Raw genomic sequence first — 72,089 nt, 5'->3', positions numbered from 1 at the left:
ACCTAAGTTCACAAAGCAAATTAATTGATATAGATATATTATATATGTAATATTCCTTTTTATGGGCAAACTATATTATATATAATATGCTTTTATTTTCCAGGCTAATCCAAATACTTGATTTGTAATTATTGTAGATGTCCTTGGTTAACCAACATTTTCATTAAAAAAAATCCCAAGATTTCAAAATATCCATAAATTCTAGTACTATACCTTTACTTTCCCCATATTGTTTCAGTTTCAAACATTCTACAGTCCTCCTGATGACAAACCACGGCAGAGGAGAAGCCTGCCCACTCAGCACACTCAGGTTGTAAGATGTTGATGGCAATTTGCAGAGAGTGATACTAGACAAATACATTCAGTCCCTTCTGCCCTCTCTCTTTCTCTTTTAAATATAGTAGTACACATGTAACTTTTTAATAGAGACGATTTAGAGAATTAAGGAATTAGTTAATTTTGGTAAGTTTCCTCAAAATTTCTGTGAGAGGGAAAAGACTGTCACTTGGGAATTTCTGGAAGTTTCCTCAGGGATCCCTAACATACTAAGTTCTGTTTTGCCACCCAAGGACCACTGCCCCCCCACCAACTGTCTTGTGTTCCTCTTTTTCTACTCTCCCCAACACATGTTAACTCCTTGCTTATCAAATATTTTCTACTTTTTATTAAGAAAAGGTTTTAATTTTATTACATTAGAATGCACTTCTCCTTTGTTCTTTTTCCCAAAACGAAAGTCAAACAAAAGTCCCCAAACAAAAGTATAAGGTAATCTACTTTATAGTCACCTTTGCTGGAACCCATCTATTGTCTACTTGATATTGGAAGAAATCTGAATTTTAGCAAAAGCATAGCTTAAAATATATACAATCAATACATAGTAAATGTAGCCCCCAGAGATTTTGAGAACAAAAAAATTTCCTACATTATGCCTGCTAAAAGAAAAAAAAAAAAGATTCCTTTGAATACCCAGAGAAAGGGATTAATGAGGTAAATTAGATTCAGAAGTTCTCTATTGGGCCTTTGCCAAAAGAGGGTCACCCATATAAATGTGTCTTTATTTTCCAATCATAAATGGGATTTTCATATTTATGTTAACAAAGGTCACAGCATTGTGTAAAAGGTAAAGACGCCATAAGGTAAATTATAGGACACATTTTAAGAAATACTAAATGATTGGTAAACACAGATTTTTTCCTTTGCTCTGTGTTTTTCATAGTTTTTACATAATTTATTCATTCATCCATCCTTCCATTCATCTGTCCATCTGTCCGGCTGGCCATTCATCCATTCATTTGCCTAATATATAATAAATCTGAGGCAGATGCCAATATTATAAAGAGGAATGAGACATCCCCTGCCCTGATTCCATAGTGTAATAAAATTCCCTATCTCTCAACTTAGAGTTCATTCACAGGGCTCGTATAGGGAGGTCCCCAAAGCCAGAGGAAAACATGGCTCTTCTTTCTGGGGCTTCAATCTCTCTCTAAGGCTAAGCTTATCGGGAAAATTAATTTATAGGTCATTTAAATATTTTATATATAAAACAAATATAGATATTTTTATGAAATGGAGACAAATTTTGTGTAGATTTAAAAACGTTTGTATCAAGAAAGAACCTGACATGTTATGATTCTGGAGAAGGAATGGCAGTTCGGGTCAAACTCCCAGAAGGAAACGGAAGGTACAGGTGCAGTGGAGAAGGCTGTGGGGAAAGATGCTCCCTGGGCAGGTAAAGGCAGCCTGGGAAGGGCCACAAATGCTATGCTGATGAATTTTAACTTTATCCCCAAGGCTCCAGGAAGTCACTACTACTACGTAGTGAAACTCCTAGAAGAGTTTCGCTCTTCTGGTAAGCTGATATCAGGCATTGTCTGAAGCTTGCTAAGGCAGCAGAATAAACTAAATATTGTGCTATAGTCTGTGAGTCAGAAAACCTCCCTTCTGTTTCCACTAACCACTAACCATGTGAGTGCACTTGTGCAAACACCTTGGCCTGCCTGAGACTCAGTCCTCTATCTACCACAGTGGGAGAAACCACTTGCCCTTCTGTCCCCACAGAGTCATTTTGTGTCCCAGGGGGAATGTGCCCATGAAAACCCTGGGTAAATAGTGATGCACTGAACAATACATGGAATGCTTATTAAAATGAGTCACCTCAACTGTGGAGTAAAATCATTCAATAAATATTTTCGTTAACTTTTTATAAGTGACTTTGCAAATTCTGCTTTTTTGTTAAACTCACATAGCAGCCCTTAGTCAGAGGATTAAGGGTTCATGTCCCTTCAAGGTTGTTATTTTTCTCTGCTTTTACAGCATCTAAGCACAGTCTCCGGTGCAATAATTCAGTTGGAGCTCAATGAACTTCTCTTGCATTACTCTGTTCCTATGGCTAGGTGCTCCACATCTAGCCCTGTTCATTTCCTACCCAAACAAGTACAACCACCTTCTCTCCCTTTTTCTTGTTTCTCCATGTCCAAAATGATACTTTGATCCTTAGCCCACTCTTTGGACTTGAGACTATTTAGATGTCTAGATTTTTCTACAAAGCCATTTTTTTGGGGGGGTTCCTGGCCACTGTTCTCTTAGTATCGTTTCACCCCATCCCCTGATCTCATAGCAGGTAAATTCAACCCAAGTTTCTTCCTTTTTATCATTATTTGTTCATTCATTTATTCAGACACCAAGCATTAAACGTGTTCTTACATTGTAGAGCACTAGACTCTGGGAAAATAATGGGAAATTAAAACTTTTTGTCCCTGACTTGAAGGAGCTCCTGAAGGGGTGGAATAAACAAACCTGTAGGATATTATGTGTAAAATGATGCAGGAGGACTGGAATAAAGATATGAACAAAGAGTTTTAGAAATTCCAAGCAGGCACTGAGTGACTCTGCCTGGAAGTATCTGGCCTGGCTTCACAACAAAGGAGGCATTAAAGAATCTTAAAGAATAAAACTCGTTTGTTTATTTATTCATCTAGTTATTTGTACTCCATTCCCAAAACGATTTCAGATGGGTCTCAAAATTACAGGCGATCCTTAAAACAGTTAATGAGGAAATCAGGATATTGAAAAAAATAGAAGAAGAGAAAATAAAATGAAAGCATGTGAGATTAGTCCACAGAAAGAGTAAAGTCCTTGCACTTAGGGTCATAGATTTGGCTCTGAGATAAGTCAGAGAAGAGACATCTTGTGAAATGAATCAGAGTGTGATTAAGACAAACACAAACCAGCTCTCGGGAGACCTCATCAACCGCTGGTACTGGGAGACATTCCCTTGGTGCCCACATGAAGGGAATCCTCGTGAAACATGACAAAGAAGACTTTTGAACAACATTGCTACAGTCAACAGAATAGCAAAGCTTCATGGGTTTGATCTCACAACATTTCTTAATGGGGGCCTATGGTGTAATATCCATGCCAAGTTCAGTAAAAGCAATTCCATGTGGTCAAGTATACCACTGAGAACAATAACTGCAATTTTGCCAGGTGGGGTTGGCATGTGGAGCTGAAGAAACAAGATGAACAATAGCAGAAAATTGTGAAAGTGCCTGGAGTGGCCGTGGAACTATGCAGAGATTGGCATGGCCGTAGCACAGGGTGTGTCTGGGAGCTTCACTTTCCATTAGGATGAAATCCAAACTCCTTAGCATGGCAGACAAGGACCTTGATGAGCTGGTTGCCCTGCATTTCCGGACAAGAATTGCCATGCCTCATCTCCACCCTTGAACCATAAGAGTCAATCGTTCTGAGCTTTTGTTATTTTCCGTTTACTAGATATCCCAATGCTCTTTCCTGTCTGCATACCTTTGTTCAGGTGATTCTCTCAGCCTGGAAGGCTATAACCCACCACACACCAATCTCTATCTACAAGTCTCTTTCTCTTCCTTTTTCAAAGCTCAGCATCTCCCATCAGCTCTGCAAAAAACCACCCAGGCTGAGCCCATCACTCCTCTTCTGGACTCCATGAGGCCTTTTGTCTCCCTCCTTCATGCCCCTCATTAGCTTTGTAATTCTATTGGATATCTTTGCTGGTCAGCAATAAAATGACAAAATTCTCTCTTGTTCATTTTTATTTCTCCACCACCTGGCAGAGTGCCCTACCTAAACAGGTATTCAATAAATATTTATTGAAGGAAAGAAGGAAGGTGACTGGGGTGATAGGCAGGAGATGATACTGGAGTAATTGGCTGGGAAAAGTTTCAAAAGACCTCACATCCATGCTAAGGATTGTGGACTTTATAAGAACTGGAGAACCGTTGAAGGTATTCACATGAAGGTGTTAATGCGGCAAGTCCTTCATGTATGCGGCAACATTTAGGAAGGATTACCAGCAGTATTGTGTGGGTAGATCTGCGGGGACAGCCAGACCAGTTGATGCTTATTGCACTTGTCCTGGAAGTGAATTAATATAACTCAGAGCTGAGACAGGGCAATGAGTATGAGGAAACAATGGGGGTTAAATCGTCAAGACTGTGGCCAGTTTTTTTTTTCTGAAATTGCTTTAAAGACACTGCTTGACATATACTTCATCAGTTCACCAAGTTCTTTCCTGGCCATTGGTTATTATTTTTAAATTGGGATATAATATACATAAACAGCATCAATATTAAATACACAATTCCAGAAATTTTATATATTTTATATATTTTATAATTTTATATATTTATGTAACTATCACTCTGATCCAGAAATGGCACATTTCTAACATATCAGAGGGCTGTTCATGTCCTCTCATATCACTCCCCAAAGGTAGCTGCTATTTTGATTTTTATCACCACTGATTAATTTTGTCTGTTAGTTAACTTTATTTAAATGGAATTTACAGTGTTTACTGCTTTGTGTCTACCCTCTATATTGCTACATGTGATTATAGACCATTCTTTTTCACTGATGCTTAGTATTCCATTTTATGAATACATCAAAATTTTTAATCCAACCTGTTGATGGATATTTGGGCTATTTCCAGTTTGGGGCTGTTATGAATGAAGTTTCATCATTTTGATACCTTAAATTGTTCCATGAGACCTACTTTGACTCTAAAACGCAGTTATATTGCAAGAAGTCTGGGACTTGGAGTCCAGCCCTGTCTATGACGGTAATTAAGCTTTATAATGTTGGCAATTTATTTCACAACTCTGTCTCAGTTTTATTTTCTGTAGTCTTGGGGTAACTCTCTGAACTCAGTCAATCTTGAAGACCAAGTTGGGCCAGACCTCCTAGTAAGTGGAATGGATATCTGCACAGATATCAGGAGGTGAATCTGATTCACTCACTGCTGTGGCTGTAGAGACTGGTAGGCATTAAAAGCCCCCAATTGTTGAATAAGCAAATGTAAGTGAATAATAGTTGGCAATTTCACCCTTAATCTTCCCTGTCTAAACAATAAGCCTTTCTAGAAGACTTTTTAGTCAGATACCAAGCTATTATGGGACTCATGGGTAAGTAATTAAAATAATCATAGTATACCATCCTGTTTCAGAGGCTCCTACATTTCTTTTAGTTGAAATACGCATTGTGGATATTGCCCAGTTTTTACTGTTTTCTTGGTCATTATTTCCTTAACGTGACATCCTGCAAATGGAAGAACTGTTGTTTGACCAGGTTTTGTGTCCTTTGAAGGACAACTCATGACTGACTCATGATTGAGAGCAGATGTCACTTCTCCTTGCCTTTGCCCTTAAGGATCACTTTAATCTCCATTCTACCAAATGCATTTAGCTCTTCTTATTCCCTGTAAATGCTAGTAATATTTACCTAATATGTAGATTGGTTTGATATTAGTCAATTTGTCACCATATCCTCTAGAAGTATACTGTTACTGTTTTCTTTGCTTAGAAGGTTCTGGGTAGGGACCCTATTATTTGTCATCTACTCAATGCCAAAACAACTATTGTCTGAGGGAAAAATGAAATCAGCCAGTTGACTATCTGATACCAAAACAACTGGTTTGACTCCTGTAAAAATATTGACAGTTTCTGTTTTGTTTGTTTGTTTTAGAGGGAAGCTCACTATGAAGACAACTAATTTTTCCACATTATGTTAGATAAAGGGGGAATATGATGATGAACCGTGAAAATTTGTTAAATTGGTTAAATCTGGATACCTTTTCCTATATCCCTTAATTTGGGGCTCTAATCTGACTTCTAAGAAATAAAATCGAATGAATTGTGAGGCTAAGGAAGTCGCTCAGCTCTCTCCACTGATCAACAGACTCTTCTCTCCAAATGCCAACTGGGCATCTACACTTGGATATACTGTAGGACATAAAAATTCAACTGCTCAAAAACAAGTTCTTCTTTTTATTCTAAACTCATCCTATCTCTGTTAACCCCTTCTTGGTGACTAACAGTAGTCAGTCGTATAAACTAAAGAGTCCTCTCTGCTACACCCTCCCCAGCCGTGTCACCATTTTGAATCCATCACTCAGTTCCATGGTCCTGACTCTCTTTTCTGCTCTCTTGTCTCTACTTCCTCTTCTACTGTCATAACTCAGGCCCTTAGTATTATTCTCCTGGATTATCTCCTTTTGCTTCCTTTATCTAGTATATCTATATCTATATCTATATATCTATATCTATGTCTATATCTATATCATCTATATCTATATCTTCCTATATCTAGTATAATCCTCCTAGGATTATCTCCTTTTGCTTCCTTTATTTCCAACATCCATCCTGTCCTACTCTATCCACCCTTTATCTCAAAGTAATTTTTAAAATATTCACATTAAACAATGGCACTTCCCCTTTAAAATTGTTCACTGTCTTCCTGAAGCTTTCAGGGAGCATGTAATTCTCCTTTGTTTGCATGTAAGACCTCATTGCATGAGGTAGCCCTAGCTTGGGGTTCCAGGTTCAGCCTCACATCTTCCTGACAGGTGTTTGTCACTTCAGTAATAACGAACTTCCTCAAAGGCATCATGCAGTTGCTCTTTGTATGATTGTGTTTTATTTTCCCTTTTAATACTTATACAACTTATATATGAATGCATTCCATTATGCAAGATCTGAGCATATACTAAACTAAGGCAAAGCATAATACGTAAAGTCCTACTGCTTTCCACTCCTTCTCGCCAATGCCATGTGGTTTGAAATCTCTGCCTTTACACCTACTCTCCTCTTTCTCAACGAGACCATGCTTCCATATTTTCTAGAAAATTCCATCTCATTCTTCAATTCTCAGATAGAACATTGGCTGCTCTGAGAAGCCTCCTCTGATCATTTTCTCTAAAATAGAAACACCTCTTTGGGCTTGCGTTTTAACCTGTGTAATCCTGACTAGTTGCATTTGCACTTATCCTGTAATTATTGATCTCCTTGCCCTTCTCCCCAGCTAGAGGGTAGAGGCTCCTCAAAAAGGGGAAAGTTGTCTTACTTGACTTTGTGCCATCAAATAATGCTCAGTAAATATTTGTTGAAAGAATGAATGAGAAAACTTTTTAACTTGTCATAGGGTCCGTTTGAAGTATGAGGCAGGAAGTAGCCACAGAGGAAAGGACTTCTGAGTAATGGAAGACAATCTTTTCTGCACTGGTAAGCTCAGAACATTCTCCTTCTAACCCAAAGTCATAATGGTATAAAAACCTCTCCCACTGCAGAACAGAAGGCGTTCACAGGGATTTAAAGAATGCCAGGCAACTGTGGCTCTTCTGTGTGGATTAATGAACTAACAATTTTTAAAAGAATTAGGAAAAATAGATTCTTTCATTATAGGTGTGATGACTTCTATGTAGCTCATATATCAAGGTTTAAACTCCAAGGCTTACATATGAAGAGTCTGAGGTATCTATACAATGAATCACATTAAATACCAGATGCTATCAGTCTGGCTTGGACTGTCCTGGGACACTGAGGATCAGAGTCATCAGGAGATGAAAAGGAAAGAACATCTAGGGGCAGGTTGAAATGACATCCTGAGAACTGTCTATGGGTTTTAGCAACACCCTTAAATCACCATGGAAACAGTGCAATCGGGACATGATCACTTCTGAATAGTCTTTGTAAACTGCTCTACTTATTTATGTTTAAGTTGACTTAGTTATATGTGTAGAATTTATTCCAGAGTGTGAAGTTATTCTTTTCAAATAATACTTTGGTTGTTCTCTTAAGGTCTTAAGTTAATGAAATCCTATGGTATTATTGGAGTGGTACCTGAAGGAAATATGTGCGAATCATATTGTCTTGCGTTACTGGTAACCTGATCAGGTAAGAGCAACCAAGTGGTCCCAGTATAGACCTGTTCCATGCCTACACAGTATATGGTTAAAATTTTTAAATTATGTTAATAAAATGCTCTCTATGTTACTAAATGACAACAATAAATGGTCTTTTATTTTCAAGATGTATTATTTTCCTAACTGAACTAGATAAGCTAATTGTATATAATATATTAATATATTATAATGGCATTGAAAAGAAAAAGAAAACAGAGTGCAGAAACAAAAAGTTCTGGGAAGAAGTGATGACAATTGTATGGATTGTATTAAAACCGGGGCCAGGACTGGAGAAGCACCAAGCAAGATAGGAGCACGGCGACAATGATATTTTGTGAACAAGTCAGAACCATAAAAGTTTCCATAGAGTCCTAAATATAGAATAATGACTATTAAGGAAAGATAAATATCAAGAGATCAATGAAAATGAGAGAATTTAAAGAGGGAATTTGGGTCTTGCACCCATACAGTTGGTTTCTCTGAGGCTGCTAATAAAAAAAAAAACAACAAGCTAATGCACTGAAAAGTAAATAAAAGTTAATTAATTGCAATACAAATATATTAAAAAGATGAAATTATTGACATGAAATACAGATAATGTAGTTGATTAACCTATATTAATGCAAAACCTTGTGAAAATGGAGGTCTTTAAACCTGCCTTGGGTTTTCTGAGTGAAAGAAGTCTCTGTTTACCTTCTCTATTTCCTTCCCTTTTAGGCTGAGCTTAAATTGCCACCATATTCCTTTGATTTCAGTAGGCCCAGGGAAACGATTTTGCTCAGATTCATCACGGACTCCCTCTCCTTACCACTTGGCCTCTCTGGGGTTTTGGACACAGCTGACCATTTTCAACTTGAAAATTTCTCTTCACTTGACTTATCTGAGGTCATTCCTTGGTGGTTTTCTTCATAGCTCTCAAACAACATATTTCCAGGCTCTCTTAACCAACTTCTTTGCCTCAGAGTAGCCCTTTTACATTTTTTATGTCTCCTATGGTCCTTTTCAGCTCTCTTCCACTGCCTCCTGCAAGGTGTCTGAGACTTAGCCACTTCCAAGAGTAACTATCGATTTTCCTGTTTTCTATTCTAGCATATGCTCTTCTGCCTACATATCAGATTCTCTACATTGCCTTCTTGAAATGAAAGCATTTTCTCCAGCCCCAATCCTTCTCTTTCTCATTTATTTCCTATCAGAAATAGCTCCACGGTCCACACAGTTGATCAAGGAAGCCAACTCGTGGTCATCTTTGCCTCTTCCTTTTCTTTCACCAGCCAAACCAAAACAATCACCTAGTTCTGTCAGCACCACATTCTAAGGTTTTGTTTTAAGATAGGTCTCCTCCCCTTTATCTCCCTTGCTAATGTTTTAGCTCAGACTTGCAGTCTCTCTCACCTGCACTAGTTTCTGCAGGTCAGTCAGAATCACCACCTCCTTTGCGATTTTCTTGTCTTCTGTTCCTCCTCTATCCATTCATCCTCCATGTTTTGCCCAGAGTAATTTTGCAGAAATGCAACTCGATCACGTCGCTCCCCAGATTTAAAAACTTAAATGGTTCCCAGTCACTCTGGGTGTTAAAATCCTAATCATTCAGCTGAGCAAAAACGAAAGCAAAGAACAACAACCACCATTCACCTTTAATTTTCCCCATGCCCACCTTACTGCACAGGTGACTCCTTCCTCTTCCACCCCCACTGCCTCAGCATATTCTTTGTCTTGTATTTCCCTCTCTGTCTTCTTGCTTTTCCACCCATTCTGTGGCTGGTGAGGTCTTCCTCTTCCTCTAAGATACAATTCAAGTGTTTTCCCCTTTAAGAAAACTTTCCTGTGGGTTACTCTTATCTTGGCTGTCTCATGATCTTGTGCACATGCTCCTACCATCACAGCACTTACAAGACAGATGGTATTGTGACCATCTGTTTATCCACCCATTTTTCCCATTAGGCAGAGATCTTAACTTTTTTTTCAGATGTGACACATTTCACAGATGACATTCAATAGTGCAACACATTTCCACTGGTATTCCCGATGAGGTGGCTATAACTCCACCATTTTTTTTTCTCCTAGTCAAGAAAGAATATTATAATAAGAGTGAAAGTGGCAGATGATACTGACCTTGGGTCTGTGTGTACACACATATATATGAATTTATTTATATTTCAAAAGACATTTAGAACTCTCATACTCGAGTTAGACTGTCCAGGTTTGAATCCTGTTTGTTTCACTTACTGCCCAAAGCCCCAAATGAATTATTTAACCCTTATAAGGCCCAGTTTCTTTCTCTGTAAAACAAGAATTATAATAGTAAAAAGGACTTTGGGATAGATTTTAAAAAGCCCTAAATAACCTAATTCATGTAACTCGCTTAGTATGGTAGTGGATACCTAAAGTGTTCCTAGTAAATCTTAGATATTTTTATTATTATTGTTACTACCATTTGATATGAATTGATTGATTTCTCCTCCAGTGGAACATAGTAACTCACTCTTATTTTCTTGCTACAGAATCTGACTTCACATGAGTACTTTTGTGAAGAGACAGAAATAGTTATCCTGAGACTTCTGTGAACTTCAGTTACCCATGAAATTGGAAAAATAATGCCCATAGCATTGGGCAAAATAGAAAAAATAACATCAAATACATATTGTTTGTATAGTAGGCACTCAAGTGTTCCTTCCTTTCCTCTAGCCAAACCTGCCATTCAGGTGTAAAGGAGAGGGCAGAACTCTAAAATTTTCTGAGGCAGAACTGTGTATGGAGAATAATGATATCAGCCTTGTTCAGTTAAATAAAGAGAAAACCACTTCACCAGGAGAGGGTCCATCAGCTTGAACATTGAAGAGAAAGAAACAGGCCTGATGATTGGAAAGGAAATTCTTTAAGTGTGAATTGCTTCGAGTACAATATAAACCTTGTCAGTTATGGGATTCCAGCTGTTGTTTTATTGCCTTTAATTTCTCATTAGTGGTTCAATGTCTGGAAAAGGTATCCGGCCTCCGGGAGGGGAAGTTAAGGTCAGAACTGTTGTTCCTGTCTCTGCCAACGTTTTGAATAGTGTTTAAATGAAGCCATTCAAAAGATCCTCTTATACCTAATTCTTATAAGGAGTGTTTGTGACTAAAATAAGCTCTTTTGAAGCTCTCTTGCCCTCTCCTATCTCTCTTCCTCTACTCCCCTCCTACCACCACCAGGAAAAGAGATGCTGGTATAATACAAAAGAGTCCTTACAATGTAGTACATTGAATGTAGCTGTTCCTTACCTGAGTGGGGAATGGCATGGAGTGTGTTGGCAGTGGAGGGTGGGCTTGATCATCTGATCTTACCTCTTCTGCTCCATGAATTAGATGCCTATGAGTGTGCTTTGCCAAATAGGAGAATGTTCCACTTGGGTGCACCCTAGTTCTACCACTTACCCAGCAGATTACTGTGTATCTTGCTGGTGGAATTCAGTTATGGATACTGTAACAGCAGAGTAAGATATTCCTTGATTGATCATTAGGAAGACTACCGGGGTCTAGACTCATCCTAGCTGTAGTCAGGAGGATACTGAAAACTAGCATCTAAGCTAAGCTAGATATTTTTGGACTCATAGTTAAATACCCTTAATTTATATCATCACACTAATTCTCAGAGTACCATCTGCGATCAGGATTCAAAGATTCTGAGAAGTGGAGAGCATATAAACTTCAAGTGGAAGAGATAGAACTCGAAGCCACATTTAATTAAATTTTTAAAATTCTGTGCTTTTGTCTTCATCTAACTTTTCCAAAAAGAGGAAGGTAGAATTTCTTATTTTTTTGAACCTAAGAATTTGCACTGCTGAGAAACTTGAGGCAGTAAGAGAAAAAGTTATGCCCTGTCACTTCTTACGGGGCTAGGTCTTCAAATCTGAATTTACCACTACTTAGTGTGTGTGTCCAGAGGCAGTCATCCCTGGAGCCTTGTAGAACTGAGCAAGGATTCCTTATTATTTGTACCTTCTAACAAAGACAGTGAGATTTCTATAGAAAAGACCAAGAAGACACTCTCTTCCTCATGCGCCTGATTTTCAAATCTTCCTGTGGGGTTTCTGGGGTCAGGTAATGAAATACAGGTACATTCATTCCTCTGACCACCAGATTGTGAAGGTTACAAACATTTGGTTAGAATATTCAGCACTTATAAATGCTAACCTTGTAATAGCAGCATTCTTATTATTCCAAACGCTGGAGTCAGGATTTCCTGGTCCTGAGTACTAATACAAGCCATATTTTTTCTGTTTAACCACAGACACAATGATCACCTTAAAAGCCCCAAGGGTTAAATCAATTGCAGTAGAATGATAGAATGTATACATGAAAACACACAATAGCACTTAATACCTGAAAGGCCAACTGAACTCCATGAAAAATTTGTTTGAAGCTGTGGTTACAGAACAGTCATTTATCAGCTTCTGCTCATGGCCTATATTTAGGAGAAGCAATCAACAACTGTTAGTTGGGGGATATTGTTTTCTTTTAAGCAATATACAAATATTGTTGATTCTGTATATACTGCTCACCCTAACTTCGCGCTACACGTTTCAACTATTTCCAGTTAATGGATTGATTATTATGGCGTTTTGTTTTTAATCTTGCAATTTATACTAATAACATTCTCATTATAAACTCATTCCCCAGCTGGGCTTTTTAAAAAAATAATATGCAAACAGTTACATTTTTGGCAATATTTTCTCCATACCATTACATAGCAGATATTAAAAGTCAAAATACTGCAGTTCTTCAGAGATTACTGTCACGTATGGCGCCCATAGCAGGGTCGAGGCAGATGGTGGTACAGAAGGGGTGGGAGAACTCGCTTCCCATGTTCTCAAAAAATAGAGCAAAGCAGGCATTACTCTGCCAAAGCCTTGTAATATTTGGCCCCAAATAAAGTTGGACCTTGTCCTTCTGTTTCTCCATCTTTTCCCCACCTTCTGTGTGGAGACCATGTCTGTCTCAGTCACAATGCTGTTCTACAAACTCTGCCAACCCAGGCATGTGGGCACGGCCCAGATCGTCGAATCAAGGCATGGGAGGAACCAACATGGCGTCCTCTCTCTCCAAGCCAGAGAAGAAGTCAGCACCCCAGCATTGTGGCTTAAACACTTTTTCCCAAGATGGGTATATTCTAAAATTCTCTTTGTCAATAATCTTGGCTGATTGATGATCTCTCTGGAAATGTTCCCTTATGTCTAACTGAAGGTCATGTCTACATGGTAGGTAATTATTTAGTTATATAACATTTCGTTGATTCATCCAAGTAGTTGGCTCTTGTGGGCTAACCATCCCAAGAGATGGAATTTTAAGGGTATGATACGGTTATCAGCTCTAAGCACGGATTTGCTTAAAATAAAATCTTCCTTCTTAATTATAGTCACTGATACCTTCATACCTATAATCAAGGCATGGCCATTCATGAAAGCAAACCTCATTGTGATCCTTACAATAGAAGTATGAATAGAAACTTTAATTTATAAATGTTTTAGTGACATTGTCCTTGCCACAGATATTAGCCTCTGTTTTGACTTTTGTTGACTGTGAGATTTTGCTTCTTTTGAAGGACTCTAAAATGTAACTTAAGGAAAAGTGATAGTTTGACATATTTCCACCAATTCTGTCATTTTAGAGAGCAAATTTGGGTAAGATGTGCAGGTTTCTTTTCCTTTGAATAGAATTACAGAGTGATGGTGAAATGAAAAAACACGTTTAACCCTTTTGCTTGGCAAAAATGCTGAAGTAGTGAGAAGTGCCTGATCCCAGTGCTTTTCCTTTTACTGAGTCCCTTTCCTTCTACATTGTTTTCCCTCTGCCCTTCAGTGATGTCATGCTTATTATGTATTTCATCCCTATCAGAAATTCCTCTTAAGATGGTATCCACATCAAACTGGAGTTATACATTTTTCACTAAGCTTATTTTAAATCAAAGTCAGTGTATCACCTCTCTTGAGAGAATTGCATTTTGTTCCTTCTCTATAAATACTAAGAGAGAAGCTTTGAAAATTGATATAGAATCAGCAAACAGAGAGCTGTAATGAACTTTTAAAATGTCTGGTACATTCTTAAAATCCATCCATTCATTTGTTTTCTCATTCTTTTTTTAAAAATATTTTTGAATGTCTCTGTGCTCTGGGTGTTATAGTAGGTGTTAGGAATCAATAAGATACAGTTCCTCCTGAAAATGACTTACCATAACAATCTAGTAAAGGAAGAAGTAAAAGAAATAATGTATTTGAAGTGAATAATTATAGGTGTAATTGTATTGCCTTTACAGGGTGCAATGCAGATGAAAAAAAGAGAGAGAGGGGGCTTCCCTGGTGGCGCAGTGGTTGAGAATCTGCCTGCCAATGCAGACGACACAGGTTCGAGCCCTGGTCTGGGAAGATCCCACATGCCATGGAGCAACTGGGCCTGTGAGCCACAATTACTGAGCCTGCGCGTCTGGAGCCTGTGCTCCGCAACAACAGAGGCCGCAATAGTGAGAGGCCTGCGCACCGCGATGAAGAGTGACCCCCACTTGCCACAACTAGAGAAAGCCCATGCACAGAAATGAAGACCCAACACAGCCATAAATAAATAAATAAATAAATAAATACATTGTGTATTATTAAAAAAAAAAAAAGAGAGAGAGAGAGAGAGGAATCTAGTATATCTGATGAAACAAGTCAGGCAAAGCTTCATGAAGGAAGTTCTATTTGAGCAGAGTGTTAAAAGGATCGTACATGCCTGCCAGGAAAGCAGAGTGGTTAAGAGCATTCAAGGCAAAACGGTTGAGGGAATGGGGGAGAAAAGGATTTTAGACAGAGAAGAGACATGACCAGAATTGTTTTGTCAGCAGCAAGGTGAAAATAGATTGGATATAACAGGATTTGGAGCACAGAACATCAATGGTATGTACTTGAAACATCCTACACAACAGAGGCTGAAGATAGTCACAATGGGAAAGCTATGGGAGATTTGAGTAGATATAATCAGCTGGATTTGGTCCTCAGTTGAATGTGGGGAATGAAGAAGCAGATTGGGAGAAATCCCATGTTTCTGATGAGGATGGTTGGCATTTCATTGAGACAGGGAACACAGCAGAGAGACAAAATCTGTGGGAAAAGGTGAGTTAGTTGAGGGCCTGTTGAATTAGGGGTATGAGTGAGATATCCGGGGCAATTGCTTTGTAGACATTTGATTATATCTGGTGCTCAGGAGAGGGGCTGAGGCCAGAGGTACGAATTTGGGTCACCGGCACCAAAGGGTCAAGTTACTCCATCAGAGCAAGTGCCCAGCAAGCATTCGGAGAGTGAAAAGAGGAGAATGCCAGTGTTGGGACACTGCTGAGTGCAGGCATTTAAGCACGAGAAGAGTTATCATTAGAGAAGACCAAGAAGAAAAAGTCGGAGTCTGGAAGGAGAACTGAGGGTGGGGAGAGGGAGAGGAATTATGGAAGATAACAGAGAGAGACTAAAACTTTTGAAATTGTTAAATAAGAGCTGCAATGACACCAGGAAATACTTATGTGGAAAGAGAGAGAGGGAAGTTGGAGAGAGAGAGAAGAAAGGAGGAGGAGGAGGAGGCGGGAGAAGAAACACAGCAAAAAGGTTTTCTTCTTTATTGACTTTTTTCCGTGAAAACTCAGGCTGGATGTGTATGTTGAAGTGACAATGACAGGAAACGGCTGCATGAGCAAGGATAGAGGGGATGGAAGGGGGGCATTTCCATTTTGGTTTTGGGACCTGATGTGTGTGAAAGAGTGTCAGAAGATGAAATCAGCATCCAGGCCACGCTTAGGAGCTTGAACTTTATCTCAAAGGCAACATCAAAGCATTTTAAGCAGGGCGGAGATAATTTCAGGGTTGTGTTTTCGAAAGAATGTTCTGACAGCTGTGTGGAGGAAGGTTGGACAAAAGCCAGCCTATGGAAGGAGATCAGTCATATGGTTGGTGAAATCCTAGCCAGGGAGGATGGGAACTTTCATGAGGGTATGTAAAGTGGGCACCAACCCCATGACCGCTCTCGGCCATTTTGTTATCTGCCTTTGAGAGAGTGTTGCTCTTCTGTGGATCCTGGTGTTCCCAAAATAGCCATCACTGTGAGCAACCAACCACTTGTCTAAGTTAGCTCGGAAGGTGGATGCACTCTGTTGCAACTTTGTATGTTACCCTTGGCATTCAACAGGACAGTGTCTCTATTCTCCCATTCCCCATGGCCACAGCTCCAGTCTTGAAGGAGGACTGTGGTTTCAGAGCCAGTAGTTTGCTCCCCAGGGGGTGCTTCTCACCTGAACCCTGTGAATGGCACTCCCCGGAAGCCTGCAGCACGCAGCCTCCAGACCATACAAAGAGGTTCTGTTCTAACAGTGTCCTGCATTCTTCTCCTTCCGTCATCTCGCATTCAAACTGTTGACCTATATTTAAAAGCAGTGGTTCTCAACCAGGGCAGTGCTCTCCACTTGAGGACATTTGACAATTTGGTTTTCACAACCAGTAGTTTGCTACTGGCATTTATGGATAGAGTCCAGGGATACTGCTAAATATCCCCTAAAACAAAGAATTATCAGACTCCAAATGTTAAAAGTGCTGAGGTTAAGAAATTCTGCTTTGGGCTTCCCTGGTGGCACAGTGGTTGAGAGTCTGCCTGCCAATGCAGGGGACACGGGTCTGGGAAGATCCCACATGCCGCGGAGCGGCTGGGCCCGTGAGCCATGGCCACTGAGCCTGCGCATCCGGAGCCTGTGCTCCGCGACGGGAGAGGCCACAACAGTGAGAGGCCCACGTACCGCAAAAAAAAAAAAAAAAAAAGAAAAGAAATTCTGCTTTAAGATACTAGTATATTCTTTTTCTTATGATAAGTTTTTTTTTTTTTTAATTTCATCACTTATTGTAAAAGTGTACTTTTTGGGTTATGTATTTCCAGCCTTTTATGTGTCTACTATAAAGTGAAATGGAGAATTGAATAAACTGTTTGTCTAGGTCAAACAAAAATTCTAAAAGAATTTTTACTCAATTATTAAGTAGTACACTATTTTTTCTTTAATTTAATGGTTCAAATCATACCTATAGCTGCCAAAATCTCCACTTATTTGCATCTTGGGCCATGAGTGGATAAACAGAAACTGAACCATGCAGGTAGGTTATTTTATCAGATTTTGGCTGAAAATATTTTCAAGTGCCATGTAAACTTTTTATCCATATATTCAAGCTCTGGGGATCCATAGAGGATAAATATTCTCTGTTGGAATAGGATCCAAAAAGAAAATGCCCTAACATTTTTCTGTGTGCATTGAGATTTAAGGACACATGTATAGGACACTGACCATATTGAAAAATAGCCATTATTCAACAACTTCTCTCTAGACTATTATCTTCACTTCCTTTTATTTTCTGAGGAAAGAGATTGTATGTTACAATCCTCTCTTCCAGAATATTTCAAGGAAAGAACAAATTCTGGCAGAATGCAATAGATCTATGCCTTTATAAGGTAGGAGACAATTCACATATCCCACAATTACTAAAAATGGACTAGGTTTTTATTTGAAAGATAACCTGTCTTCTTAGCAAAGCTTCACTTAATTTTTGCCTCATTCTGACTTCCATTTTTTTTGGAGCCATCATTTATGATGTTCAAAAACAAAATTCAAACAAAACACTGCTTTTGTCATCAACTAAAGCATATGTCAACAAGGCAGCTATTTAAGCATTCAACAATTCAAGTAAATTGTCAAAACAGGATGCTCTGAGAGAATTAGGTATTTTACACCAAAACAAACCATCTCCTTGGAATTAATATGGAGACCAACCAGTCCCATAGGAAATCTGAGAGGTATTCTGGGTTGGAGTCTGAGCCTGCTATGTTCTTCCTCTTGGTAGGGTGCTGACCAGAACTCTTTTTTCTAAGTTGCTTCTGAATATACTTTTAAATGTCATCTTGGAATTTCTAGAAGGGCAAACTGGCACCATATTTTTCCTTTTGACTTTGAGTAGAATTACCAATGAGAGGCACACTCTAGAAAGTACTAAAACTCAATTCTTTAAACTTTTTAAAAATAAAAATCCAATATGATTTTAGAGAAGCCAGTTGCTGTTGTTTGTTTTAGAATATACTTTTAATCTTTCTATGGTTCAAAATAAGGGGAGTCTGGCTGTTGAGATAGTAATGTGCATTGTTAAGTACCCTCTTCTCTGAGTTACTGTAATCATGCATATATCTGTCATTGCATTTATCATATTATCTCTTTATGTGAATCTCTTCCCTATTAGACTGTAGGACCTAGAGCTAAGGACTATATATTAACTCATATTTTCATTCCTAGTGTCTAGTTCAACTATTAAAATGAATAAAGGAATAGAGAGTCAAAGAGGTGGAGATGGAACACCTAGTATCTTTTCCAGAAATAACATTCAGTGAAACATCTTTTGGAAAATGCTAACTTACACCTAGGGGTCTTCAATACACTACCTTTAAGAGGAAGTTCACAGCTATTGGTGAGAAAAAAGGAAAAAAAAATAGAAACAGGAGAGGTGAGATTTTGGAATCTAAACTCTCAGAGTGAGTAGGATGGGTTTGGGAAAAAGATAATATTCTTAGAGAACAGTGAAATGTGTTGAGCTCAAGTCCACAGCAAGGAGAAAAAGATAAGAATGTATAAAGATTTAGAGTAGACTTTCTAAGCTAAACCAGTGGCAAGATAACAAAGTCTACTGGTTTTTCACATTTTTACTTCTTCAGAGTTGTATGTGAAAGTGGACTTAGCTACATTTCGTGTTGCCTAATCAATACCTTAAGTAAGGTATCTGCCCTCCCAACCACTACCTCTGTGCTGTCATCTCTTAAGGCTCTTGGCCACTCTTTTTCCACTCAGCCCCAGAAGTTCTTGCTGCCCTTCAAACATACCAAACACACCCTCACTTCAGGGTCCTGTGTCGTCTTTTCTTTATGTCTGGAAAACTATTCCCCAATATCACTTCTGACCCTGCTCTCTCAAATGGCACCTGCTCAAGGATTTCTTCTATTTCTGAAATATCCTGCCACTACTCTTTCTTTTTTTAAATTTAATTTCTATTTTATATTGGAGTATAGTTGATTTACGATATTGTGTTAGTTTCAGGTGTACAGCAAAGTGATTCAGTTGTACATATACATATATCCATTCTTTTTTTTTTCAGATTCTTTCCCCATAAAGTTAATTACAGACTATTGAGTAGAGTTCCCTGTGCTATATAGTAGGTCTTTGTTGATTACATTTTTTAATACATAGTAGTGTGTATAAATTAATCCCAAGCTTCTAATTTATCCCTCCCCCCACCTTTCCCCTTTGTAACCATAAGTGTGTTTTCGAAGTCTGTGAGTCTGTTTCTGTTTTGTAAATAAGTTCATTTGTGTCGCTTTTAGATTCCACATATAAGTGATATATGATATTTGTCTTTCTTTGTCTGACTTACTTCACTTAGTATATGATAATCTCTAGGCCCATCCATGTTGCTGCAAATGGCATTATTTCATTCATTTTTATGGCTGAGTAATATTCCATTGTATATATGTACCACATCTCCTTTATCCATTCCTCTGTCAGTGGACATTTTAGGTTGATTCCATGTCTTGGCTATTGTAAATAGGTAAGAATATACAGTGGAGAAAAGAATTTCTTCAATAAGTGCTTCTGGGAAAACCGGACAGCTACGTGTAAAGGAATGAAATTAGAACATTCTCTAACACCATACACAAAAATAAACTCAAAATGGATTATAGACCTAAATGTAAGACTGGATACTATAAAACTCTTAAAGGAAAACATAGGAAGAACACTCTTTAACATAAACTGCAGCAATATCTTTTTGGATCCACCTCCTAGAGTAATGAAAATAAAAGCAAAAATAAGCAAATGGGACCTAATTAAACTTAAACGCTTTTGCACAGCAAAGAAAACCACGAACAAAATGAAAAGACAGCCCACAGAATGGGAGAAAATATTTGTAAATGAAGCAACTGATGAAATACACAAGCAGCTCATGCAGCTCAGTATCAAAAAAACAAAAAACCTAATCAAAAATGGGCAGAAGATCTAAATGGACATTTCTCCAAAGAAGACATACAGCTGGCCAAAAATCACATGAAAATTTGCTCACCATCGTTAATTATTAGAGAAATGCAAATCAAAACTACAATGAGGTATCAATGCACACCAGTCAGAATGGCCATCATCAAAAAGTCTACAAACAATAAATGGTGGAAAAAGTGTGAGAAAAGGGACCCCCTCCTACATTGTTGGTGGGAATGTAAATTGGTACAACCACTATGGAGAACCACTCTGGAGTTTCCTTCAAAAACTAAAAATAGAACTACCATACGATCCAGCAATATCATTCCTGGGCTTATATCCAGAGAAAATCATAGTACGAAAAGATACATACATCCCAATGTTCATTGCATCACTATTCTCTTAATCTTCTTTGTTATCTGAACTTTCTTATGTATCTGTGTACGTTTTTTTTTTCTTCACTGGAGCATCAACTTAATAAGGCACTAGGTCAGATGTTAAGGATACAGTGATAAATAAAGTAGAGATGGTCCTTGCCCTCATGGGGCTTTCAGACTCAGATAAACCTAGGTCTCTGTCCTCTGCTCCCTCAAGGAGAGTCCTTAGCATCTTTGACAAAGGATGTCAATAGTCTGATGTCAAAATTCAATGAACTTCATGATCTAACTGAACATTCAAACAGAGTAGTGCAGTGACCACACCAGAGAAATGTGGATGTGTCCTTTTATTAAAATACATTTCGAGAACTGGAGTGCAGTCTTCCTTGAACAACTTTAAAAGTCAACTTGTAGAAATGAGTGTAGGCATTTGTTAGTGTTGCTAATGTCTTTAAGAAATCTTTCTGCTGTCCTCATAAATCCACTAAAAATTAAAAATAGAAACAACACTTTGTCATAAACTGCAAATATAATTAAGGAGTCATTTTGTTTTTAATTTTTTTTTTGAGGGGCTGTGGAGGAAGGAGGAGACATTATCCCACTTTCAAACCTTTTTATTCTTGATTAAAGTATCTTCATTAATTAAATTCAAGGTGATGGAAACCCTCTTTCAGCCAAAATTATTACACAAAATTTACAGGTTTGACCTACATTTTTTTTTTTTTTTTTGCAGTAAGCAGGCCTCTCACTGTTGTGGCCTCTCCTGTTGTGGAGCACAGGTTCCGGATGTGCAGGCTCAGAGGCCATGGCTCACCGGCCCAGCTGCTCCACGGCATGTGGGATCTTCCTGGACCGGGGCACGAACCTGTGTCCCCTGCATCGGCAGGCGGACTCTCAACCACTGCGCCACCAGGGAAGCCCTACATTTTAAAATTATAACTGGTTTACAGTTTTTTGAAATGTATTGGCAAGAGCAGGATTAATAAATTGAACATAAAAAGAATGGCAAAATAATACTTTTTACTTGGATATAAACTATATTATCTTTAATAGCTAATACATATTTATATATACTATACACTTAAAACAACTTTCAAAAAATCGTACTGTATTTAAATGGTGTTTAAATTCTACAATACATGACATCTGGTTTAGCTAACTCTTTTACATGGGTTCACTCATCACCTTGGGATGGTGGACATGGCCTAGACAATTTATCAAATGGATTTTCAGGCAAAGCTCCACAGTTAAAATTGAACAAGGATAACAGCACTGATGAATTGTACCAGCATATGACTAACAACTCGAAGCAATAAACTGCCTTAGATATAGATCTGTGTTTAGTAATGAAAATGTAATCTTAAAAGTGTAACTCATGCTGGAGTTTCTATCTGCCAAACTAAGTCACCATCAACAAACATGTTAATGCCTGACAGCATATTTCAGCACCTTAATGTCAGAAAATCAGGAAATGCCATATTTATTCAGAACTTGATAGATTCCACCTACTTAGGCATCTCCCAACTTGCGGGTTGAATTTAATTTTAAAATTCTGATTGCTCAATAACTAATATCTTTTAGAGATTGTGTGTCTTATTCAAGAGGCAAGTAGTAATTTGTAGTAAAGGTGGATTTTAAAATGAAATGTTTCATGGTTTTTAATACACTGTGACTATTTTAAACAAGGGTATTTTATGACAGAATTATTTTTTCTTTCTCACCCCCTGTGTAGTACCTTATCCTACTTGTCAAGACAGATGTTTCTTATCATCAAGACTAGTTTATACATATATTTTTACAATTTATTTTCAGTCATTCAATCCACAAATGCTTACTTTGTTCCTTTTCTAGTTCAGGCAACACTGTATTAGGTGCAAAGGACACAAAACTGAATAAAACATAATTCCTCCCCACTAGGAGCACAAAGGGTAGCAGGGTGGACATTCATGTAAATAGATACCCACAATGCATTTTTATAAATAATGTAATCATGTTATGAACAAAATAGTGGAAGCTCAGGTAATGGGGCAACTCAGGACAGAGAGAGAAAGTCCTGTAAAGAGAAGGAGACATTAACTTTAAATCTAGAGAAAAAAGGAAAACGTTCCAGAAAATAGAAAAGTCTACTCTAGTTATAGAGAATAGTATGACAAAGGCCCAGAGTGGCTTGTGATGGGACATTTATGTCTAAGGAATGGTGAGAAGTTGAGTGGATCTGAACTGGAGAGGCCAGTTAGGAGTGATGCAGAGGGAAAATAGGCAAGCGATATTTTAAAGAGCCTTATATAGGCTATGTCATGGAATCTGGATTTTATCCCAGTAAAATAAAACATCACATGGTATTAAAATACTAATTTATACTTATAAGAGCCTTTTTTGTTTTTACACCTTTCTGTGAAAATCAGCAGTTTGGTTGGCTTCACTTAGGTTGACTATGTTCCCAAGAATTGCTTTAACACCAGAATTGTATGGCTCTGGAGAACATTCTGAGCACAAGACTATAGTGTAAAGGCACAAGTTTACTCTGAATGGCAGCAACCAAGAGACCCACACAAAGTCCTGAATATTAGATTCCCCAAAGAGATCAATGTCTTGATCAAGTTTGGAGGCTCAGTTATGGAACTTCAGGACAAAGCCATTAGGCATATCTCTATGGCTAGAGCCATAGTTCTACACATGAGTAGATAGGTAGATGGCTGCCTGTTGAAACTTAAGGCACATTAAAAGAAACAAATGTCCGAAGATGTCTAACATCTACCACTGGATGCATTCCATTGGGCAAGGCATTGTCCACTGAAATCCCAATTAAAACACAAGCACCATGCCCAGGAATTATCCCATGAGCATATTAACAGCAATAGTCCTGGCTCCCTAAAAGACACCAACTGTTCAATGACATCTTTATTTGAAGGGAATGGTAAATAAATTTGAATCTGAGGTATTGTCTACCTTACACTGGCTGAAATAAGGGCATGGAGGAAAGTCAGAAGGAGGCAGAGCAAGAGAGATCATGGGACTAGGAGAAGTATGGAAAGGCTTTGGCCTCTCCTCACATAATGAGACCTATATTTATTCTGGAGCTTTAGAAGCCTGTCTCACTAAAAGGCATGGAAATTGAAAGGAAAAAAAAATAAGAAAAACACTTGTGGCTAAATAAGTTATAGCTGTTTGTGTAATCCCAGTGATAGATTTGAATTTATTCCTCTTCCAAGATTGAAAGGCTCCTCAACGCTCTCTAGATTCTTATCATTTAGTTTGCGTGCCATCAGGTTTCTGGCATTGCCTTGGTTCTACTTGTCCCCCTTGAGTGGAAGCATCTTTCTTATATGAACCCAATATTATATCTCCCTGAATTTAGACCAACTTTGCAGTTGTGTCCTTCTCTACTGTTCTAGAGAATTCCAGGGTTCATGGCAGAGTCTGACCAGTCAGTGGCATCCTTTATTATGTGCTGGTCATGTACCTGGCACCTGGCAGTAGCCAGCTTCAGGCTGAATATCCCTAGCACCCTGTGATCCACTTTAGTGGGGACCTCTTCTCACCTTGACTCTTCTGTGAAGTGTTGTATGTCTGTAATTGCTTAAGATGGGGCCCTGTTCTTCTGCATCAAAGTCCCATGTGCCCTTCTTTCCACCCAGTAAGCTACTGCCTCTTGCTCTAGTTGCATGTGTAAAGGACTGAGGACTGAACTCACTAACTGATCAAGCGTTTGGTCCCGGTGACTCATTCCGTTCATTTCCCTGCCATGTGTGTGAGGGGGCGTTGGGTGGGAGGGAGGTTCAGTAGCAGGGTTTCAGAGCCCCACTATCACTTGGTGTATTAACATATGTGACACGTGCTAGAATAGTGGTTATTGTATATAGATGATATTTATTGAATGCTTACTGTGTGCCGAGGATGTGTCTGTGTTTTACATAATTTTTAAATTTGAGCTTTAAACATAGCACCACACTACCCTTAGAACAAGTGAGAGGCCAGTTCTCCACATCTGCAGAGCATCACTCCTGGAGTTCCTTTGCTGGTTTCCTCAGTAGATATCATCTCTCTGTCTCTTTGGGCTCAAAGGAGAAACATTGTCCCTCCTTTAAACACACACATGCATTGTAAAGCAATTATACCCCAATACAGATGTTAAAAACAAAACAAAACACACACACACATGCACAAGTTTTCAGTTTCCTTCTGCACAGTGCTTCTTACGGGCTGAGGCTATTTCGGCTCCTCTGCGGAAACGCCGTGTTGTTAACATTCTAAACACTCTAATGCTCCCGAGTCAGTGAATCAAACATAACCTATTTTCAAGTAAATTGGAAGTTTTAAAAGTGTATTCACAATACAACAAAAAAAGTACCTAAAATATTGTGACCCAGAGAATGAAGCTTTTGAGCAATGCCATAAATAAGCATTTTTCTTCAGCATCTCTCACTTAAAAGAGCAAAGTTGGAATATAAAGACAAATTTCTGAAGCCTCCTAGAAAGCCTATGATCTAAAGAAAGTGAAAGGAAACATAGATCCAACCTGCACTTTAAAGATAACCAACCAGATATTGTTCCACACCCCCGCTTCCCCCAAAAAACTACTCTATAAGGGATTCTTCATTATTATTTTCATAATCTGTCAACACCCTATTTTCAGTTTTCCCAAGGAGAAGGAATTTCTGTCTGATAGAACAGAACATAAAAAAGCTATCTGGATAGAATTCTATGAAATGCCCATGATTTCATAATAAAACACTCTTTTAAAAAAATCACTTCTCTAGAGCCAAGGTATGTTCTCCCAAAGCTCAACAAAGTCTCTTTCCTCTTTCACAGATAAGTGCCACATCTTCAATAGCTTGCTTTGATAGATTCAGGGCATTTCCTGAGTGACAGGACAACAAATTTGTAATACGTAATCTTGCCCAACTCGCGTTTTGGTTTGTCCTCAGAACGCAAATTATATTTTAGATCAATGTTGGCAAGTGCATTACTACAGATCTCTGAAGAGTTAAAAAGATTATATAATATTACACATAAAATGGGCATATTTTTCTTGTGTATATATTTAACTGTGTTTAAAGAAATTAACCACAGATTTAAGGCTTTTGAGCTTTACTAATTTCCTTTATTGAGAAGCAATTAAAATATTATTACCTTGATATTCTTTTATTTTTGAGGGATTTAAAAAAATCTCACATACCATAAAATGTTCAGGTTTATAAATAATTAGGACTTCAAAGAGTTATTGCTCTATAAGTCTGTCATTATTATAATAATATTTACTTGTATTACCTGAATAGTTTAAATTTAAGCTCCACCCTTCCACAAACTTGTCTTTTTTTTTTTTCCTGAACCATTTTGTTCAAATGAACGGATTGAATGCACACCACATTCTTAGTGAGACCTTGAATCTGAGACCCCCTTCATTCTTTCAGTGAATTTAATAATTGGAATGATGGCTATACCCTCAAATTTACCTTTGTGGAAATAATATATTTGATTAGGCTTTGCTGCCCTAAGATTTTTCAGTTTTATCTTTTGCTGTTAAGGAATTTTAAAAAGTTGCTGCTTTAAATCCTAAACATTCTATAATTCATGGACACCCTCGATTTCCTTTCATATGATGGCAAACTTGCCAGCTGTTTTTTGAGCTCATCCCTTTCTTGTAATACACCTTGCCAAATGTTACGAACAGCAAGCAGAACACACCAACAGTTTTCCAGTCTTTTCCCTTAGAGCTACAAATGTGTTAAATACATAATCTGCTGCCCAAGTTACTGTGGTTTTGGAGACAGTTTTACTAGTTTCCACTGCTGCATTACCTTGCTATTGTCTTCTTGCTTTCAGCAACAGCTTCCTTGTCACCCACAGCTTGAACAGTTGCCACTGCCGTATAATTCAGGGTTTTGTTTTCAGATATTTCACCTCACTTTTCCATTTTCAGTATTTGTCCAGGATGGCTGAGTCATGCTGTGGTAAGAATCAATTCCCCCAAATCTCAGTGGCTTAGAACAATAAATGTTTATTTCTCACTCATTCTACATGTCCATCTTGAAGTCACAGGAGACTATGCTCAAATATATTTCTCATCCAGAGACATAAGCTATGGAGCCTTCACCATCTACTGTATAACCAGTCCTCAGGGAAGAGGGAAAGGGATGTAGAATCAAGAACGGGCTTTTAAAGTCTCCAGCCCAGAAGTGGCCCCTATCATTTTGAAACATAATCCATTGTCCAAATAAAAACACAAGGAGATGCTGAATTTCAGATGGCACAGGGAAATGCAGAGTCCTTCCTAAGTACTCCATGAATCCTTAAGTACAATACTAACCTGCCCTGCATCTCTGAGCATTTGTGCATGCTGCTCCCTCTTCCTGAAATAGCCTTTCCCTTCTCTCCTCTTCCTTGTAAAGTCTTAATTCAAAACCCGGTTCACATGTCCCTATGCTGTGAAACATTCTTCAATATGTCACTGAAGAATAAACCAAATTCTCCAGCGTTCTTACAGAAGTTTGCTCCAGCACTTGCAAAAAAAATTGCACTCTAATTATGCATTCACCAGATTCCCCCACTAGACTCTGGACTCTTTGAGAATACGATTGGCATTTTATTTTCAGTTTTCAGCACCTATACAGGGCCCGGCACATAGTAGGTGCTAAAGAAATTATTACGGAGTGAATCTGGTTGGGAAATTGATTATAAAATATACAGTTGATTTTCTTCTTCAGATTGAGATTTTAATTACACATTTTGACATACTAATTTTGAATGAAGGATTTGGTCTTGTAATTATTATTATTTGAAATGGTCTTTTCTTTCTTGTCTCTCCATTTGTCTTTTATTATCATAGTCCAGGCATTCAAAACAACATGCTTGGACAATTTCAACAACTTCTTTGTTAATGTTCTTAGTTTTGCTCCTTCTCATCCATTTTAAAGCCAAGATAATCACTTCAAACAGTTATCATCATCAGTTATCATTTTGACCATACCATGCCCAAGAACCCACAATGTTTTTCTATAATTTGTCAGTTGTGACTCTTAAAATACTATCTAATGGAACCCATTTTCCATCTCATAACTTATTTCATGTTGTCTTCATCTGTTCCCCATTAAAGCCCTTTCTCCCCTCTAGTCTCAAATGACATCTCACTGATTTCAGGATAAAGTCAAAACAATTGTACATGTTTTGAGAAACCCTTATAACTGGGTCCTTTCTTTCTCTCAAGTCTCTTTATCCAACCCTCTACTTCCACACTCTACCAGAGCCATGTCTAACTTACCTAAATTCTTCAGGTTCATCACGTTCTCTCTCCTTTCTAGACCTGAAATTCTCTTCCCCTTCTTTTGAACAGGTTAAATTTTATTTATCCTTCTGGTATGTGTTTGATACTTCTGTTACTGAACCAAGCTTGGGTCCATTCACCTGATGCTCAGCAAAGCCAATCTATTGACAACAGGTTGTGGTGTAGGAAAATACAGCATTTATCACAGGATGCCAAGCAAGGAGAATGGGCAGCTCATACTCAAAAGACCTGAACTCCCTAATGGCTTTTAGGGAAGGTTTTTTTAAAGACAAAGTGAGGAAGAGGGTCATGGGGTACATTGATCAGCTGGTGCACAATTTTCTGATTGGTGGGTGGTAAGTTAACCAGGTGAGGTCACAGGTGCCAGCATTATCAGTCCTTGGGTACCAGCTGGCCTGGGTGCTACATATGCTCATAGTCATCATGCAGTTAGCTTCTTCCACCTGGCGGGGGGTTTAGCATCTGCAAAACTCAAGGATATGGTTAGTATCTATAGCCCTTGAGGAGGAACTAAAGGTCCTTGACTTTGTTGCTTTACTGCTTTCCTTTGTTTCTGCATTTTTTCACTTTTCTGAATAAATTTGCTCTTTGGAACTCGGGGAAAGCCTAGGAGGCTAAAGTTTTTCTACAAACAAGAGGCAAAGGACATAGGGGAGAGTGGGGAGGTCTGTCCCTGGGAAAGGCCTGCAGGGTCCTTCTCAGTTTCACTTCCATCAGAATGTGACCCTTTCTGACACTCTTTGGACTTGGCCATGGGTTCCCTTAGCAGGTTCTTCTTTCACATTATAGTACTTGCGACAGTTTATTATTCTCATCCATTTAATGGTCTAGGACTGAGGGATGGGCCATATCGAATGTCTACACTAATAACTATAATGATTAATATTTATTAAGTACTTTTATGTCAGACATTATGATAGGGATTTTATGTATTCTTGCAGAGGCAGGTTTAGTAGCTCACTAAATCCTTTTCCTCTACCTCCTGGGCCCTCATCTAGACTACATTTCCCAGGTTCCTGTGTAGTTAGGTGGGACCATTGGACCACATTCTAGTCAATGATAGGTTAATGGAAGTGATAAAAATTACTGCAGGATCATGTGTTTGTCTCCCACACAAGATCATCTGTGCTCTTTTCTCTTCCCTTGAAGAGAAAAGCCTGAATAACCTTGTAAAAATTTACCAGCCCAACCAGGTGGTAAAGGAGGAGGAGGGATAAATTGGGAGATTAGGATTAACATATACATACTACTATATATAAAATATAGCACTAATAAGGACCTACTGTATAGCACAGGAAACTCTACTCAATGCTCTGTAGTGACCTATATGAGAAAATAATCTAAAAAAGAGTGGATATATGTATATGGATAACTGATTCACTTTGCTGTACAGTGGAAAGTAACACAACATTGTAAACCAACTCTACTCCAATAAAAATTAAAAAGAAAGAAAGTTACCAGCCCAAACAGAATACCCACTGGACTTCATAAGAACAAGAAATAACCTTTGACTATATTAAGCCATAGAAGATTCTGGTTAAGTTTTTACAGCATCTATCATTCCTTAACTAATGCAAACACATTTTTATTAAATTCTATGCTGCAAATATTATCATTATTATTTTGTAGATTATTAAACTGACATTAGAAGAGGTTAAGTAGCTGGTATAAAGTACCAGTAACACAGTAAGTGATACAGCTTAGATTCAAACTGAGACAGGTTGACCTCTGACCCCAAATTTTAATCACCATAGTGCCATTCTCTCTTCTACATGTTAAAACAACAACAAAAAGTCCAAACTGAACCATATTTTAAAGCTAAGGTAATTGGAAGAGTGAAAGAAAGAGATTAAGGGAATAAAATCATGAAGCCCAGAATCAGTGACATGTATTTATAATCATTTAGCCCATGATAATGATAGCATTTCAAATAAGCAGTGAAAGCTTCATGTTCCATACTTTATGCTGATGTACATTACAGATCTCTTAAAACATCAAAGATAAAAAAAATAGTTAAATCATAATAAAATAGAGAAGGATGTTTATTTGATCTTATTTCTAACTCCTAACATAATAGCACTCGGTTAATATTTAATAGGTTGTGTTGAATTAATGTTACTTTAAGACTACTTATCATCTGACTCCAGGTCTCTATTTCATCCCTGTTTCAAAAAATATGCTTAGGGGCATCTTTTGGGTATATATGGAGAGAGGAAACATCTCTAAAATATCTTTAATAGGAATAGAGTTTTCAGGTTCTAGGAGATTTTATGTTAGAGGGGACATTTTAATTTAATTTAGAAGTATTAAACAGAGTCTTATTAAATAGTGTGAATACGAAAAAAATCTTTGAAGAAAAATAATCAAAACCGGCATCTTACATTTCTAAGGACAGAGGTCAGTTCATAACTACTGTTTCATTGCCATGTTCACTTTATTTCTAGGATTTTTACTGTAAACATGATGAATTGAGGCATTTGATCAATATAATGAATCCATTAGCAAAGATAATGATTTTGTCTTTTTTTTTTTTGATTTTGTCTTTATTTAGGCCCCAAACCCCTCAACATCAAAACTTGGAAAAATTCACTTAAAGTTAACTAAGCAAACAAATTTATACTTATCCATAAAGTATGACACTGTCGTTAAATTCCCCAATTCAGAAAATTTCTGGTGACCGTAGAATTTTGATGAGGAAAGTCCAGAGGTGTAAGTCAATATTTGTGCTTTTTAGACAAAGATTATACATTTTATCATATATCAATTTTTATTTCAAGTAAAGAGCTAGTCTGAGAATGCCTGAAAAATTTCCATGACTTTTCTCAATCTATACCTAATTGTTTTAGCAGAGCATGGGTGACTAAGTATTTGCCGCTCCTCCCATGGGCTGGTGGGGTTACATCTCCACCCACCTTGAATATGGGCAACCCGACTATACAGTAGAATGCAGCAGAAGTCATATCGTGTAACTTGGAGACCAGGCCTTAAGGAATTTGCAGTTTCTACTTTTGCTCTTCTTAGAATGCTGCTTCTTGAAAGCGACTCACCATGTAAGAAGTCTGTGGTGTCAGTCACCAAAGGTATCCCTTGATGCGGTGGGCCATCCCTTCCAATATTCATGTCTGTGTGGAGTTCCCTTTGCTAGAATTGGGACTGGCTCTGTAACTTGCTCTTGACCAATAGAAAGTGGCCAAAGCGATGCTCTATAACTGTCATAAAAAGCTTAACAACCTTCTGTCTGGGCTTCTTGGAACTCTCACTCTTGGGATTCTCCCTCTGAGAACCAACCTCTCATGATGTGCGAAACTAACATCCCACAGATAGGCCATGTATACGCACTCCAGTTGACAATTACAGCTGAGCTGTGAGCACCAACTGCCAGTCACGGGCCTGAGCTTTTGGGCATCCAGCTCAGTCAAACCTTAGGATAACCACACCACATCTGATATTTGACGGCAACCTTACGAGAGACCCCTACGATGAGAAATCGTTATAAATTATGGTCTTGTTGCATAGAAGTGAAAAGTTAGAACAGAGTTCAACTACTCTGAGGTCTTCATGCAATGGAGAAGCCCATGTAGCCTCATAGAGAGAGAGAAGCCAGAAAGAGAAGCCAGAAAGGGAAGCCATGTGCAGAAACACAAAAAATAGAATTGCAAGTGAAGCCTTTTTGGACTGGCCACTTGGCTTAGCCTCCAGCTGAAAGCGGATGCATGAATGCCCTTGGCTGATACAATGGGAAGCAGAGGAACTGTCCCACTGAAGCCTGCCTGAGTTTCTGATACCCAGACTCATGAGAAAATAAATGACTGTTGCTCTAAACCACAATGTTTGGGGGTAATTTTAATGCACCATGAGATAACCATAAATAGTCTGTAATTAGACACATAATTAGGTCAGTATATTTGCAGCTAATTTTTTAAAAGCTGTGAGATTGACATACACATACACACATATAGGAAAAATAAACAGCAGAAGTCTGAGTATGCTTTAGGATAAGTTTCTGCATGCAATGGAAAGAAATTAGGTTATGTAAGTATTTATGGCTAAAGTGCTGGATAGGAATGGTGATGAAAATGGGCAGAGGAAGAGACTTGGCTTAACTTCATGGGTGGAGGATGCGAGGGGGAGGCTATTTAAAAGGATGCAGGACGCGGGTTGCTCAAGTCTTCTAGCTATCTGTCCACAGCACATAGAGAGTGCGTTCGTGGACTGCTTCTCACTCCCACCTCCTTCCCTTTGACACATTGCTTTCTTCACTTCTGTATCTCCCTATAAACCCAGCATATTCTTACTCCTCACTGCAGTGTTACAAGCATGGCCATTGATCAAAAACACTTGAGTAGTTAGGAGAAAACCAAAGAGTACAACCAATGCATGAATCTCCCTGTGACTGATAATTCTCTCTCTGGTTGCCTTTATCCTCTAGCTAGACATCTCTTCTCCAGCTAGACAACAGACTCACTAGATGCTGCCAGGATCAGGACATCTGCTCACCCACAGTCCCCTGCACTAGATCCATTTGCAGTTGATATGTTTAGCAGGAGGGAAACGAGTTGATGACATTAGTTACTCCCCCTAAATCATGCACCTGTCACTTCTTTTCACATTATCCTCTTGATTCAAAACCCAGTACTTTCCAGAAAGCTCCAGCCTCAGCATTGTTTATTTATAAACAACATATTCCTGGACCCCAAAATCCTGTTGGCAGTTCGATCTGAACAACTGTTAATAGAACAGTGTAATTGTGACAGATTACACAGCAGCAGACTCTGCCACTATGAAAGGTGACAATATGACTGTCCCAGAGGTGCAGTCGTATTTGCTGAGAATCTTACCCTCCCGGAGCACTGAAACTGCCCCCTTTAGCCCAACCTTACAAGCGAGTGCTTTTGCAGTACGTTTGCTTGTCTCCATCCATGTTCGGGTCAGCTCTGCAGAGCATGGCCTGCGATTTTTCATTTCTTCCATTAAAAAAAAAAAAAATCTAAGGTATGCAAATGCTTAGCCCAGAGGAAGAGCTGGCACTTTCATCTTCCAGAAAGTAAAGGAAACGGTGGTGAGAACTTTAGTCTGGATTTAATTCTAACCTATGAGGAAGGACATGTGGGGTGGGGGGGAAATGAATAATAGGAAACTTAGAAGAAAGAGGTGACCTCATCTTAAGAGTTGTTAATTATCAAATAATATTATGAGTATATCAGATTCAGACCCAGAATTTTATACAGGCAGATTTCAAAAGATTCCAAGAAAATATATAAAATATATGTCTCAATTGGCTAGAGATTGTAAAGTAATGGGGAATGGAAATTCTTAAAATAAGCAAACCAGGAACAAAGGAACAGAAAAGAACACGACATTACTACAACTGCAAATATTTTCAGTGATGGAGAAATCTGGAGGAATCTGGAGAGGAAGGTGATGTAAAATGTGTGATCAATGTGGCCGTATGAGAAACTTTTGACCTATTCGGATTTTAAGACACCACACACAAAAGTTGGAAGGAAGAATATGTGGCTTAAGACAAATTTATAAAAAATGAGTGACAACTGAGCAAGGATAGTGGCAAGGAAGTTAATGTTTTAGAGTAAATGAAGCCTTGTAGAAATGCTCATAACAATTAAAAAGCCTTTGGATGGGGCTTCCCTGGTGGCGCAGTGGTTGGGAGTCCGCCTGCCGACGCAGGTGACACGGGTTCGTGCCCCGGTCCGGGAAGATCCCGCATGCCGTGGAGCGGCTGGGTCTGTGAGCTGTGGCCGCTGAGCCTGTGCGTCCAGAGCCTGTGCTCCACAACGGGAGGGGCCGCAGCAGTGAGAGGCCAGCGTACCGCAAAAAAATAAAAATAAAAAATAAAAAATAAAAGCCTTTGGATGGATTTGGATAATGAAGACTGGGGAAGACCATTAAGAGGATCATTAACCAAGACAGACAACAAAATAACAGACGTAATAACAGATGCTTTGCATCAATAATTCCTATAAGTAAAAAAGAATCCAAAGGTTAAGGACCTAACAAACTGTATTTAAATAAAATTGGTATCTGAATCAGATAAAAAGGATCTGACAGCCAGAAACTGCTCCATCCTCTGAGCCCAGACAGAGTACCACATGGCAAGAGAAACATGGCCAATCTGGGGAAAGGTGGAGAGGAAGAGGTTTAGGGCTTCACCACCAGAAGTGTCCTCTGCAGACCAGCAACATGAACAGCCCCTGGGGTCGGATGGAAATACAGATTCACAGGCTCCATCTGTGACCTACGGAATCTGCATTTTAACCAAATATCCTGTAACCCGCATACACATTAAGGTTTGAAAAGCTCTGCTCCCGAAAAATGTAGATGGGCAAATAATTTGATTTTCAACACGTGTCAATTCTGTATATTAAAGCATTCTGAGTTTTGACACTAATCTCTGCAGAACTGAAAAAGGAATTATTCAAGAGATGGTTTATGCACATACTGAAGGGCTTCAGTAACCCCAAGGACTGGCAGAAGTCCATGAAGAACAAAGCACACAAGCTAAACCCATTAAAAAGCTAAAAAGCTAAATTTAGGGCAAGATAGCAAGAAATGCCATGTACCTTTTCTTTTTTTTTTTTTTTGTAAGCTGCAGCCCAGCATAAGGGTTAAGAATAAAGGCTCTGATAACAGTTTACTGGGCTCAGATCATAGTTTTGCCACTTACTGTGTGATTTAACCAATCACTAACTTCTCTGTATCTGCTTCCTCACCTGTAAAATGGGGAAAATGATGGTGGCCATCTTATAGGTAACTGCGAGAATGAAATGAGTCAGCAAAAATAAAGCACTTCTAAACGCAATGTGGAAGCTGGTTTGGATCCTGGAACAGAAAGAGGATGTTGGTGAGAAAACTGGTGAATTCCAAATAAAGACTGTAGTCTAGTCAATAGCGATGTGCCAACGTTATTTTCTTAGTTTTGCAAACTAACGGTTATATAAGGTGTTAACATTAGAGGGAATCAGTGAAGGGTATATAAAACCCTTTGTACTATTTTTGCCACTTTTCTCTAAATCTAAAATTATTGCCAAATAAAGTGTATTTAAAAAATCATAACATAGTGCTTTACATAAAATACTCAATAAATGTGAGCTCTTATAATTGTTTAAAAATTTTGTTTATTTATAGCCAGAATATAAAAATCTAAAGAGTCAAATATGGGCAGACAAATCCCGATCCAGCAATATATCTTGGGTGAAGATTTACAAGATATCATGTTTGTTTTTTTTTTTTTTCTACGGGGGTACCTTAAATTATCACAAGATTATCAACTCCACATGTATGGCTAGTATTTCTGAAATAATATTTTAAGGTGCTTGAAAGAGACTCATTTATGAAAACAATAGTGATTCTTTTTTTTTTTTTTTTTTAAAGATATCATGTTTTGAGATAGCACAAGACTCACAAACCTGGGAGAGAGCTAATTTATTTAAAGCTTGTATCCACCAGTTTCCTTAAGCAAAAGATGCTAACTCTAGCTTTGATGCAATTTACAAAATCAAAAGAGACATGGAATAATGGGCCTCAGAAAGGACGGGGTCAAGGAAACTCTGGGGATCTGAGCAACAGGAAAGAATGGGCAGAGTCTAATCAGTGTGCAGCTCAGTGATGTGTAACCTACAGTAGTTTTCATCTTTGGGCCCTTTCGAGACTCATATTCCGAGAAGCAAGAGCAACAAATTAGTCCAGCCTGGGCCATGTGGATCCTCTGGAGTCCAACACGTGAGCAGAGAGGGGAGGAGGGCCCTGTAACCAGAGGAAGGGCCATAAGCACGAGGCAGGCAAAAGGAACAGAAATCCAATGCAACCATAAACACAGTTTTGAAAAGATCTTAAACTAGAGAAGGATTCTGATAATATAATTTCTGGCTTAAAAGTTAAGGGTGTTTTATAACTGGACAAAAATAAGCTAAGAGGCTCTAATTACCTGTAAGCAGAGTGTGAGCTGATTTGTCATTGAGCCACCCAAACACCAAAAAATATGAGGAGGTTGGAGTGTCTAAAGTAAAGGTCCTCGTGATCTCAGCACTAATTAGAAGCACTTTGTGTTCTAGTTTTGGTTCTTTATTTTAGTGGGATATTTCCAATCTGAGATAAATACGATAATGTCCTTGAAAGTTCTATAACTGTGTCCAAAGTGGGATCTGTGCATTCCAAGGAGGCAAAATAATACTTTGAGGTCAAGGTAAAATCTTAGAGCTTCTGTTAATATTCACATTTTAGGTAGAGCAAGAAATTCATTAAACGTAAGTGATATTTACTCTACAGATTGCCACTGGTATGCTCCCTGGGACCAGAAATTAGGTGGACACATACCGTGTACCATCCATGGAGTTAGAGCATGGGTTTCAACCTGGTGGCCATACTCTCACATCCTTTCAGTAGGCTGTGACATACTTCAGTTTAAATAGGCTCAGGTAAATGAGTTTGGGAAGTAATGTGAGAAAACGCTCTGAAAGAGGTGCCAGATCAAAAGTAGAACTTGAAATGGTAGACAAAGAATCCAAAACAAAATGGAAGGGTGTGTCCTTCTGTCCCCACCACACACTCCTTATTAGCTATCTTAAAAGATAAAAGCAATCATGACCTAAATAAATCCACAAGCAGCTGGCCAACACGTTCAGAATTGTCAGAAGAATATCTGAATTATGGACCTGTATCTATAACACTGAATGAGAAACTTTGCCCTAAATCAGTATTTCTTAATGGGGAGCGACTTTGCTGCTAAGGGGACATTTGGAACGTCTGGAGACATTTTAGATTGTCAAAACTGAAAGATGCCATTGACGTCTAGTGGGTAGAGGCCAGGGTTGCTGCTGCTATCCCCACTTACCATGTATAGGAGAGTCCCCTCCAGCAAAAAATTCTCTGACCCAGAATATCAATAGTTCCAAGATTGAGAAACTCTGAAATGAATGTGCATTAAGATATTAGCAAATAATAGTTACACCTATAAAATTTATAAAGTAACAAATATGTTATATGTATACAAATAAAGTTACATATGTACATTATATATGTATAAAGTAACATATATATGGCAATATATACTCCACATATTTTTGTGATGGAGATTGTGAATTAAAAAAAAGAGTTTGGACACCATCAGAACAGCATATAATAGATGCTTGATAAAGGTTATTGTTTGCCTTTATTTAAACACTAAAGTTTTGAAACCAGGCCACAGAAATTATTGAAGGATCTGTGATTGTGGAATTTGAAACAGAAGATGAAGGAATTATGTTAACTGTCTTGAAAAATCTAAGAGTATTTTGTAGAAGAAAGGTAAGTATTAGCGGTGTTTCTCCAGAGGGCAAAACTAAGATCACTGAAATCAAACACCGAAAGGACTGTTTTGATACAATAGAAAGAAGATTTTTCTAACAATTTTAGTGGTTAGGCAATGAAATGAGCTGATAAACTCAGGAAATTCGGATTTGGGATGGGACATTGGCCAAGATGAGCTATGTGGACCTCAGTTCAGCAATTCTGAAATTAAATAAATGAATAGCTTTTCAAGCCATTTATGTTGTACTCAAATGGGCCACACTATGTGTTTAAAGGGGAGGTTGCAGACTCGTGGTTCTCAGAAGTGTGTTGTGTTTTCCAAAACATTTAAAAATCAATACTCAACATTTTAAAAGCAAGAGACTTCGCATAAACAAACCAGGTTTCAGGTTTATTTTGCAATTTGGGAAGATATCACACCACATTCATGTTCCTGTATGGCAACAGTAAGCTGGGATTTTCCACTTTGCTCATTTCTATGACCTTATATTGGCCATAGAGAGCTGGAGTACTTAATAAAGTTGACTCCAGTGCAACAGGACTTGGCTGCAAATCCCTCTGCCATCATTTACTAGTGGTGCAAACTTGGGGAAATTCCTTAATATTCTCTTTGCTTTAATTTTTCCATCTCTGATGTGATGATAGCAATGATACCCACCTCATAAATGTGTATGAAGGTGGATTGAATTCACTACATCCAAAGTCCTAGGAGGAGTTCCTGGCACATAGCAAGTGCTTTGTGAGTGTCTGTCATTGTTATTTGAGTTTGTGGCTCCTGGTAGAAAGGCAGCCTGCATTCCCTTCTTGGGCAATTCTCAGCAAAGTGTTTAAGTCAATACTGTTTCCTGGATCTGACATTGCCATCTAAATACATATTATGCAAGAGACACAAGTCATGTTTCCATCTAGGTTTTGAAGCAATTGTTCTAACTCTTTTAATATATCAGATCCTATGACTGGTTAAAATGAAATAAAGGTGTGGTTGGGGGAGATGGGAAAGGACTACTTACTTGTTCCTTTTTATAAGACTTTGATAATTAAGTTCATAGTGGAAACATGAATCCACAAAATTACAACATTGGGGGAGCCATAGACACTGCTACTATAGTTTAGCCCAATGACCTTGGAGGCTAGCAGGAGGGAACCCCTAAAAGCTTTAGAGTGGATGAAAAGGATAATATTTTTTAAATGTCTATTAGAGCACTGAAGAATAACTTCAGTCCTCAGTCCCAGGGACCACCAAACCACCATTTCATAATCCAGAATATTGCAATCAGTTGATCTAAAATGAAGCTTGAGTTAAAACTTCATTATCATCTTGCCTAACTAGAATCATTTTTATTATTTTTTTTTGCAGTTTTATTGAAAAACTGAAAAATAGGGAGCATCCATTAGGTCATATGTTAGATATAGTGAATTTTTATCCAGTGAACAAAAACTGGCTTTGAAATTGGTTATATAACATTCTTATTTGGGAGGCTGAACAGAGATGGCACACACACCTTTCGACATTGGTTGCTATTCAGAGCAAAGACACAATGCCCAGAAATTGCAGGTGTGTTCACTCTCCAGTGCTTAACAATCTCCCAAGGAAGGCAGATGCATTTTCCAAGATAGCGGTTTCATCAAAGAATAGCCGATAATGACAGATAAAGAGCTGCCTGGTGGCTTTTTCAAGGATTTACTGAATATTGATAGGACACAGCTTCTGTCTGAGAACCCTTTGTGGCCAGTGATTGCCTTGTGTCATTAAACCTGGCCACCAATTGTTTTGTCCCACAGGATCTACTTTACTAAACCATGGAAGAAAAGAATATTTAGACATGTATTTTTCATCACAGAAAGAACCTGAATTTTGAAGTATGGACATGTTTACACAATAATGAGAAAGCTTTGTGTGTATGATGAGTAATTTCCATTTTGTTACTGTAAAGTCACACAAGGTACATGTGGGAGACAGAATGAAGTGACCTGGAATCATATCCGGTAAAGGAGCCTGAAACACCACCTGGCTTTCTATAAATAAGTATATTTTAATGGGCAATCTTGTTCACATACCTCCTGAACTACACAATTAAGCTTTCTATGTTGTATGGAAATATATGTTAATATATGTTAACATATAATTAATATATGCTGCCTTATGTTTTTCTCTCATTATTTATAATATATTGCCCTTGCCTCCCCGACTATAATATGTAATCCACGAGGTCATGGACCTTTCTAACACGTCTTTTCTTCTACGTTGTTGCTAACAGTGAACTGGGCACATATCATAGGTTCAAAAATACATGTTGATTGATTGAATGGCAAAGACCGTGGATGCAGAAAGCGATCAGAAGAAAGATTACAAGGTTCCAACAGAAGCTGCAGTTTTGAAGGATTAAATGGTGACTTACTTAGAAAATAATTTAATTGAGGGGAAAAATAAAACGCTGAGAGGTGGCTTGTCCCAACTCTGTTGAGGCAAGAGCTTCAAAAGAGAAATGGATAATTTTGAATGATGAAGAGAAATGTTTAGTTATACCAAATAGATGTAGTCTTTGAACCATATTTAATTTCCTTAAAACACTATGGATTAAGATAATGTAGGACCAGATTAATCGTCTCAGTTCTTTGAAACATTTATAGACAGATTTTCCCCCTCACTTTGCACAGTTTTTAACCACCATCATTGTTGGTTATATATAAAAACTTATTTAAAAAACAGATGGTGATAGTGGCGTATGGTTGTCTTATTTACTGTCATTCATCATAGAAAGTATGTTAACTAATCTCCTAAAACTGTTGCTCTCACCCCCATTCACTTGCCGTATCAGAGAAATGTATTGGGGGAATTTGTCTGGAAGCCAAATTCCCAGAATTTCAGTATGACATCTTAACTTGTTATAAGTCAAATAACTGGACTGGAGTCATGAACAGCCAAGAAGTCTAGATGTACCATCAGCACTTTTTCTGAAGTTGTCTAAAGAAAAGAAAATGTCATGTCCACCATCCCATGACTTGTACAAAAGCCACAGTGACTTTTATGTAAATACCGGCATCTTTGGTACATTGATTAATCTTCGAATGAGTGGAAATGCTATTTCCCTTGCAATAGATCAGTGATGGACTTGCATTGTATCAGGGCAAACTCAGGCCCTCCTGTGTTTGAGTAGCTGTTATAAAATCAGTGCACCATTGAAGTCTTTCCTGGAGAATTTAAATTAATGGAAGCAACTACCTTGTGAATCATCACTTCAATAAATTGCTATAGGGCAGGTCACCAGATATGGTTCCTCTACTTTTATGTTTACCTCAGAAGGGGTCAAACTTTTCACAGGGTTTTTTTTTTTTCCTCTGGGCTCTAGAAGGCAGGCTCAGTAGTTGTGGCGCATGGGCTTAGTTGCTCCGTGGCACGTGGGATCTGCCTGGACCAGGGCTCGAACTGGTGTCTCATGCATTGGCAGGCAGATTCTTAACCATTGTATCACCAGGGAAGTCTGTGTCATGTCCTTTTAATAGCTTTTTTTAAAAAAAATTTTTTTATACAACAGGTCCTTATTAGTTAGCTATTTTATACATATTAGTGTATATACGTCTGTCCCAATCCCCCAATTCATCCCACCCCCTTTTCCCACCTTGGTGTCCATACGTTTGTTCTCTACATTGGTGTCTCTATTTCTGCCTGGCAAACAGGTTCATCTGTACAATTTTTCTAGATTCCACATATATGCATTAATGTATGGTATTTGTTTTTCTCTCTCTGACTTACTTCACTCTGTATGACAGTTTCTAGACCCATCCACATCTCAACAAATGACCCAATTTTGTTCCTTTTTATGGCTGAGTAATATTCCATTGTATATAGGTACCACATCTTCTTTATCCATTCGTCTGTTGATGGGCATTTAGGTTGCTTCCATGACCTGACTATTGTAAATAGTGCTGTAATGAACATTGGGGTGCATGTGTCTTTTTGAATTATGGCTTTCTCTGGGTATATGCCCAGTAGTGGGATTGCTGGGTCATTTGATAATTCTATTTTTAGTTTAGTTTTTTAAGGAACCTCTATACTGTTTTCCATAGAGGCTGTATCAATTTAAATTCCCACCAACAGTGCAAAAGGGTTCCCTTTTCTCCACACCCTCTCCAGCATTTGTAGATTTTCTGATGATGCCCATTCTAACATGTGTGAGGTGATACCTCGTGGTATCATTTCTCTAATCATTAGTGATGTTGAGCAGCTTTTCATGTGCTTCTTGGCCATCTGTATGTCTTCTTTGGACAAATGTCTATTTAGGCCTTTTGTTCATTCTTTGATTGGGTTTTTTTTTAAACATTGAGCTGCATGAGCTGTTTATATATTTGGAGATTAATCCTTTGTCCGTTGATTCATTTGCAAATATTTTCTCCCATCCTGAGGGTTGTCTTTTCAACATGTTTATAGTGTCCTTTGCTGTGCAAAAGCTTTGAAGTTTCATTAGGTCCCATTTATTAACTTTTGTTTTTAATTTCCATTACTCTAAGAGGTGTGTCAAAAAGATCTTGCTATGATTTATGTCAAAGAGTGTTCTTCCTATGTTTCCCTCTAAGAGTTCTATAGTGTCCAGTCTTACATTTAGGTCTTTAATCCATTTTGAGTTTATTTTTCTGTATGGTGTTAGGAAGTGTTCTAATATCATTCTTTCACATGTAGCTGTCCAGTTTTCCCAGCACCACTTAATAGAGAGACTGTCTTTTCTCCATTGTATATCCTTGCCTCCTTTGTCATAGATAAAGGTGCGTGGGTTTATCTCTGGGCTTTCTATCCTATTCCATTTGATCTATATTTCTGTTTTTGTGCCAGCATCATATTGTCTTGATGACTATAGCTTTGTAGTATAGTCTAAAGTCAGGGAGTCTGATTCCTCCAGCTCTGTTTTTTTCCCCTCAAGATTGCTTTGGCTATTCAGGGTCGTTTGTGTCTCCATACAAATTTTAAGATATTTTGTTCTAGTTCTGTAAAACATGCCACTGGTAATTTGATAGGGATTGCATTGAATCTGTAGATTCCTTTGGGTAGTATAGTCCTTTTCACAATATTGATTCTTCCAGCCCAAGAACATGGTATATCTCTCCATCTATTTGTGTCATCTTTGACTTCTTTCATCAGTGTCTTATAGTTTTCTGAGTACAAGTCTTTTACGTCCTTAGGTAGGTTTATTCCTAGGTATTGTTGTAATGGTGAATGGGTTGTTTCCTTAATTTCTCTTTCTGATCTTTCATTGTTAGTGTATAGGAATGCGAGAGATTTCTGTGCATTAATTTTGTATCCTGCAACTTTACCAAATTCATTGATTAGCTCTAGTAGCTTTCTGGTGACATCTTTACGATTATCTATGTATAGATAACACCTTTAGGATTATCTATGTGTAGTGTCAGATGAGATCGGGCATGTTCAAGGTGATATGGCCATAGACAACATTTATCCTGACTATATTCCATACCTTCATGTGTTAAGTGCTTGAGATTTATTCTTTTTTCATCCTCATAACAACCCTGCAAATTACGTATGATTATTATAGTTCCTATATCATAAATGTAGAGACTGAGGCATAGTAATGCTATCTAAATTGCTCTAGATAGGGCTTCCCTGGTGGCGCGGTGGTTGAGAGTCTGCCTGCCGATGCAGGGGACACGGGTTCATGCCCCAGTCCAGGAAGATCCCACATGCCACAGAGCAGCTGGGCCTGTGAGCCATGGCCACTGAGCCTGTGTGTCCGGAGCCTGTGCTCCACAACGGGAGAGGCCACAACAGTGAGAGGCCCACATACCACACACACACACACACACACACACACAAATAAATTGCTCAAGATCATGTCACTAATAAGTGACAAACCAAGATTTGAACCAAGCAATGTGGCTCCAGAGTCTGTCATTATAATCCCTATCCTCAACTAGTATACTCTGTGTGCCTTAAGCACAGACTTAGCTTTGATCTTGAGGTGTGCCATTCAGTATATTGATATGCAATTACCTAATAGAGACTCAAAATAGAGCTTCTTTGGGTGTTTCACTTCAAAACGGTTTATGCACTAGCTGAATTAGACTGAAAAATAACATGTTACTCCACCACGAGTTTTATAGATTTAAGAGTCCATTTTTCCTATGTAATAATGCTGTTTCTCTGAAAGGCCAATTTTTATCTATTCTATTATAAACACAGGTGATTCTTCAATAGAAATATAATACATGTGATGTGGGCCTACCAAATTATGCTTTCTGTTCAATAGAAATTAATTACAGATGGTGTATGGGTCATAGTAGGTTACAATACATCCAAGACTTCACATTATTTTAGATAAAGGACTCAAAGTAACATCTTCATATTGCTCTGAGTTTTAAAATAAAATAAATGGGCATCCTGCTTGTCTTTGAAGATCCTTTTGCTAATCTCAGATTGCCATCTGAAATTTTAATTACTGATTTAGAATGTGCTTACACAAAGAACCTTGTCCAAGCTGCCTGTTTCTGCCAAATTAAACTATTAAACTAAGTAACCTAATTAAAATCCTTTTAGCTTTTAATCAATATTTTATTTACATGCATATTTCCCAGGAAGGTTGATGAGTTTTCTGGATGTGATAGTTATTTCTCCCCCATTTATCAAAGATTGTGTTTAGAGAGGAAAGTCTCTCCTCCAAGGCCATGGAGGCAGGAGTAAGCAAGTGAGGATACATTTGGTGCAGTCCCTCCTCCCTCCAGCAGGCTTGGGTGCGCAGGCCAGCTGGAGGGTGCACCTGCAATTTCAGGAAGAGGCCCAGGCTACTGCTATAGGAGACGAGGAGTGGTGTGATTGTCCTTTACAAGCCAATCCCTCCACCCTTCCCTCACAGAGACCTTGGCCACATACATGACAGTGATTGCAGAAACGGGAGACCACAATGTGCTGTTCAAGCCAAAAAGTATGTTCCCCAATTCCTTATTCTTAATAGTCAAATAGTTTTATAAGACTTGTGAAAATCACATCTTTTTTGTTCCCCTGTCACCCTTCTCCATGCATATGTCCATTGGAAACAGAATGCCCTTTTCCCAGAGACAACCATTCCCAGCATTTTTTATAAATTTATGTATCAATATCTCTAAAAATATGCTTACAACATCTTGATTTTTAAAATATTAGACACACCTATTAATTTCCTACTATAGAGGATAATGATTTAGTTCTCTTTAACCCTCCTGCTGTCGCAGTGCCTACCCAGGTACACCAACGCATTCTAACCACACACACCCTTCTCTCAATAGACTTACAACCAATTTTGTTTATGTAAGTATTTAATGTTGACATTTTCATGAACTTATAAACACTATTCTCAATGAAATCATGTAGTACACCATGATGACTTTTCCTTTCTTGCAAAACTCTTTCTTTTCCTTGAAGATGACTGTCTTATTTCTTTGTTTACTTAGTTTTCTATGTGCCCATCTATTTTAGCTTCAAATTCTCCCCTAAATGATTAAATTTCCCTTAATACAATAAAACATATTGCACTGTAAAATTTGTATTTGTGGAGCCATCACTCCCAGAGCCTCCTGTCCTGCTCTGATCTCAGCTGGTTGGTCTTTCTTTGTGGCACACAAGGGCCATTCTGAGATCACACTTCACCATCATGGGAGCTCTGCATCTCTGTGGAGTCAGGTCCCTGCTTTCCAGGATTTCATTCAGTGTCTTGGTTGGCTACTCTCATTTTCCTATAGCTTCCTGAAAATGAATACATGGAAGGCAAACTGTCTGACTCCAACATGTCTGAAAACTGTCTTCATTCAAACCTTGCACTTCATTAACAGTGTCTTTCGGTATGGAAGTTTGGATTAATGTGGCAGGTTGTATCTCCCAAAATAACCAAAACATCCCATCTCGCAAGTTCTTAGAGTGTGACTCTGACATTTCTCTCACACGGGTCACTGTTCCCTGTCCTTGAATCTGGACAGACTTATAACTATGGGGGAAGTGACTCTGTGACCTTCAACACACCAGTTACAAAGGTTTCACTTGGTTTTTTGTTTTGTTTTGTCTTCCCTTGGTTACACTTGGCTCTTGGAACCCAGCCAGCATGCTATGAGGACACACAAACCACAACATGGAGACACTCACATGGAGAGGAATATGTACCCAGCACCAACTCACCAACCATGTGGGTGAGCTCACTTGGAACCAGGTCCTCCTGATCTGTCTAGCCACTCCAAGACGCAGCCAAGCAACTCCTTCTGAGCTTTATCCAAGTTGCATGTTTGTGAGCAAAACATATAACTTGAGGTTTTGGGATAGTTTATCATAAAGCAATAGATAGCTGAGATAGCTGGGGGAATAAGTCACTAGGAATTTTGAAGATACTAGTCCTCTGTCTCTTAGCTTCCCATATTGCCATGACAAGCATGAAAGCATTCTAATTTCTGATTCACTTAATATAACATTTTTAGATTTTTATGGAAGTTTTTAGAGTTTACTCTTTGAAGAAATTTTATGTTATTGGGCACTAATGTGAATCCTTTTTCTTCCATTGTGCTGAGCACCCACTCAGTGGGCCCCTTAATCATGGAAAATGATCTTATATTAGTTCTTTGATGATTTCTTCTCTTCTATTTTTTCTCTCTGGATGTCTACTGCAATATTGAATTGCTGGAGCTGATTCCCCAGATCTCCTATCTTGTATTTCATTATCTTTTCTTTCCTGTTTTCTATCTTTCATGGTTTGTTCTACTTTCTAGCATTTTTCCAATACTTTGTCATTCAATTATTCTATTAAGATTTTGAATTTCTTTTAGCATAGTTTGAATTCTCTAACATTTGCTTTGTTCTCTGATTTTTATCTGTCACGTTTTTGATTTTTTTATCAGTGTACTGTCTTTACTAACCTCTAAGATGGAATTAATGATAAATACAGTTTTTTCAAAAAATTTTTCCTTTTGTTCTTATATGGTCTTCTTAAGTCTTCTGGGGGATAAGTTCTAGAAAAAACAAACACATGTATAAATATGCTATTTTTACTTTTGATTCTATAGACTAAAAACAAACAAACAGAAAAACAACTTCCCTGCATAGTCTGCCTCATCCAGGTCTTTTTTAAAATTCTTTTTTGTCTTGATTGCTGTCCTTGTGTTAGAGAATTTCTTTGGAAATCTAATGTTCATTCCCAGGAAACTTTTCTTATACCCTGTAAAAATCAAAGAAATCTAAGAGTATATCATATACTATCAAACATAATTTATAGATAAACTTTAAAGAAACTATTCATTTCAAACCTAGTTTGTTATAGCAACAATAGGAAACTAATATTAACTTCTCAGTCTCTTTAACTCAGCTATGATATCCACCTTAGGATTTTTGCCACATCTGCATAACACTTCTATTATTATTTTCTTCAAAAAATTTGATGAATTTTTAAAACATCATATCCTCATTATAAGCACTTTTTGGAATCAAGAGGTATGCTAGCTTTTTCCTCCCAAAACACATAAAATAAATATGATCATTAAGAAAAGTGTTTGTTCATATACTACGAGGGAGGTATATAGTATAACAGTGCTTCTCACTTTCTTTCACCATGCTGTTCTTTCTACATGGACATTAATTCACTCTTTAGTTCATTCAATAAATAGGCATGTGTGAACAGAAAGGATGAGGCCCTTGCCCTTGTAGAGCTTATATTCTAATGCAGAACACAGATAAAAAGCACATTTTAGAAAGCAAATAGTATAATTACAGGTTCCGATAAAGGAAAAAAAGTGTTGTTCTAGAAAATACCTGGGAATTGTGAGGTGGAAAAGGTCTGGGACATCGGCTATGTTAGCATCTCACAATATTAGTCCCCAGAAAAGAGGTGATTTATACTCACATATTCTAAGTGTTTCTACATGGAAATCTTGTTCCATGTTTCTATGTGGACATCTTCCAGCTTCCTGATCAAAATTAAATAAAGGAGATTCCTTGTTCTTTGCCTTTCCAATCCATCACTAAATACTATTGATCATTGTTTGTACACCTTGGATCACTTATTTCTTTCCATTCTCAATTTCCTACCCAGGCTAAGATTCTTACAACCATACAAAGTGATTTTTAATTTCTTCTGCCCCAATAGCCTGGGTGGATGTAATAGCCTTCCATCCACACTTTAGCACACTTTCCAGTGATTGAGAGATGAGGTCTGAAGATGAGTGTCAGGATCAGAAGTCCAACAGGAGATTCTACAAGGCAGAGGCAGCCATACTTTAGTGGCTCTGTCACTTTGAGGAGTGGTACCTCATACCTATTTTAGAACCACACAAGTGTGCCTCTTCCAGAGAAGAAACTGGGTGCAGGAGGAATTTAAATAGAATCTATGAGTCTACTTTCCCAGTTCCTCATGCCCTTCCTGATCCAAATCTCCTTCACGGTGCCAACCAGGAGCATGCTTGAGAAGTGTCAAGCTTGGCCAAGAGAAAGAGTAAGCAATCTCCCTGACTTCTTGAAACTGCCAATCCATGAAGGTGAAGAGCATCAAGTTTATATCTGCCTTAGTCTTGTCTTCTAGTGTCCCGTTTCCCACCAAGTGTTGTCCCTGACCAGTTGTGTTGGTGTTTATGTGGGTGCTCACCTGCTTTACATCACACCACGATGTGTTTTAGAGTCCAAATATATTTTAGAGATTATTTAATCCAAACCCAACATTTTAAGAGATAAAGTCTAGACACATCATGTGACTTGTTCCTAATCATATAGCAAGTCAGTGACAAATTTAGGATTTAAATTTGGGATTCCTGACTCATATTCCAAGTCTAAACAACAATATTGATCTTCATGCCAAGAAAAAAAAAAGTTTGGGACAAATAGTTGCTTTAAAGTTTATCTATCAATATAAATGGTGTTTGATATTTTATGACATACTCTTAGATTTCTTTTACTTTTTCAGGGTGTAAGAAAATTTTTCTGATAGCGACTGCCTATAATACATTCTATGATATTTTTGGTTGGGTTATTTCTTTGTTAACTTGTGTGTCTTTGATTGTCAAGAATTCATTATATTTTCACTGTCTCTATGTCCAGGGAAATTTTATAACACATGCTTTGTAAATTTTTTTTGTTTCCTCTGCAACAATTTTCAGTGTCCTCATTACTTACAGACTAGAAAAAAATAGGAACACTTCAGAGCTATCCTCAAAACCTCCCTAGGAACTCCCCCCCCCCACCTGTAAATTACAGTGTTCTTTTTATTTGGTATATAACTTTAAATGTATACCTTCCAAGAATAAATTGCATGGGGATCTTCTCTGGTTAGCTGCTCTCAGAAATATTCTTAGAACTGTCCTTCTTTGGTAGTTCCCAAAGTTTGCAGGAAATCATTAGACAACAGCCACTTCCTTTATATTTCCCTTGTCTAACCAGTGCAAGGTGGTCACCAATACATTTTATTTGTCTTGTTTCAAAAACACCTTTCAAACTCCCTTGGGACAAACCACCCACCATATTCATAGGAAAATGGAACACACGAAGCTAACCAAAGTGTATTATACTCTGTATAGTGTCATGAACAAAATTAAACTATAGTATTCATAACCAATCTCTTTCGGTTGCTTTTATTTTGAGTTACATCAGACCTGACGAAGAAGGGTGTATGTCCTATTTCTCTCACTCCCTGAACCAGGCAAGACATAACTAATCAATCACAGAACCTTATTGTAAAGATTTAGAATCTTTCTTAACACAGACTCTAGGTAGCCCCTACCAAACAATCATATCATATATGTTAATTTAAAACCCATTCAGTTAATCTATACTTTATCTATTCTGTGTATCTTTTAAAAAGCACAGACATAAATTTTCAAACATAAACTAGGAGGCGATTAATATTATATAATATTATTATTGTTTTTCCTTTCTTTTGCCTGTTGAATGTTTTTAGTTAACAAAGATTTCCCAGAAATTTCTGTTCCCTTAGTGTAAAAAACCTTTCAGAACCTTCATATTCTCACTGGTAAAATAAAGGAGTGAACTGGATTAAGTTTCTTGGTTTTAAAAATAAGTGGGTCTATTCTTTGTGTCAAAGAGCATTAGCTAAGAAAACACATCTAATAGTCACAGAAAGTTAACTTTTAAGTTGGAAGACAAACTGCCAGTTAAAAAATTTCTGCCAAAGAAAAGTCTCTGAAACTATTATGTCCATATAAAGTAATAAGGATAATTACAGTTTCAAGTTATATAATTATATTAACAAACAGCATTTAAGTTGAATCAGTTCATACCCATATTTCTGTCACTAGTGAAATAGGACGCTTTTGGATGGAGTTAGTGCCATCACGTAACACGTTTGTGAAAATGGCTTATTTACTCAAAGAGCAACTAGATTAAACAGATAAACAAAAACAAAACTAGAAAAAAAATCTTGACTAAATATGGCAAGTAAAAGGAAAACATTTGAGTATTGGAGTCAGGAAACATAAGACATTCTTCTTAGAATTATGCTTCTGATTTTCCTCCACTCCAGATAGGTTCTTCTCTGCTCTTACTTGATCAGCAATGAAGGGAATGCATTTTCTTTGGGAGGAAATGGAGATCCATTGAAGTTTACAAATCACAATTTGTAGAGAATCTGTCCTGTTGAGAAGAGGAGATTAGGTTGACCTTCCCCAGCAGTTTCTTAGATAGGAGGAAAAAAATTTAAATAACTCAGGGTAGGCCAGCTCATAGTGACTACTGTACAATACCTCAGGAAGTCTGACACCAACAGGAATTCAAAAGGAGAGAAAGTGAGATGATTAAACCAGAGCCTCCAGGCAGAAATTAGCTTTAGAAAGCTCCTAGCCCGATCTGTTTGTGATGGGCTGGGTATCGCCCCAGGTTCAGTAACAATCAAGAGAGCCTCAGAGATAAATTGAACCATGTAAAATGAATGAGGATAAGCTTTCTCCTACAGATACAGTTTAGGCACACCTCATTTATGAAATAGTCATGTTCCTAATTTTTTAAAATTCATTTTTTTGTACCAATTTTATAGCAAATATTGGTGCTATCTCACTCAGAGAGTAATACATACATAAGACACAAGACAATTACATTTAGTTTAGATAGTTTTTATGATGAAAATTTAGCTAAAATTTTTTCTCTTAGGGTTAGTAAGACTTTACTTTCTAATGGTAGATACATAGGTGTGGCGATCTTTAGGGATGTTACCAGTATTTCAATTGTTCTGGTGGGACTGCAAATCTCTTATGTCATGTAACTTGCTTCGGTCACTGTAATGTGATGCAGAAAGCAAATTAGGAGTGAGGTGTTTCCTTCTGGGCAGAAGCTTTGGTGAGACTATGTGGTGAGCCGTGTGCCTTCCTCCATGCCACAGTGACATCATAGATGTAGAGCTTCTCTCACCTTGCCCAGAGTGAGAGAGACATAGGGCAGAACTGCTGCCAATCTAAGAGACTGATAGAGCAACAGTGAGAGATACATTTTTGTTGTTTTAAGTCACTCAGATTCGAGAGAATTGTTTGTTACTTTAGCATCATGTAGCTTACTCTGGAGGATACAAAGGGAAGACTTTCTCCAGCGTTTAGGGCAGTAATAGAATTGTGTGATGCAGGACTAACAGCAACTTAGCTGAAGAGAATATTGGATTGAAAAATCACTTAACTCTAACATTACCTCTTCTCAGCACTCTACAGTCAGATAAGGGCAAATCTCTCTAGTGGTTGAAGCTCTCTTTCCAGCACTTTGTGGATGCTCCCGAGTCTTAGAAATGAACACATTGATCTGGGGTCCAGTGGGGGAAAAGAATCAGATTCAGTGATTCAGTGTGGAAGACTAAATGGAAGGAGGGGTCAGGCTTACTGGAATACATGTTAGAAAAAAACAAATAGTTCTATAAAGTGAGTTGTAAGGATTTCTAAATCATTTCTGAGGTTTGACAATTCAGTAAGTTGGAATTTCTATATATTGAGGATCTATTATAAAGTAAAACTGTAAGACCTACAAAGAATCAAATTGTGTGAACAAAAGGACCACCCTAGCCAAACTCTCCTAATTATCAAGTCACATTAGGTAAGCTCTTCACAAAGTCACTTCTGTGAAATTTCTCAGATATCTTGTCAAATTAACCCTAAAAGCCTCAAATATGAACGATTCCTATAAAAATGACACCTTTGTGTTAAAGCTCTACACTAATTACTTTTTATATTATTATAGCTACTCTTAAAGCCTTTAAAATTCCTTTATTTTGGGGGTTCACAGCTTAGCTTAGTAATTAAGGTGATTTGGCATGTGCTTAGAAAGCATCGGATCCATTTTATTCAGATCCTAATAATCACGTTGGAAGCATCAGTGTTTCTTTAATTCTGCATATTATATACATTGTGATTCATTCTTAAGTGGTCATGCTTTCCAATATTTTTACATCCACTTTTCCTTAGTAGCTTTTTGATAATTTCTTAAATTTGGCGTTCACCTTTGTAGACATTGCTTTTGTTCAAACTGTATATTTATACTCCTTGGTTCTAGAAACATTTGTAGAGTCCTTTCCTACTTTTCCTTAGTCTAGAAAACAGTCATAAAATCAAGGAAAAGTTGGTTAAGTGGATGGAATACAGAAGCTGTAAAGTTACATCTTCTCCTAAATCAAGTAGATGAGACTTGATCATTCTGTATGATGTCAATGCCTCTGTTTCAGGTATGTACATATTAAATACAAATATGAAAATACTGGCACAGACATCTTGGGATCTATTTCTTAATTATCCATACTTTTGATTTCCAATGTCAACTTCAAAATTCTACACGCTCCTTACCATAAAGAATGCATGGCTTTCTTGTCTGGGACCTTACAGAAATTTTTTCATAACTCTATTTATCAACTGTTTGACTTCATCATACACGTGTGTGGTTTGTGTTCCCATGAGATTGTGAGCTTATTAAAGTCGGTGATTGTATCTGGTCTTCTTTGTTTTCCAAGTGCCTGGTACTAAACTTGACTCGGGGAGGTGCTCAATAACTGAGTCCTGAATGAAAGAACGAATGCATGGATGAGTATTACATCTCCCTAACTATATTATTTCTTAAGTTCAAGAATAGTACCTTACACTTCTTTGAATCTCTTCTTTAAGTATTATTTAAGAATGTCAAAATAGTTCATAAAGAACATGAGAGGATGAGCAAAGAAAGTCACACCCAGGGTTTTTGTAGGGTTGTACTTATACAGATAAATCTTAGTTATTCTTTTTCTTTGTCAATGGCTGGGGGCAAAAACTTAGCATAATACGTCATAGAAACCAAGGTTTTATTTATTAGAGTGTTTGGAAGGAAATCAATTTGACTTCTAGGTCAGGTTTACAAAAAATGGCCACAAAGTTCTTTGAGACATCTCCAACAGAGAGGTAATATCAATGTCCCTTTTCCTAGAATCTGGGTGAGCTTATAATTGCTTCAACCACTAGAGAATACAGCAGAATGTGTGTTATGGAACTTTCAAGCCTAGACCAGGAAAGGCTTCTGCCTTGTTCACTGCAAAACTTGTTGGTGGCATACTGAACTGCCATGTATGAAGTCTGACTAGCCTGAGAATGACACATTGAAGAAGCCAAACACAGAAGCTTCAATACACAGTGCGAGCTGACTCTCAGCAGGCAGCCCATGAAGCATCCCCAGGCAACCCAAAAGGTGAGACTCACCATAGCCTCAGTCAACATAAAATCTGACTACAATTACATGAGACACCCCAGATGAAGAGTTCCCAGCTTCACTCTTCCTAAATTCCTGACCCACAAAATTGTGAACAAAATAAATGGGCAAATCACTGAATCTTGGGGTGTTTGTTACATAAAAATAAATAACTAAAACAGATTTCACTGGACTTTTTCCACTGTTAATGTTCTTTATGGACTTAGCCTTCCAATACACTGGCCATTCAAGGTTCAAACAACTCTTGCCAGTTCAGAGGATAAGTCACCAGTAAAAATGAATTTTGTCAATGTGGGAGCACAGTACTAAGAAGCGAGAAGAATTCTTAGGTGCAAACCTGAATATCAGAATCTGTCACTTAACTTACAGTGTGACTTACTCAAGTCTTTTCAACTCCTTGGCCTCAGTCTCTTCATCTGCAAAAATTGTTTTAAAATAGAAGTTAGTTGAATATTTGAATTAGGTCTTGGTAAGGTTCCTTACATACCATAATGTTATGGTAAATGTTTATCAACTGTTTTTATGAGAAAAAATGTCCTAATTTGTAGAGGTTGCCAATTTATGTGACGTAAATACTCTCAACATGGACAGTTTCATGCTGTTAATGTAAAATCACTGAGCAGAGTTGGGAAAAGTTGCTGATGATCAGCTTATATAAGCCGGTACAGGTAGCTTCAGCACGTTATGCTACATCTTTACTATTGCAATCCTTGAAAATAGATGTTTACTGAGACCTTCATGAATTATTCTAATTCCCAGAATCCTGACCCTTTTCTAAATTTTTAGAATTTATTATCTATGCCGTTCATTTGACTTTTAAGTGCATCTTTATCTTAGACATGTTTCATATTTATATCTCATTTTTTAAATTTAAAGATTATTCTGTACTTGTTTGATATTTATAGGTCTTATTTTTCAAGCTAGAGCATAAGTTATGTGAGAGGAAGTTTTTGTATTGTGCCTCTCAGTGTCTCTACCACATCATGACCTTTTTCAGTAGGTGCCTGTTAAATAGCTTTTCAGTGTGTAAGTAATGTTTAAACATTTCCCTCACTTTCTTGTGCTGAATAAATTGAGCTTAATATTTTTATTTACATTCATAGCTGGCAAACAATAAGCCTATTTGGCTATTTTTTATTGTAAGGTGCTACTTTTCCAAATGACATATGTCAGTTTTATTTACAGTTATTTAAAATTACAGGTTTCAAATACAATAATAATGAACAAGGGAAGAGGTTGAGAAAATGGAATGTTTGGTAGCATTTTATATGAAGATAAATTCTTCAGGAAAGCAGTTCATAATGTAGCCTACTTTCTTCCAATATAAGTGATCAGATTGTAAAATACTGACAGAGCTGCAGATTTAAAGAATAATTCCCCATTTCATTGTGTACAGGCACAAATGTCAAATCTGATTGCAAAATATGCATCAAACAGCTGTTAAAGATTCTTTGGTTCATTTTTGTTTCTAAGAAAGGGAATATTAATATTGTTGAATGTGCAAATTATACAAGTGACATTTATTGTAGAGCATAGTATTAATTACTAACTGAATCAATGAGGACAACAAAAGGCAACTGTTTGATTTAAACTACAAGGTTGGGGAAATTTATATGTGTCTATCTGTATTTATTCTCTGGTCTCCTAATACCTTGCATCAGGAGATAAACCAGTATTCATCAAAATGAACTAGATGTATGGCAAATCGGTGCAATTCAGCATCCTTGACCAAATTGGAGTAATTTAGATAGAAATAAATTATAATGGTGCTCTCTCAGGCTTCTGAGCACATGCCAAAAATTGTTCATTAACTGTCCCCAGAGGAGATTAGGACACTAAGAATGACAGTATCTGGATGAGGGCAAGTAACCACAGCATCGCCACAATAGCATTGATCAATGAGTACTCATATTTTCCAGACCAAGAAAACTAAAAAACATGAATCATTTCACTTATATATGGATGCTCTAGAAAATGAGTAAATAACTTTTCTCCGCTAATGGTTCTGTTTGCATTGAATTTGGGTTTGTATATTATTGTTTCTCAAAAAGAAAGAAAAAGTGAAACATCAGAAATGTATTATTTAGGGGAACTTGCCTGGTGGTCAAGTGGTTAAGACTCAGTGCTTCCACTGCAGGGGGTGCGGGTTCCATTCCTGGTGGGGGAATTAAGATCCTGCATGCCATGCAGCGGGGCCAAGAAAAAAAGTATAATCTAGGAAGTAGAATGAAAATCATCAGTAGAAGTAATGCATTCTAACGCTACAGGATGTTTTTTTCAGCGCTATAGTTGATCTTAAAATGATTAATAAAATGGAAGACTAGTAATAGCATGTGTACATATTTTATAAAAAAAAGAGACTCCTGGGGAGAAAGAGAAGTCTATGGATCCTGTAAATATTGGGAACCCATACTTTGACCTGAAACAGGGACTTTGGGAGGTGGAAAATTATCAGAAAAAGGTTGTTAGCTTTATCAAATATTCGTGTGCTCCGAAGTATGGTACAGACATTGGAAAGAGCAGATACGAAGGTGCCATATCAACTGGAACAATCAATGGCTATCTTGGTGGTAACCAAAAGAGATAGATGACTTACTGACAGAGAGGTCTCTTCAGTGCCTGGGATTCTTTGAAAGATCATTGCACCACTGAGAGGCAAAGTGGTGTGTATTGGGGTAAGGGGGTTTTCTTAGTACTTGAGAATGACTTAATTTGAATTTCATAGCAAGCTGGAAGCTAGAAGCTTAAATTTAGTTGGTTCCAGGGAAATAAAGAAATGCAACGTCTTTTACATATGTCATTTTGTGCACTGAGACCTACACCTGCATATTGATGTAGGTATATGTGTTGTATAATTTCATGGGAAGTTTCTATAAAAGTATCCCTGAAACTTTGGTAATGATTCTTTCTGAGAAGTGGCGTGAGATTTAGGGTGGATTGGATTCACTGTTCATTGGCAAAATTTTGGGAGTGTTTACTTTTGTTAAACCAAGTACATGTGTTAGTTCTAAATAAAAAATGAAGAATGAAGACCTCCACAAACAATATAAGTTTACATATTATATAATAACCATGGCACATTATGAAAATCTACATATATTCATATTTTAATATTTAAAGTAGTTAATCCTTTTTAAAAGTTTGCGTTAAATTATCACACTACATATATTAATGCTGTACTAATTGTTGAATTTTTTTAATGTGTGTCATGGGAAGCAAACTATTCAATGAAGAGCATGTCATGTGCTTAATCATAGACAAATGGTCTGCTGTTTAATATGGCTGGAGAGAGATAACAAAGAAATGCATTCATTTTAACTGGTCTTAAATTTCCATCTGTCTGTCTGTCTGTCTGTCTCTCTTTCTCTAACTACCTACCCAGTATAATACTCTTAAAAAAAAAAATGCTGGTTTCCTGATTCTACCTTTACTCTCTAAAATTCAACAGGCACAAAAAAAAGTTGTAGTTTCAGGGAGACTACTGAATGTGAAATCCTTTTTCAGTCAGAATGAGTTAACCATTATTCTTCTTTTGAACAGAGGCAAATGCACTGCCCATGGTTTTTGAAATCAGAGCTAGAATATAGAGAAATTTAAATACAACTTTCATTTACACACAAGCCACTTCTCAACCAACTACTTTTGTGCTGGAGAGTGTCTACTAGGCAACATCCAAATATTTCATCTACTCAAATGGCTTCATGAAAAATTTTCTCAAAGTTGATTTTCAAAAGAGTTCACATGTCACACAAACATAAGCCATATTTAAGGAGGAAAAAAAAAAACCCCAAATATTTAAAGTGGATTTTTAAAAAGTTTTTTTTGAGATGAAACATTCACAATAATCGGATTTTTAGTTGGGTTGATATTGTCATCTTACTAAATATTCTTCTTAACCCCTCAATTTGCTGAAAATGAGGAAGAGGTTATTTTTCAAAAATGACTTTGCCCATTAAAACAGATCTTTTCATTTTAGAGAGAGAAAACGAGAGAAACAAAGTACCTTGAGAAATGGCAGTGAGGTATTTGCTCTTTGGCCAAAACACCAAATCGTATTTTGGCCTCATTCTAGATATGAAACCACATCATCAAGCCATGGACAGGGATGATATGCTATACTGTACCTCTTACTAGCTGGCCTCATGTGAACAGAAATCAATCTAAATTGATCATCCCTGTATATTTGATCTAACTCGATTTATCAATATAAGTGGCCTAGTAAAAGACCATCAGGGTTATTTCAGTAGGAAATCAGTTGTGACTGATCAAGTTTATCAGCTGGTAAACTTAGGGATTAGTTGACTAAATCTTATTTCTCTATTCAAGCTTTATAGAACTAAGTTTTGATTTTCACCCTCCTGCTCAGTGAGAGAAACATGATCAAAAACATACTAAAAGGCAGTCAGTGGTATGCTTAGGATGTTTGTTACTTGATCTGTGTGGATGGTAACTTGAATGTATTCACTTTCTGAAAATTTATTGAGCTTTACACTTATGATGTGTGCAGTTTTCTGAGTGTATGTTATACTGAGATTTTTTTAAAAGGTTAAAAAAAGTCAATATCCCCTTAGATGTATTCATGTGATTTTTATCCCGAGGTGATGAAATTGATTACAAATGACATTTTGATGCCTCTTCTATCATTATTTTCTGACTTGTGCCCAAAGTGAAGACTTTTTCCAACTAAAAGATTTGTTATTGAGTACAATTGTCCTCTCCTCTGTATAGTTTTACACTCATAGCCTCTTGAAATAATTTTCTTTAGCTTTGTCAGATTAATAGATGAGTTGCTCTTTGTCATTACCTTGATTACTTTGATTTGTGTGTTTAATTTCTAATTCATGAGACTTAGCCCCCATCCTTGAAAATGATTGTTTTCCAGGTAAACACAAAAAAGAGTAAATGCAATGAGATCTGAACCAAATGAACATTTTCCACGTATTTAAAATACCACTTTATGTAGAAAGTTTGGCTCATAAGTTCTGAAACGTTTAAAACAAATTTGTGATGAATGAAAACTTTCCACAGGATCCAATTTTTTTCCCATAAATTCTGATACTCATAAGGAATTCTTTTTTTCCCCAAATTCTATGAATCCTGAGACTTCTTCCCCAGAAATACATGCATACTATGGGAATCTTTCATTTAGTGTAGTAGTTTTTTACCTTAAAAAAAATAACTAACTCCTGAGTTTTCATCTTCCCTCAAAGGACCCAAATAGTCTAAAAGTTTGCTGCACAGAAAGATGTGAATAGGAGGAACAGTATGCATGACAATATTAAGTTGATCCATCATTACCATCAGTGTTATCACAATGGCTATGCTTATTGATTTCTCTGCCAAGCAAGATTCTAAGTGTTTCATCTATGTTCACTAAGTCATTATATTAACAATACTATTAAGTGATCACTGCTATTATATTCATTTTACAAGTTAGGAAACAACAACAATAACAGCAAACTTGAGACCTTAAGGTAATGATAACCAGCAAATTGAGGATAAAGTAACTTCTTGGAGGAGGGAGAAGGGGGAGTGGGGCAGGGAACAGAGGGACTTCACAGATCATGTTTTCTTCCTCCCACTAGGTTGATAGTGGGTGCACGAACGGATGCTGTATCACTTTCATACCTTTTGATTATTTGTAAGCATTAATATTATTTTGTGTCTACTCACTATTTTCTTTTAAAAGCAGAACCTAAGGCACAGAGGGGTGCAGAAGTCCACCATACCATACTGCCTCTCACACTCATTTTTGTGTGTCTATAATTTAAAAGTGTACAAGTTTAGTTACTTTAATGTAGGAAGGGTAATGTGTTATAAACGTGGTATTTTTACACTATGCCCCAACATCAAAAGAGTAGAGTAATTTTAGTTTAGTAGAATCTGGAAGTCAGAAAGAACACATCTAGTTCTTATGATGCTGAGGTTAAGAAATCTAGGTGGTCTAGACCAAATTAAAAGAATTCAGTTGGACTGAAACAGACGGAAAAAAAAAAAAAAAAAAAAAAAAAAGCTTTTTCAGGGAGCCAGGTCTAGGATTCTAAATGGAGAAAAGATAAGAATTGGATGGGGATAGGGCATGTGGGAAGATGAAGGGAACTTCCTAAATTCCTCAGAATTTTAAAATTTTAAAATACTTAACTGACTAGAAGGGGGCTAAAATAGGGAAACTTCAAGCAACTTTTTGATTGGCCTCTGCCTCCAATCATTTTGAAAAAAAAAAAGTTAAATGAATAAGACATTAAATCTCTCCTAGCTAATGTTTAATATTGATTTGAACACATATGAGTAACACTGCAAAAAATTCAAAGGCACATTAATTAACGAGAGGAAAATTAAACTCCAGTTTGTTGACCTATTTGGTACATGATTCAAAAGAATTATAAGGACTTATCAAAAATTTACCTAAGCTTACTTATTGTTAACCATGCAGGAAAATGAGGGCATATTCATTATTTAATGTCAGCAAGGGTCCCATCTGGGAACAGTTGAATTAAATGCAAACCTTTAGCCTTTATGCTGGGAGGAAGCAGAGAGAGACTGAAGATATAACTGCCCTGTTCAGATTTACCATGATGCCAGAGGGGGAAAAAAAAAAACTTTTGCTGAGACTATATCAAGTAAGTTAACCTGTAATTACAGCTGTGATTAGTATTCCCACTGCAGCATGAATAGTGGTCCAATAAATCCATTCCAAGCTCCATGTTTACTTCTTTCTTACCCCCAATCTCTGCTCAAGATATTTCAGAATTTTTGTTTTAATTAAAAATGTTTATAGCTTGGGGAATGGAAGGTCTTTTTTTATCATTTAAACAGATGTCACTAAAAGTGTTTAAAGTACTAGAAAAAAAAATGCTATAGGATATTTCAAAACTTAACAGTCATTTCAGAAATTTTTCATCTGATTTGATTAGACAAATTGTTTTTATTGACTGGAGTGGTTTCCAGTAAGTCAGAAGAGTAAAGAAAAGTCGGTTGAAATAAGCCAAACATAAATTCAACTAATTCTTACTCAACAGTGGAAAAACAACACCAAAAACAATGATATACTATTCACTATGTAGATTCTGTCTGTGAAATGTGATATAGAATTTCTCTTGAATTTTAATTAAGTTTAATATTTCAATCAGATTAGGAGAATAGCAGTATATAAACTGTAGTCTATAGTCCTGGGATCAAAATTGCCTAATGAACCTGTAAACTGCTCCAAAATATTCTTACTTCTTTTCCACTTATAGAAGACCTGTCAACATTTCTTTTGGGGTAGGTTTAGTATTGATTAACTCTTTTAGATTTTGCATGTCTGAAAACTTCTTTATCTCTCCTTCAGTTCTGAATGATAATCTTGCTGGATAGAGTATTCTAAGTTGCAGGTCTTTCCCTTTCAGTACTTCAAGCATATAATGCCACTCTCTTCTGGCTTGCAATATTTATGCCAAAAAATCAGTTGATAGACTTATGTGGGTTCCCTTCCATATGATTGTATATGACTCTTAGTTTTTCTTTTGCTGTCTTTAGAATTCTCTCTTTATCTTTAACTTTTGCCATTTTAATTATGATATGTCTTGGTGTGGGCCTATTTGTGTTCATCATTTTTTTTTTTTTTTTTTTGCGGTACGCGGGCCTCTCACTGTTGTGGCCTCTCCCGTTGCGGAGCGCAGGCTCCGGACGCGCAGGCTCAGCGCCCATGGCTAACGGGCCCAGCCGCTCCGCGGCATGTGGGATCCTCCCGGACCGGGACACGAACCCGTGTCCCCTGCATCGGCAGGCGGATTCTCAACCACTGCGCCACCAGGGAAGCACCCTGTGTTCATCATTTTTTGGGACCCTCTGTGCTTCCTGTACCTGGATACCTGTTTCCTTCTTCAGCCTTGGGAAGTTTTCAGCCATAATTTCATTAAATACATTTTGACTCTCTTCTCTCTCTCTCTTCTCTTTCTGGGACCCCTATAAATGCAAATCTTGGTATGTTTGATGTTATCCCAAAGATCTCTTATACTGTTCTTATTTTTTTAATTTGTTTTCTTTTTGCTATTCTGATTGAGTGATTTCCATTATTCTATCTTCCAGATCACTTATGTGTTCTCCTATAAAAGTGTGGTGGAAATTTGATTTTCTGCCAATAGATGTTAAAAACAATAGATTTGTTCTTTTTAAAAACATGTTTTGAGTAGTCTCCACTTGATTGGTATCTCGAATTCTGGGCAAAGCACTATTAGAGATTGCAAACCCAGCAATAAAGGCAGCAATTGCACCTCATTAAAAACAGCAAATGTAAAATGCCCTGAGGGAAGAATGTGTGTGCTGTGTTCTAGGAACAGGAATAAAGAATAGTGTGCCTAGACCATAATGGACAGTAGAGAGAATGGTACCAGAGGAGGTAGATCCCTGAGATGGGCCAGATCGTACAGGGATTTGGGAGCCACAACATGTGTTTGGATTTTATTCCAAATAAGATGGGAAGTCTTTAAGGATTTTTAAGACAGGCAGTGCTATGATTTGTGACATCTGAGTGTGTGCTTATATCTTGGCCAATTTCTTGTAACATAATTTAATAATAATTCAGCAGTTTGATTTTGATGCCCTTAAAATTTTACAAGACTATATAAAATTTTCTATGCTATTCAACATTCAATAGTACTAATACATGCCTTTATTTACTTATTTATTGAGTTGAACCTATTTAATAACTCAACAAACAATTTTAAAACAAGTTGTTTGTTACTACATATTGAAATTATTGAAAGTACACACACACACACACACACACACACACACACACATACACGCATATATGTACGCATATGGTTTTCTTGAATTCTTTAGATGTTCCCCTTAAACATTTAACCAGCCAGTTGTAGCCTAGTGCTGTAAAAACTGGTGTTAACAGCTCCATCATCAAAATTTTTGTTAACCTTAAAATATTCTTATAGAAATATCCCTCTCACTTTTGGGCTAAAATATCAATATGACCAATAAATATTCATTTTATGTTGCAAACTTGGAAAACATAATTGGGCAAACACATTTTAATAGGCCTGTACTTATTCAGATGGAGTAAGAAATTGCCTATGTGTTATGAATGGTGGGGTCACAAGGATATTTGGCTTCGTCAAATATCCTTAATTTGGAGCAGTCAGGGAGCTAGTGTGCACCTTAAAGTTTATTTTTGCACTATAATAGAATAGAGAACGAATTACTTTCGGTTACTTAAGTTATTAAGGTATCTTTTTCTAGGAGAACACCAGATCCTGAGACGCTAGGAAAATTATCTTTTGTAGGGAGAGACTTTTGAAATATAAGATTATAGGTACAAGAGTAAAAGGAAGGGAAGGGCATGTAGGGGATTCTTCCTACCTCACACTTTGCCAAATTTGGCCTTACCTTTTGCAATGTTTAGGAGTCATTTAATTTTTTAGTTACCAGTTACCTTCATGGATTTAATTGCCTTGATGAGGTTCAATTTCTTCTTAATATTATCAGTATTGCAAAACATTTTTATATAAATTTCACGGCTATCCATCAGCAACATACTTCTTATTTCAAAAGTAACACTATATTTTTAGGTGAATTATAGTTGGTGACACCTCAAACTAGTTTTGAAGATTCAATTAAAGTAATCAAGATTATAGAAAATTTTCCCAACTATTTTGTAAATCAGAAAGGTATTTCGAGATATTAGTAAGAATAGTTATGTTAATTTAGAGATAATCCTAAGTATTTTGGTTTGGAAATCCAAGGTTATGAGATCAGAACAAAAGGTTATAGTCTTTTTTTTGTCGTTGGGTAACATCTGTTGTTTACTTTCAAAATAGAGACTAAGATTATGTGGACAGTATGTTAACTATTTCTTAAAGGGAACATTAAAAGTAATTAACTTTGGGCTTCCCTGGTGGCGCAGTGGTTGAGAGTCCGCCTGCCGATGCAGGGGACACGGGTGCGCGACCCCATCTGGGAAGATGCCACATGCCGCGGAGCGGCTGGGCCCGTGAGCCATGGCTGCTGCTGACCCTGCGCGTCCGGAGCCTGTGCTCCGCCATGGGAGAGGCCACAACAGTGAGAGGCCCGCGTACCGCAAAAAAAAAAAAAAAAAAAGTGATTAATTTGAATATAATTCTAAGATCGAAGTGTGAGGAATATCTTTTGTTTGTTATCTTTTCTCCTCACTTGATATCACGTGATTAAATACAGGACTGAAACTGGAACCAATAAATATATTTTTTGGATTTTATGACTTCATATGGTTAGATTTGTGACTGATACAATAAATTAGCATCAATACCAATTTTGCCTTCAATTTCAAATAATGTAAGTATTCTCTTTGATTGGAAAATGTTGACTTTTTCTATGTAAGATGGAACAAAAGAGAATTAATTTATTAATTAACTCTGTCATTAGTATTTCAAAGAATGTTAACCACTAGTAATATATGAATACACTTAACTGTGTAAAGGTGAGTTTCATTCTATTTTCTAGACACTAGAGCATCACAAAGTCAAGTGGCAGATGGCTTGAGAGTTCTGTCACAGACATGTTACACAGCAAATATGAATGAAAATTGCTGCACAAAAAAAATTACCCCCAAACTCAGTTTTAAACAAGGAACGTTTATTACATCACACAGTTTCTAAGGGTCAGGGAACTGGAAGCAGCTTAGTTGGGTAGTTCTGCCTGGGGGGCATCTCGTAGAGTTGCAGTGAATATGTTAGCCAGGGCTATAGACATCTGAAGGGTTGGCTGGGTCTGGGCACCCAGTTCTAGGAAGATTAACTCAAATGGAAGTTGTCTGGAGACCTTTGTTTCTTGTCACATGAGCTTCTCCATAGGGCTGCCTAAGGGTCCTTAAGACATTGCAGCTGGTTTCCCCCATCTCTCTCAAAGAAAGCAAGGCAGAAGCGATAGCCTTTTTCATAACTTAGCCTGAGAAGCACCATCTTATCCCTTATGCCATGTTCTATTGGTCACCCAGACCCTGAAGCAACATGGGAAGAAACTACACTGGGACAAGTATATCAGGAGGCAGAGATCATTGGGTGTCATATTGGAGGCTAAGCACCACAAAACTGAAAGATAAATTGTGGGGAGATTAGTCTGGAATACGTTTCCTTCCCGTCCCTCTCCTTCTTCAGTATGAAGACACACAAACATTAAGGTCAGTCATACATTAGCCACAAACCTACGGACACATGCGCACTCATGCCCATATAGAGAAATGAGCTAATAGACAAATGGACTTATTCACCTGCAATGTAGCATATAAAATTTTCCCAAGTGCAAAACAATTAAAAAATAAAAAATCTTTGATTCAGACCCTAAAAAGAATCCACAACTAAGCAAACATCATGTACTATTTTAATAGAAAAAAGTCAGGCTGGCAATCGTTATTAAATTAATAGTGACATTTTTCTTAACTAATTTTTGTTTGCTTGGTTAGTGTGAGAGTTTCTGAACATTATAAAACATTTAAAAATTTATTTTAAGAAAATAATGATTCCCCATTTGAGCAAGTTTTTTCTGCTAATTTGCATATGGGTAAGCTCCTAGTTGGTGAGGAATAAATAAATCACATGAATAAATAAATCACATGAAGTCTCCATATAGAAACTTCCATACATGTTGGTTTTTGAATGATGCATAGCAAAATGGTCTCTTAAAGAATTTTTCACTGTGATTCATGAATCTCCAATATCAGAATCACTAGCAAAGCTTATGAAAAATGTGGATACTTGGGCCCCACTCAAATTCTACTGAATCAGAATCTTAGGAGTGGGGCTGGGAATCCACATCTCAGGTGGTACTTGTGCATATTAATGTAGTCAAGCTGTTGATTTTTGCAATATATTTTCCAGATTTAGCAAAATCCTACTCCTCTTATTCGCTTGAGCCATGGCCCTTCGAGGACAAGATTTCCTTGCCTGGACTTGGGCTCCATTTTACGATGTAACTATAATGCAGAATCACACTGTAGAGAAGGGTGTGTTCCTCTCCTGGGCAGAATCACAGGCCTATGTGTCCCATTGGAGCCCCTGCCGTCTCCCTCACTTTCGGTGGGAGGATGAAAGCTGGGACTCTGAGCATATGCCTAACAAGTCAACTCAAGGCTCAATACTGTGTGTTCTTTTTAAATGCTTTTAAATTTTTAAAGTTTTCCATTTTTCTTTAGTGGAAATATTAAAGTGCCTTTGAGTAAACAGTTTCCTCTCTTTCAGAAAGTTGTATATTTATCTCAGTGTGGCCAATCAATAAATCCCAAAACGTTTATAATTTTTTTTTTTCTTTTACTCCTATGGGGCAATCAAAGGCTAAATTCTAAAGGATTTGGAAATGTCAACTTGTAATACAAACTGGGTTGGCCTCAGCGCCTGAGATTAGAGCCATAACTCACTGTGTTTACAAATTATATCATTTGGTCTTGTGTGCTAGCTGTAAACTCACCGATAATTATAGTAGAGAATGAATTACAGTCAGCCTTTTTCCTTTTTTTCCTAGTGTCTGAACTGTCATGACATATGGATTCTTCATCAGCCCTCAAATCACACAGAGGGCTTCCCTAGAAGATAGTCTTAAAATCAATAGGCAGCTAGGCTTTTAGATGAAATATGGAATTACTATAGACTTTTTAAGAGGGAGAGAAAATGATTTCACTAAATGAATCCCCTATGTTATTCCAGTCAGACATACATGCATCTGTGATCTTTAATAGAAAGGATAAAAATATATAAGTTTCTGTTAGGTAACATATACATTTGGAAAGTCACTTTTTTCCTTCAGCTATTTGTTTTCCCTTTGCTGTTCCTTCCCAATCAATTCTTCCCCTTTGTGTTCAAAAATGCACTATTGTGTGTCATTCTGAGGACAGAATGGTGATACTTTGTTTTTCTATCAATTGCCTCATGTTCCCTCTTTATTCACTTTCACGTCTTCTCTTCCATCTGTCACTCCTCTCTCCCCCAAGAATTTAGCATCCAGAGATGTGATATCTTTTTAATTTGGTCTAAACAAGAGATGCTTACTTTAAGACTGTGCAAGCAAGAGGAAGGTAATTTGCTTGTGGGTCTTCTAGGCTGGCTGCTTCCCATTGCCAAGGTGTACAGTCTAAGGAATGCACAAGTCCCCAGCTGTCATACATTACCATTGAATTTGTGGTCAAATGTGTAGTGATCCTGATTACTCTTCAAGAGAGTAAAGAAACATCCATTATCTGCTAACTGACAAAAAGCTTAGAATATGCAGTAGATTTATTTTTAGAACATTGCATTGCCTCTGTATTATATTGATATAAATACAGATACAGATATAAGTACCTTCATTTTTGGAAGGCTTAATAAAAGTGTCAGAAAGAGGAGTAAGAATAAAACATGATGTATTTTACTATAATCAATATGTTAGCTGACATGTGAGGAAGCATTATGTTTGTGTGTTTGTGTCCACCTGTAAAGCACATGCTTTTCTACCAGTACATTGTTGAGAATTATCAGCCACCATTTTTCTGAATATCTGCCATGGATCTATACCACACATTGTGGGCAAAGTACAGTTACAGATTGCAAATCCAGTAGAGGAAGAGGCCAACAAGATGGGGGACAAGAAGAGATGAGTCTGAAGAAAAATGTTTTACATTTTTAGTAGAAATAATGATACTGTTAAAAAAGTTCTTGGAAAATAATATATTTTTATATCATATTCAATATTGAGGGAATGGGGAAAGAAGTTATTACAGGGCAATAAGTTTTATCATCCTCCAATTCAAAAATGCTGTGGACTAGCTAGCTCATCAGTTGGCAAGACTGGGCAGAACCATCCTGATAAGGGATGTGTCTTTACTCTCTTGAAGTAATCAAGATCACTACACTTTTGACCACAAATTCAATGGTAATGTTTGACAGCTGGGGACTTGTGCATTCCTTAGACTGTACATTTTGGCAATGGTGAGGGCAGCCATTTTCAGAAGCTAGCGAGTTGGATTTCCCAGCGTTCCCTCTGTCTCCATCCAGGGGCCACCGGAGCTAAAGGCTTTGCAGAGACCCAGGGAAGCAGCCTGATGGGTACCGAACAGCTCCTTCCATGTGTTTCTTTGGGTCTTAAATTCATAGTCAGTTCCCAAACATTCAATATTTGCCAAGGTCAAGGACTGAGCTCTGTTCCCTCCCTTCCATGCATGCACTTTATAATTTATTTTCTTCTTCATGGGTCAATCTAGTGTTCATTATAATTTGATATAATAGATAAAAATTGTGATTTTTTTCCTTGTCCCAAAACCCTTTCCAAAAGTTTGGTAATTGCCCTGTCCTATGTCAATAGTGTAATAACAGGGACTTCATCATATTTTATTGTGTCATTTATTTATGTGATGGGTAATGCTGGTATGTGTTTTTTAAAATAATTTATCTCAAGGCTACCCACTGGTGAATTTTCTTTCTCAGGTCGAAACTATTTCAAATTTGATTATCAGCTTGGTTTTTAAAATGCCCTAAATCTCCCTAAACTCAATATTGCTCTATTACTTTGACTTCCTAGTTTTAAATCTATAGAAATAAAAAATGAGATAGCAGTGCTCTACCAGAACATTCTATGAATATTGATATTTCTCAAAAGTATGCTCTTATTCTTCAGGCCTACTGTAATGAAAATATGGAAAGAGCTTCTGGTTTCCTTGAAAAAAATCAATGAAAATATCAAGACAAGGCATAATGTCAAGTAAGTTCAATAATCAGGCCACAGCTAACGGCTAAAAAAAGCATGAGGTGGCAAGAATGAAGTTTTATGTCTGTTCAGGTTACTAAACAAAGGGCTGACTGATCTTCAACCAAAGTGAAATAATCAAGAATTTATAGTACATCCCATCAGGCTTTCTGAAAGGTCACCTAATGAACATTTTGCATTTACTCTACTCTTCACCTTGGCCCCAGAACACCAAAAATATGCTGTAGGCTATTTTACCAGGAATTCGTAGTGATTGTGAATTCAAATAAACAGAAAGCTAGAAAACACTGCAAGGAGGGAGCGCTCTTCCTTTACACTGGGGACATGAGAAGGGAAGGACGTTGAGAAGACAGCTGGACACGAAGGTGAGGACAGGATGGAAGCTGTGGAGTGATCCATACCCCTTGATACAAAGGCAAGTTCGTTCCAGAATTCTTAAATAGGGATCATCAGAGACCCAGAGCTAGACTGCTCTCAGGACAGAGATAATCCTGAGGCTTGATTTTATTAAATCACCTTAGGCCAATTTGCAGAATTGGCTGCACAAATAACTTGGAGAAGATGCTTATATTAGAAAATACCGATACCAAGTGAAATATGTTTCCTATTCTGCTTATCACGGTGGTCCAAATTCCATCACTATTGATTACTCCCTGAAATGCTGAGTTGTTGCACATAGTAAGGTGCTGGGGAGTACAGAAGGGACAATATACATAAAATGTTGATTAAAAAGTCAATGAACTATTTAATAAGCACCTACCACTTCTACATGCTTGTGTTGGAGGTGGGGTGAGGGATACCAGGTTGAATTTAATTTTTTTTTTTTTATCAAATGAACATTTACTGAGTACCCCCTATGCACACCATACATTGTGTTAACAGATAGAAGGATCAAATGATAAAATACAACTCCAGCCCTAGACAAGCTTTTACTTTTAAGATTCTTTCTTAATTTCCATATTAAAGTGACCAATGAGCAGAGTCTAAAATATTCATTTATTATTGTCTTCAATCTTAGCATAAATATGTTGTCTTTTGCCCCTACCCAGTAACATCTCTCACACACGTACCATTTGTGTCTGAACTCCTTTAAGCCTTTTATCAAGGTTTTCTTCTAAGGTCTGTATCTATCTTTATTTTTAACGGAGGGATAGGGGTTGAATAGAGATAGGACTCATTAGCACTGCCAGTTCTCTCCTTCAGGATCTTCTCCCTATGGATTGCTGAATCCTAGCCCTTCTGCCTCTGTTTTGTTTTTGTTTTTAAGACTTCATATTTGGGACTCCCCTGGTGGTCCAGTGGTTAAGACTCTGTGCTTCCACTGCAGAGAGCACAGGTTTAATCCCTGGTTGGGGAACTAGGATCCCACATCCCTCTCAACCAAAAGAAAAAAAAAAAAAGACTTCATTTGTTAGAGCAATTTTAGGTTTAAAACAAAATTAAAAGGGAGGGGGGCTTCCCTGGTGGCGCAGTGGTTGAGAGTCCGCCTGCCGATGCAGGGGACACGGGTTCGTGCCCAGGTCTGGGAAGATCTCACATGCCGCGGAGCGGCTGGGCCCGTGAGCCATGACAGCTGGGCCTGCTTGTCCGGAGCCTGTGCTCCGCGGTGGGAGGGGCCACAGCGGTGGGAGGACCGCATACCGCAAAAAAAAAAAAAAAATTAAAAGGGAGGTACAGAGACTTCCCATATATTCCCTGCCCCCGCACATGCATAACTTCCCCCATTATGAACATCACTCAACAAAAGGATAATTCTTTTTTTAAACCAAGGATGAACCTACATTGACACATCATAATCACCCATAGTCTGTAGTTTACTTTGAGATTCACTCTTGGTGTTGTACATTCTATGGGTTTGGATGAAAGTATAACAGCAAAAATCCATCATTATAATATCATACAGAGTATTTCCACTGCCCTAAAAGTCCTCTGTGTTCTGCCTATTCATCTCTACATACTCCCTAACCCCTGGCAACCACTGATCTTTTTACTTCCTCCATAGTTTTGACTTTTCCAGAATATCATATAATTGGAATCATATAGTATATAGGCTTTTCACATTGCCTTCTTTCATTTAGTGACACGTATTTAAGTTTCTACCATGTCTTTTCATGGCTTGAAAGCTCATTTCTTTTTAGTGAAGAATAATATTCCATTGTCTGGATGTAACACAGTTTATTTATCCATTCACCTACTGAAAGACATCTTGGTTACTTCCAAATTTTGACAATTATGAAAAACTGCTTATAAACACCCTTGTGCAAGTTTTTGCGTTTTCAGTTCCTTTTGGTGAATACCAAAAATTGATGAATCATTTGATAAGAGTCTGGTTAGTTTTGTGAGAAATGCTACACGGTATTCCAAAGTGGCTATATAGTTTTGTATCCCACCAGCAATGTATGAGAATTCCAGTTGTTCCATATCCTCTAGCATTTTGTGTTGTCAGTGTCCTGGATTTGGGCCATTCTAACTGGTATGTAGTTGTATCTCATTGTTGTGTAAATGCCCCTGTTTTTATAACTGCTTTAAAAGTAGAAGAAACTTCACAGAAGAGAAGGTGTTCTGAGCAGTGTCTGTCTTCTAACCATTTAGAAAATAGAATTATCATGCCTCCATATTCCAATGCACACAATGTACAACCTAGGTAACAATTTTGCTGAAAGTTGCTTGAAGTTCCATAGGAGGGAAAAGCTAATGAGAGCATTATGTGCTTTATTGGAGATAACAAAAGCGTTGATTTCAGGGTCTAAACATGGCAAGTTGATCGGCAATTATTTCATAAATAATCATTCTATTTTCTTTTATTCTTTTCTTCTCTCACTTCTCATAAACCTCTACCAGGGAGAGGATGGCTCATAATATAGACACAAGCTACAAATCAGCTATGGGTATCTAAGATATTAAAAGTGCTTTGTAAATTGTAAAATAGTACCAAAATGTTAACATGATTATTATATTCACAAATGGGACAGGGGGAAAAAGGAAAAATTTTGACCCTGTCGAGGAGAGACATAACTACTTCAGAGCTATGGCAAGATGAATTCAGATATGTAGTTGTTTTCTAAATAATAGAATACAGAGTTGGAGACACAACGTAACCCATTCAATTTAAAAAATAAAGATCAATGAAAAGCAAGCTCCCTGTGCTATTTTCATCAAGGTCAAGGTGGCTGGAGTCCTGCACTCCAGGTGATAATTCTGAGTCACTTTTCAGCTTCCACCTTGCTATTCAGTCTGAGCTAGTCTCCACTCCTTAGGCTGAAGGGTTTTAAACCCAATTAAAATTAAGAATCACCAGAGAAAGTGTAACTCCTCGACTCATTAGCAGTAAGTTACTCTGAATGTGAATGGAGAATCTAAAAAGGTTAACTGAAGGGCAAGGGGATGGAAGGATCACAATGGGCTTAATACAGCATCCTTGACTCTAGGAAGGAGGGCCAACGTGAATGATGCAGAAGTGTGGTCCTTGCTCTTGGCCAGTTTTCCTCAGATCAGTGCAGGGCATCTATGTGCAGGGACAGTATGTTCAGGCTTATATAGGAATGTGCACAGCGATATCTGGGGCCTTAAAAATTCAAGAGAAAGTGTTAAGACTTAAAAGGCACTGAGGGACATAGAAGATAGGACAATTGGGCATTGAAAAAACACTCCCCTAAGAATATAAGTCTAGGAAAATTGGTTGCATGATATTTTATATTTTCACTTTATTACCTTCTGAATGTGAGTGAGCAAGGAATACTTGAGGAAATTGAAATACTTGGTCAATGAATATTAGCATTTATATAATTTCTTGGTCCCTTAAGATTTTCTTCTGGAACTCAGACAATTCCCTGTGTCAAGTATTTTGGCAAATTTCTTAATTGGTTCTTTTCTAGTTTTAATTTTTGCAGCTGGCAAGTGTTTTTGCAAACTTCATGTGGTAAAAAGAGCCAGCTGCCCTGGAGATCTCCCCTTCCTAGTGAAGAGCTGTTGCCAGGAGATGGCTGTCCTACCAGAATCTACATGTCCAATTCTCATTCCTAGCATTTAAGAAGTAAGGTCAAGTGCCTGAGTTCCAGTCAGTGAAGGATGGGCAGAATTGATGATCACTATTTGTAAGTCTGGCCACATGTAAAACAAAACTACGTGTATGGTCTTCTACTCTTTTTTCATGCCAGCTGGATGCTGCCTCCCAGGATAACCTCTGGAACCATGCGTTGAAGTTTTCATCATTCTGGAGCCCTCTGTCCTGAATTCCAGCTGTGGATTGGACTTCCTGTGAGCAAAAAAAAGTTCTCTATTTAAAGTCATTTGTGTCCTGCTTATGATATGGCTGTATCTTTTCTTATATAATCAGGTATCCTTTTGGTTCACAGCAGAATCCACTTCTATTTCTTTTCTGTTTTGGGGTGATGGGAGGGAAATCTTCAGCGTGTAAGTCTTCTCTCCCCAAGCATTCAACCCAAATCTTAGGGCTCCAAAGAGCTAACACATTGCATCTGTGTCTGTAAATAGCATGTAGTCAAT

The sequence above is a fragment of the Lipotes vexillifer genome, unplaced genomic scaffold, assembly GCF_000442215.2.
Source record: "Lipotes vexillifer unplaced genomic scaffold, Lipotes_vexillifer_v1.1 scaffold965, whole genome shotgun sequence".
NCBI classification, from domain to species: domain Eukaryota; kingdom Metazoa; phylum Chordata; class Mammalia; order Artiodactyla; family Lipotidae; genus Lipotes; species Lipotes vexillifer.
This window is presented reverse-complemented; position numbering follows the sequence as displayed.